General features: G+C 39.3%; 3 protein-coding genes across 5 annotated transcripts in view; all 3 read right to left on the bottom strand.

Moving 5' to 3' along the window:
* Nucleotides 1-2795: 2795 nt before the first annotated feature.
* polr3k (polymerase (RNA) III (DNA directed) polypeptide K) lies at nucleotides 2796-12502 on the bottom strand. Its single transcript, XM_080857157.1, has 3 exons — nucleotides 12266-12502; nucleotides 3097-3184; nucleotides 2796-3009 (listed from the first exon to the last, which is right to left on the bottom strand). The coding sequence occupies exons 1-3, from the start codon at nucleotides 12374-12376 to the stop codon at nucleotides 2882-2884; spliced, it is 327 nt and encodes a 108-aa protein (XP_080713283.1). The 5' UTR covers nucleotides 12377-12502; the 3' UTR covers nucleotides 2796-2881.
* Nucleotides 12503-25362: 12860 nt separating this feature from the next.
* On the bottom strand, nucleotides 25363-38133 carry srl (sarcalumenin). 2 transcript variants are annotated; one of them, XM_080856716.1, is made up of 7 exons: nucleotides 38035-38133; nucleotides 31557-31655; nucleotides 31256-31351; nucleotides 29193-29228; nucleotides 27575-27691; nucleotides 27003-27236; nucleotides 25363-26684 (listed from the first exon to the last, which is right to left on the bottom strand). In XM_080856716.1, exons 1-7 carry the CDS (start codon nucleotides 38090-38092, stop codon nucleotides 25876-25878), a joined length of 1449 nt encoding a protein of 482 aa, XP_080712842.1. In that variant the 5' UTR covers nucleotides 38093-38133; the 3' UTR covers nucleotides 25363-25875. The 2 variants fall into 2 exon arrangements, with proteins under 2 accessions (XP_080712842.1, XP_080712843.1); XM_080856717.1 differs by lacking the exon at nucleotides 29193-29228.
* A 16463-nt stretch (nucleotides 38134-54596) lies between these two features.
* Nucleotides 54597-63432, bottom strand: part of tfap4 (transcription factor AP-4 (activating enhancer binding protein 4)) — a 17587-nt gene continuing 8751 nt past the window's right edge. Inside the window, exons 4-7 of one of the 2 annotated variants that reach the window (XM_080856961.1) lie at nucleotides 63069-63239; nucleotides 61787-61945; nucleotides 59527-59694; nucleotides 54597-57928 (exon numbers count right to left, since the gene is read on the bottom strand). In XM_080856961.1, the coding sequence (XP_080713087.1) occupies nucleotides 57773-57928; nucleotides 59527-59694; nucleotides 61787-61945; nucleotides 63069-63239 (654 nt within the window). In that variant the 3' untranslated portion in view covers nucleotides 54597-57772. The remainder of the gene's footprint in view (nucleotides 57929-59526; nucleotides 59695-61786; nucleotides 61946-63068; nucleotides 63240-63432) is intronic. The other variant, XM_080856960.1, reaches the window with a different exon arrangement.

Genomic DNA, 63432 nt, shown 5'->3' with positions numbered 1-63432 from the left:
GCTTTGTGAAGATATACAGGTTTACATTTATGTGCCTTTGACTTTCAATCACTACTGTAATGGGGTATGGGAGCAGGACTTAATCGCAAGACTCAAGAGACAAGGGTAAAGAATAATCAGAAACCTTTACTAACAGAGTTCGGTACACGTAAAGACAGTCCAGAGACAGGCAAACTAATCCAAAAGGGAGAAGGTGACGACATGGTTCGGTGTGGGTCTGGTTGGGGGTCGGTACAGGGGGAAGAATAAGTAGATCAGACAGACAATCCAATAGGGAGCAGGCAAAAGCAGGGTATGTTAGACAGGCAGAGGTGGACAACACTAGTAAATCAACACTCATGGAGAAATTGCTGGAACGCTAGGGACACGGGGGAAACTAAGACGAACTGGTAACGAGACACAGGAACACACAGACTATACATAAGGTGATGAGGGACAGGTGAAAACAGGCAGGGTTTGAGGTGTCTGAAACGAGAGGAGAGATGAGTAGACAAACACAACACAGACCTGAAGAATAAATGATAAAATAAGGAAAACATAACATAGGAAACAGAACGGGTCTTAACAAGTACATTACAAATATTCAAATTGTACTCAGATTTTGAGGAGGATCTCGACAGTTACCAGATATCAGAGATAAAATGCAATGCATGATCTCTCTTTTGCAAAGGATGTCCATGAGAAATATCCCACACAAAAATATATTAGCATGAAATCAGTTCACATCTGATAGTTAGTTTCTTTTACAAAAACATCAACTGGGTGTTCAGCAGAGAAATAGTGTCACCCTCATGGCTGTGCTGGAGGATGGGATTGAGGCCGCCTTTGAACGTAAGAAGGCCAAGTACTCAGAGCTGGCTGCTGAGTGCCGGGAGGCTGGCTGGAAGGCTACCATGGAGGTCGGATGCCGAGGGTTCTTGGGTTTGTCAACCACACGCCTCTTGAGGGATGCAGGAGTGACCGGAGGGAGGCTAAGGAGGGCAACAAAGGACCTGGCAGAGGAGGCTGAGAAAGGGAGCTTTTGGCTCTGGCTGAGGAGGAAGGATAGGTGTTAGATAGGGGAAGAACACCTAACCCCAGACAACAGACGCAGGGGGGAACAACTATCAGCTGCAGGGGGTGACAGGGAGACGTCCCTGTCACTGCTCTGCCACCAGGAGACGTTCCAGAATTAAAGTAGTGAAACGTTGGTGAATGGTGGTTTCTGGCTGATGACCCTGCAGCTGACACATGGGCACCGGAGGAGATGCGACAGGCAGTAATGCCCAGCAGGTGGTAACATCTTCCTGTACATTTACATGTTTGTCTGATTGGGTGACAAAACCAAGAATTTCAATACTTTTACTGCAATAATACATGCGTAGATGAAGTGAAATCAAAATAAGATTGATATATTTACAGTATACAGTATATATAACATTACCTAAAGAGAGCTCATATTCATGAGAACCTACTGGCTAAGGATGTCTGAGGGGTGGGAGAGGGCATGTCACTCACAGGGAAGACTTGGGGGGATGTGATGGGAGAGGGGGACGAGCTGTACATACTTTTGTTGAGAATTAGCAGCTCTGTAGCGTCATCTAATACAGTAAAAATGTCTTAGACTTTAATTTGATTCATAAATAATTTAGTAGTGGAGTTCATACTGGTGTACATGCTGAAGAGTGGCAGAATTATCCTATTGTAATAAGAGGAAAACACATGCATTTAATGAAGGCAAACTAAACGTTAAGGTGAATTCACTGTTATACAGCAATATTGCCACTGAGAGGCAGTGTCCACATGAAGGCTTCAGATGTCTCCATGACTATGAGAGGTATATAAAATGCAGTTTAATTATGATCTATCTATGTCTATCTGTATAAAGCATTTGAAGAATGTTCAACTACTTATTTCCAATGCCTTCACAAAATATAAACAGCATAACACCTGCAGGTTAGAAACGGTCTGTTTGCCCCTTGATCAACCACGCGTGGAAAGAGAAACCACCTCATTTTCATGGGACTTTAAATACAAATGAGGAAACAGCAGGTTCTTTCCAATAAGTAGTGAGACTGAAAAATCATCACCCTTGGTCAAAAATGAAAATGCTATTTAAAATGCGAAATTTGGTTTAACATCTTTTTTTTTTTTTTTAAGATTTGTAATCATTTATATATTTATTTTCTATGAAATTGACATAACTAAATGAGAAAGTAAGGAAACCCATCAGTACCAGAGCCTTGTAAAATAGGATGTGAGCTGTTACGATGATAATTCATACAGGAAGAAAGGGCGAAAAATGAATTACAAAACTGATTTTACAATATGTCCTTTAGTATAACAAAACAATTGAATATTCAAAAGAATGGGACGTCAGGCTTTCAACCCAGGCCACTGAACTGTTACACCAATGTGTATCACGCTGAGCAAATGTAGGACCCAAGTGCAGATATTGGTCTTTAATTCCATAAACACAGAAGATCCTGAAGAAAACAAAACAGGCCAGATAAGCCAGGTGAATTCAAGTTCCCGAGTCAGTCAAAGAAGAATTTAAGTTCTAAGCAACTAACAGTAGGGAACAAACTAGGAACATCCGTACAAGCCGTAACTTCAGCGCGGTGAACCAAAGAACACAGATCACGAAGGGCCAAGTATACATACTAGAGTGATTAGTCATGTGACTGTTTTAGGAGAAGGTGAGTACAGAAAATGGCAAGATTTAATTTCACACAATAAGGACAGAGGTGGCAAGATGTCTAGGTAGCCCAGAAGCCTGTCAGTGAAGGAAATCACAACTAGACCATACCCTTTGTGAATATTTTATTGAATAAAGGTGTGTACTGTGTTACATATACAATAAAAACATTTTTGGTAATATTATTGAGGCTTTGTTCGTATGTTAGTCTCTCCACCGATTTCCACACTGAGCATTGCAACATTTATAGAAAGTAGTCATTGGTTCATCTGCTGATCTAGTTTGAATCTGCATGAAGTAAGCCCTTGGGTGTTCACACTTTGGACATTTTTCTGAAAGGAAACAAAAAAAAGACAAAACATCATGACCATGATACAGCTACGATGTCCTCAAAACATACTGGAAACACCAGAACATACCTGCTGTGGAATCAACATTTTCCCATGCTGCAGCTCCTCCAAGCACGTCATCCACCTCTTTTAGCTTGGGATATTTTCTGTTATTTACCTATAATTACAACAAAAGAATTAGGCCTGAAACTGAGATTTAATATCAGTGGGCATTCAGATTGATAATAACAATGGGCCTCATTTTCGACAGCAGTTGAGAAGACTTTAAGAAGGACTTTCTTCTGAACTCCACTTCGGTGGATTTAGGAAAACATTTGCCATTCTCGATAGTTTTCTTGTCTGGGATTTCTTCTGAACTTCAGAAGACTTTCAGAACGCGAAATAGCAGTCGTAACTCTGCCGGAATCTTCTCAAATGCGATTCCTCAAATAACCACAAGATGGTCGACGGGGCCATCTTGTGGTTATTTGAGGAATCGCATTTTCAAAAACTGGGTTAATGGCTGAATTTGTGAGAAACAGTTGGTGATTGCGTTCACGCCAACTCTACGTACAGACATCCTCGGATTAAAATAATAATAATAATAAATACGAGAATATTTGTATCATTAACAATTACATTTCACATTTACATTCATGATTCTACGAGGCATTGTGATGTTATTAAATAAATAAAAGGACTACACCAGAATGCTTATCCAGACTATTGTCATTTGAAGATCCACGTTGGTGGAATTAACTTAATAGCTAGCACTACCAGAGCAGGCGCGTCCCTCTCTACCTTTAACACTCGTCAGTCTATATCGTCCGGGGTATTTTAATTTTTTTGTCAAAACATTTTTAAAGCTCCGCGAGTTTTCGTCTTAGAGACATAAAAAGAACAACCACGGAAACATTGAACCCTTTTCTTTTATAATATATACAGTTCAAAACTAAAAAATAAATAAGCACTTTGTCAGGGGAATAGAGCTGATGTGTTGCACATTTTAGTATCTCAGTGAGGTTTTTGCTGCTAAGGACCCACCCATTAGCAAATGACAGCGATTCATATGATAAGGGGATGGTGATTCAGTGTCTCCATTGGGTCATGGTGTGGCAAGATTACCTCCGGGGGTAGTGGGCCACAAAGACATTCTAGGGCCATTAGGCAATGGCCTTTGTCTTTGACTGAGGTGTCCCAGGTTTGTTCACACCAACTCATCAATATGCATTTGTAGGGAGGTACACAGATTTAGGAATGGCACAGGACACTCTGAAATTATAAATATGTGGTAGCGAAACAAGACACTTTCTGAATGCTAAACTCACATGTGTTTAGCCAACACCTATGTTTACAAGGCTCAGAAATAAAAAGTCTTGTGAATAAATTTTTACAATGTGTTTTTGTACAAAGTCTGAGCACCTTTGAAACAAGGTCTTTCCAAGGGTATGTTTAGCCTACATTTGATTTAAATTAAACTTTTTTTTACTACATTCCTTTTACTCAGCGTCGGAAATTAGCGAGGGCAAAGGGCAAAACTGCCCCTAAGAAATATAGTTTTGCCCCTAAAATGACTAGGAGAGGGGCAAAAAATGCCCCCATAATTTTGTGTAATAATAATTTAATGAACGTGTCAAAAACATCGTAGCCTATATGACCCGGTCAGTTGCCATTAAATGTTTTGATTTTCGCCTTGACTAATTGTTGCGTGAAGAACCGAACGTTCTAACTAAAAATATTTGGAGCGCTTCCTAATCAGACCTGTGACTGCGAGAGTGAGGAGAAATGAGGATCAGCGCAGTCTCTGTCACCATCTCAGGTTCTAAAAGATAAAATTAATTCACACACCCAGCGACTGTCAAACAATTTAAGTTAGATTGGCCTGGGGTGGAGGATGACTACGACGACGAGAAAAATACCTGTTTTTTTTTTTTCAAGGCATGTCGGACTTGTGGACAACGAGTTGCCCAAGTCGTTGTCAGCACAGGCAAATGTTTCTGCTGACTTCATCAAGGGGAGCGAAAACATACAGAAATCCATGGCCTTTCGTCACCAGGCGCAACACGCCATCGCCTACGGTGAATGATAACTAGTGATAATACTTTTAGAAATGATTTAGTTCGGTTAAGCTAGTTAAATGTTAGTTAGCTAACGTTAGCTATCTCTGATTGTGCGTTAGCTACAAAGGCTTGCTTGCAAGCTGGCTTACTAGTCTTATCTGTATTTCCTGTAGGACTACTATGGTAGGTACAAGATGATTAAAGGTAACACAAAAATCCATAAATATAATGTGTTATTATTATTAAAAAAAGAAAGAAAAAAACGATTGTTAATAGTTGAATAATGAAATAACAATAAATAATAATAATATAATAATAATAATAATAACAACAACTAATAACCACAAAGAAATAAGAATAAACGTGAATATGATTGTGTAATTTACGTTGTCTGTTTGGTTTTTCTTCAAAAAATCTAAGAAAACACTTTGAATATGTAGACTAATGCCTAATAGTCTTATTATTGCCATTTAATGGCAATTGTTCATATACTTTAAAGTAACACTATGCAACAATTTAACACTTTTTGAGGTATGGTTTTATAGGCAACTAGTTTTGGTACCATCCTCTAATTCATTTCGATCGCATATGGTCATGTGAAGGACAGATCAAGACCTGTGTCGTTCCCACTAGCCATCAAAGATATGCCCTATGTAGTTCTGTGTAACGGGCTGGAACACCCTGCAAAAATGGAAGAAAAGCTTTCACATGCATGCCATGCCAGGTACTGCAAAAATACACCAGTTAGTGTGTTGGCAAGCTTCTATCAGTGTCAGCTGGGCTGTTGGTGGTGGTTACAAGGTTTTTGCATGCCTTTTAGGTAGTTAGCGTACTAGTTTTGGAACAGAATTCCGTATTGCTCCTTTAAGCCTAAATAAGTGTGTTTATTATTTTGAACAAAGGTTAAATGTTTTTCACAAGTTTCTAAAAGTGCCCCCATTTTTTGTGAAATGCCCCTGGATTTCAGTAAGTGGGGGCAAAAATTGCCCCCTAAAAAATATGTAAATTTCCCACCCTGCTTTTACTTACATGATATTATTGCTGAGGTCTTCAATAATAGAATCATATATTCCATTTGTGCATCAATGTTTTTAGTTAAGGGAAATGTACAAAAACATCAAGGTATGTCAGACAACTTAGAAAAGTCTAAAAGGCATTGGACTGTAAAGTGTTAAGGAACTTTTGACCAACTCTTCAGAGAGCACCTCCCTTCCTAACTGACACTTCGATTAGTGCTCATTAGTTGCATTCCTGCACTTCTTTTTTTTCTTTTCTACCTCGTTTTTCTATTTCTTATGTAAAGTAGTATTTATTGTTACACTAGGTCTCTATTGCTCGTAGCTTGACGGTTCTCTCCCTTGTACGTCGCTTTGGACAAATGCGTCTGCTAAATGACTGAATGTGAATGTAAATGTACACAGACACTGTAAATGTAAGTGAATAAATAAATAAACACTTAACTCAATCGCGTAAAAAAAGCCATAGTGGAATAGAATGGACACATACACATCCTGCAGTACCTCCATGTCTGCACCGGTTAAGATAAATCTTTGCTCGTTTTCAGCTTAGACAGGACTCTCCTTACGAGGTGCTTTCGTGTGGATTCGGGAGATTCCGACAACAAACGTTTCTACGGTTGCGTGCCTTAAGGCTGATTTATGCTCTGGGACTTAAGCGCAAGAGGCCACGCAAGAGGCCACGCAAGAGGCCACGCACGACTTTTCACGTCTTGCGTGCGTCGGCCCCTTTTTCTAGACTTGCGTCATTTTTTACATAAGGTCTTACGCGAGCCTCGCAGCCTGCATTCTATCAACGAATGTTACGAGATGAGGTTACTAAAATATTCTGCATGTCTACTCAGTTTTACAGAGCTTCCCAAGTAAAGGTTTGAAAAGAACTTCAAGCTTCAGACTTTCTGTTAGGGAACCTGTTATCTATCTGCAGAGCAAATGTCAGGCTCATACAAAAACATTAACGTGAATTAATTGATGCTAATACCTAGCGCGGTCTCTATAGGATTCCCCATATACGTTAGCATTAAGCTAACGCATTTTCTACCACAATAAAACATGCAATACTATGTGATTGTTTTTAGAAAACGAATGTTACGTGATGAGATTACTAAAATGTAGTCTGCATGTCTGCTCAGTTTAACAGTCCTACCCAAGCAAAGGTTTGAAAAGAACTTCAAGCTTCAGACTTTCTGTTAGGGAAACCGCTTTCTATCTGCCAAGCAAATGGGAGGCTCATGACAACACGCGCAACCTTTGGGAGCATGAACTGCACTGAGTAAATTTTGCGCAACAATTAACCCCAACGCTGAAGCAAGCAGCCGCCTTTAAGGCCGATTTAGGGTCGTTTTAGACGCAGAGACGTAAGCACGTAAGATACATAACCCCCCCCTTGCGCGGTAAAATATCCCCCCTTACGTGCTTAAGTGCGTCGCCCAAAATTCCTGACTATGCTACTAAAACACTACGGCCCTACGCAGCTCGCAAAGGCTGTGATTGTGAAAGGCTGTGGTAGCCGGCCAGAGTCTCACGTTTCCGGGTTAATAGCATACTAAAGTCTTTTTTAGACCTAGACATTTTTTTAAATCATGAATACCCTGAAGATCGTCTCACAAGCCTTTTCTTATGGAGTAGAAACAAACATAACAGAAGAGGTCCGAAGACATGAACTCCTTTACAAATACTCTTTAAACACTTATAAGGACGCTCAACTTACCGCAAATTTATGGAGAGAATATCCCATTCTCACCCGCGATTGTTTGGAGAGAATGTGGTAATTCACGAACAAATAGGTACTTTCATATTTATTTTCCGCCACTTGTGAGTCATGGTGATATCTTTCATTGAGTTCATATTGACGTGAATCAATCAATTGTTTGATAGAATGAGCCCAGTCTGCTCATATACAAAAGTTAACATTAACCTGCCGTTACCTTGTGGCCAGCACCATTGTAGTTACACGCATTGACAACATGATGAGATTCTCTCGCCGTTTACCACCTCATCTTTGAATAATGTAACTCATAAACACATCGTTTTAAAGCCTGTGGCAGTCATTAAAAGATGTGTCAATAAACTAACTTTTGCGTCATGTGATCTGTCTTTTTTCGCCACTGGTACTGAATTGCCAACATTTGTATTTTGTGTAGCCTAACACATGTATTCATAACATCAAGCCTTTCGCCCACTTCACTTTCATGCTCCGGTAAGTTTTTTTACTTTGTCCTGCTGCAATAAATACGCTTACTTAACTCAAAAAAAATCTACAGTTCTGGCGTCAATTTGCTTTGCAACAAGCAACACGGCTCACAAGCCTTGCAACACGGCTCTGCGTCTAAAACGAACCTTAAATCAAAACTTGTCTAAAACAAGTTCCTTGTGTAAATTACGTGCTTACGGCTCTGCGTCTAAAACGACCCTAAATTGGCCTTTAATAAGGAGCTGGCGGGGCGTGTATGTATTCAAATCCAATTCACAAGAACGCGGATCAATTTAAGAAACTAATCCGGGGGGACACAGCTGAGAAGACTTCGGCTGCTTCTGAACACATTTTCAAGCGTGCAGGAATGCGGTGGAAGGGTTTTCCTAACGTTGTTTTTACGTAGTCGCATTAGTACAATTTCAGAAGAATTTCAGAAAATGAACAAGATCTCGACCTTTTTCTGTAATTCTTCAGAAATGTTTCTTACACGACTTCGCAAAAACAACGTAAGAGAAACGCTTTCGCTGCATTCCCGCACGCTTGAAAATGTGTTCCTAAGCAGCCGAAGTCTTCTCAGCTGGGTTCCTTCCGATTAGTTTCTTAGGTTGATGCGCGTTCTCGTGAAAGTGGATTTGCATACATACACGCCCTGCCAGCTCCTTATTAGGAGACGCAATTTTAGAAACGTGTGCTGTCGCAATCTCCCGAATCCACCTCGTAACAGGTGTTCATTAACTCTTTGGTGACGGTCCATTCAAATTTCGGTCACTCATGACTGGTCACGTATCTGGTTACATTCTTGTTCTATTTCACTCAATCTTCGTTCCCATGGTACTGAAAATGTTGTTTACAGTTGTCCAATCACAAGGATGTATTTTATTTGAGTACCCAATCTCAAATACCATTGGTTTAGAGACGTTTTACCGGAAAAAATAATTGACGGCGCTTCATTTCAAATATGGCGTTTTCAAGCAAAGTGTATACGCTCGATCAAGCGGTTCAGCTTTGTTTACAAACGGACAATGAAGAGGATAACGATGCAGATAGTTCAACTGGTAGGATGAGCAGTGGAGAAGAGTAAGAACTTGACAATCTGTAAATGAATGATTGTGATCTGATCAAGAATTGAGGTGAGATGTGTCTATGTTGACTCCTGAATGACACGCTGTTTATCCTTACATTACAATTTCCGCTTTTTTGCGGCATCAATATATACATAATTTTTAGTAACACTAAACGTTTGAACATTATATTATTATTTGGAAGGGGTTATTGGAAGTTATTAGACGTTTTCTTGAAAATAACCGGTGTTTCCAGTGTTTTGGGTCCACGTGGAATGACGTGTCATTCATGCATTCATTCGTGCCATATGTCCCGCATTTAGATCGCGATACAAATTATTTTATACAATGCTATCACTTCTGTCTCATAGTTCTTTTGTTTTGTATCTTGATCAACCAAAATAAATGATTATATATTTCTATACTTGCATTTGTGTAGTTATTTCTCGTAATAGCTTTGTAGTTTTCAAGTTTGGCACAGTATGGGCTACCACAAATAGGTCACTCTTGACCTTCCATGCCATGTTTGTTTATTGAAGTAACCTGATCAAATAACTGTTCTTCATGTTGTTCAAATGTTCTATAGTGACATGTTTTATATCTATTTAGGCAAATACATTGGTGTTTCAGCAAGATACAGAAAATATATTTTTTTTGGGAAAAAAATATGTTTTTTTCCAAATAATTATGATTTCCGTTTTTTTCAGCGACCTATAGATGCATGAAAGGAGATGAAGATTTTGTCAAATTGACTCCAAACTTGGCAGGAAGATTCCTTACAATATATACTAAAACTAAGCGTTTGCACAATTGCAGTAATTTAAACATGATGGCAACCACAGCAGATTACACCTACATTTTGTGTTTTATTTCAGAAATATCGCCGCATAAATTAGCATAAATTATGGTTTAATAATTTAAATTGAGAGAATTTTTTTTTTAAATCTATTTTACATTGATTCTACATCCATCACCCTTTAAAATGAATCATAATATATGGTGTTATGTGCAATATTTGCAGAGATATCCAAGATTTACAAAAAGTCACTAAAAATTGTCAATTTGGGGGCAGTCACCAAAGAGTTAATAAGGTGGAGATATTGTATTACGTTAAACGTCCGAAGTCCGTAAAACACATTTAATTAGTCACTTTTTTTTTTTTTTTATCGAAAAATAGTCACCATAGGTGTGAAGACCGGTCCCTAGTAGGAGTATAAATTGCAATGAATTCATGCATTAGTACTTGCAGGTTGGGTTTAGTGTTTATTTATTTATTCACTTACATTTGCAGTGTTCATGTCATTCACATTCAGTCACTTAGCAGACGCGGCCTTTGTCCAAAGTGACGTACAAGGGAGAGAACAGTCAAGCTACGAGCCATGTAGACCTAGTGTTACAATAAATACTACCTCGTATAATTATGACTATAAATGTGAAACGTAATTGTTAATGATACAAATATTCTCGTATTTATTATTATCATAATTATTTTAATCCGAGGATGTCTGTAGAGCTGACGTGAACGCAATCACCAACGGGTTCTCACAAATTCAACCGTTAACCCTTTTACTGTAATACGGAGTTTTTTCAAATGTCATTCCTCAACGCGATTCCTCAAATAACCACAAGATGGCCCGTGGAATCCCATTTGAGAAGATTCCGGTAGAGTTACGACTGCTATTTCGAGTTCTGAAAGTTGTCTGAAGTTCAGAAGAAAGCACAGAAGAAAAAACTAACGAGAATGCAAATGTTTTCATAAATGTTTCCGAAGTGGAGATCCTTCTGAAATCCTTCGGAAAGTCTTCCCAACTGCTGTCGAGAATGAGGCCCATTGTCCCTTTGCAATGCCACTTTACCCTTTCTTTGCTGTAAATTGACCAGAGTGAATGCATAGGAATTGTACAACATAAACAAATACAATACAATTATATAAAGACGGTCACTAAAGGAGCTTTAAAGGAATCTGAGGCTGCAGTAAAAGTGAGCCAGTGGCTGTGGCGCTCACAGACTACTTGGGGTTGTGAATTAACCCGAAATAACACTGAGATATGTGAAATCTTGCCCAGGTGTATCTTGAGGAGTATCGATGGGAGCGTTAGGATTTTCTCAATACCGATGCTCTTATTGATACTCTTTGGGTGTAAAAAATGAAGACATGACATTTTTTTCTTATTACTATTATTTTTGGCAGAAATAACAGGATACATTATTTCCTGACTTTCCTGTAGCCTAGGTCTATGAGGGAGGAGAAATCGTAGGCAGATGGTGTCAGCATGGTCTGTATAGGCCGCAGCAGGAGTTGAAGGTGACTGTCATGTTGTAAAGTTAATTTTGATTGATGAAGTTGGGTTTAACCCAGGTAAAACCAGGTGTGTGGTTCTAGATGTCTAAATGCAGCCCAAGTTTGCAGTCATCTGAGATAATGTTAGTTTCCACTGGCATAATTTGGTATTTTTCACAATTTGGTATTACAGAATACTATTCTTAACTAACTTTAGGAATCCTATTTTATCTCAGGTTGGGAAATCATAAATATTCAATCCAACATTGGTTCGATGTTGATTCAATCAACACTGGTTTCAATGGATGTTTGCTATATGGGCTTACCCATAGAACGACGTAGAACACACAGTTAACCAGGATTTATGGAACAAAAAGTTCCCCTTTGTTGTTCTTTTATATCGGAGGTATTATGAGTAGTCAGACCTCACTAAATGTGGTAAGTTTGGTTACTTACACGACCCTACCTAGGACGTTTCTGTGACATTTTATAACAACACATCACTAAGCAATACTCAAACCAATTCAGGAAATAAACACTAAAATAATACGTCGAAGTGAATGTTGAATCTCCGACTATTTAACATCAAATAACCAATGCAGTTGAGCTTTAGCTAAACCGAAGGCTATTTTCATAATGCTTACCTTCCTCGTAATATTGTGTACATAAGGACATGTGTTGCAAGCGAATCTGTAGCACCTCTGTCCCTCCTCAACAATCAGCACATTCCCACAAGTTGGACAAAACAGAAGCATCCTTGTTTCAATGTGAAGGCATTAAGGAGGTGATAATCCACTGTAGGTTCAATATAAATTACTTCTGTAGCGCCATACAACAACACTTTCACAAAGAAATCGCCTCTATCTGACGTCCTGCTTTGGAAGATTTCAGAATGATTGCAAAAAACACGCTTCAGATGGAACTTCCGTTCTTTTTAATGACAAGCTAACACTAGGGCTTACTACTGCCACTTTGTGGGCTGGAGTGTGCCTTGCCCCAACGGGAGTAGTCTCACTAGGGCGAGGGGTGGAAAGTAAAAAACATTAATAAAAAAAAAACTGATGGTGTTGAGAATTCATGTGAAATGAAAAATAGAGTGATTCATTAAAACGTGATTTGATTGTCGTTATATGATGAAAACAGAGAGCATGTTTCATACTTTTCATTCATCATTCACAATACAAAATTCCATTTATGTGAACTAAAAAAATAAAGGGGTAATATGTATTTGAATTTAATAGTTTGAGACATCCACCCAATATGTGTGCCACTTTGCACTCCACTATGGGCTTCAGTCTGGCACAAAATGCTACTGATCAGGAAGGCATGTAGGCCATCCCATCACCGAAACACACACCCTTGGCAAAAAGGAGTGTACTAGGCCTGGATAATTAGAACACATGCTTGCATAAATTGATGACAGGAGTAAAGCGATCTGCTCTACATTTTATTCTCACGTCATTTTGTCATGAAGACCTTTCAAGTTTTGAATGGTGGAAAACTGAGAGATGAAATTTTTGTAAAAACATACTTTTCATGATCAACTGTGCATGAGGACAGATATGTACTGACCTTAATGAGGAAACTAAGAAAATTAAAATATAATTAATCAATAATTCATCTGTACATGTTTTGCTGTAGGCCTACATTTATTGCATCAGTGCGACATTACTAAATGGCCACATTTCAGTCTTCTGTTCTCTAGAATACTGATCATATTCATCATCATCTCTGATCATGATTGCCTACATAGACAAAATGTTTTCCATATGTAAATATTAAAGTTCATGACAAAACCCAACATGGGTCTCTAATCCAATTTGCTTATCAAAGAAATACTTGTTACTCTGCAGGAATGCAAATGAATGGTGGTTTATTCAGGAAAAGTTGATGGGCAGCTCTATACAGTTTGCCCTGGTAAACAATCCATATCTGAGGCCAGCAACTGTAGGGACATCAACAGGGTATGAAATGTTTTCTTCTACAAAAAGAGAACTTTTGGGTGAAATTATTGTTGTTATTATTATGTGTTGTGTAATCATGATTTTGATGTCATGGCATTTTTTGAAATAGGAAAATGTTGTAAACCAAAAGCTTTGAATACAGCTACTTAGTTCCGGGTGGCACTACAAGGCTCTGGGCTGTTCAGATAATTCTGCCATTTCTCTAATGCACCAGCTGAAGTCACACAGGTAAAAAAAAAATCTTTATTTTATTCGTTATTGCTGGATAACACTGAGACTAGCTATTTTATGTCATTGTGATACATACAGGTCTTTGGTTGTATTAAAATATTTCAGTTAAAAATGTGTAGTTATATTTTGTATTTATTGATACATGGTGGTCCATACTGGCTGCCAGGGTATAACTGCAAAATGTTCTTTAATAACTTTGATATTGTTAAGCCATAGGTCATCATGCATAATATTGATAATAATTTTCAATCATGAAAAAATATTGCTAATCATTTCACTAATTACTAAGTTACAATTAGTATCCTGTGTATAGAAAATATGATGACAACATCCATTAGACAATATTGCATAGTTTTTCAAACATACTGCAACAACTAAGCTAGTGTAGAACTGCTGGATTTCATACATACATACATACATGAACATACATACAAAACTGTATATTGTTACATTTTTAAGAATCATAAAATGATGCCATCACTGGTCTGCACGGTGACGCTAAGATTTAACAGAAATATCAGTACGTAGTGGGGTCTCATGTATAATTATTACAAAATGTTTTCATAGCCCAAACAATGCAAAGATCTACGGATGAGATGGAGCTGGAGGAAACAACATTGAAGTTGAACCAATTGTCAATCAGGAGACAGCAACTAAATGACCGACATGCTATTCTGACTATGTTAAAAAAATTTAGACATCAAACAGGCCGAGGGATAATAGGTAAGTCAAGGATAAAGTTAGGCTTCATTGTGTGTAGTACTGAGCTGTTGTAATGTTTGAAAAAATACAGGGACAGATTGTAAATGTTACCATTTTTCCTCGCTTTCATTGTCACATTCTCAACAGACACCAAGGAGGAAGCAGAGCTTGTGGCCATTCAGAATGAACTGGATGTTCTATCAGAGAATAAGAAAGTCCTGTTGGACACACAAGAAAGGCTTAATCGAAGACAGCATAAGTCTGGTAAACTATCATGTATTACCATCTATCATGTTTCCGATATAAAATAAATATAAGTAATATGATTAGAAACTTTTTATATCTGAACATTTGGACATATACACTGCCCTCTAAAAGTTTGGAAACACCCTAGGAAAAGTGAGTTTAAAATAGAATTAGCATAGTTGACTTCTTCGATTTAATGTATTAATGTAACTTACCATGTTCAATCACAAGAAAAACAATTATAATATCCTTTTTGATAACTACTTTTTGATTGCCAAGTACAGGTAGTACATTGACCAATAAGGGTCTATTTAGTATGCCATACAGTATACTAACAGCTCTTCCAGGACAGAGGACGTATTTGCCACTTTTTGTTTGTAAGAACAGGCAGGTTCAAACAGATTGGAAACACGTCAGCCTGTGATAGTTGTATGATGGCTATTCAGCTACACAGAGATACAGCTAAAAATGGTTTTAGCTCCATCCAATGTGAGACATTGAATTTGAGAGAAGATATTAGATAACTGTAACACACCCACTGAGAAGCATGGAGAAAGGAAAGTGAGCGATCTGTATCATATTCTGGTAACGTTGAACCAGCCATTTACCATACCATTTTACAGTATTGGTCCAAGTTTCACATCCAACCAAACAAAAAGCATACCTCCGTGCTTTGCAAATCATATACCCACAGGAGACAGTAAGCTGAAGTGATGATTATCATGGAATGGCATGCAAAGTCACAAGATCTTAATCTCACTGAAATGTTATGGGAGTAACTGGATCATATATCTTGTAACAGTGTCTAGCGAGCATCATCTTTGGGAAGTCCTTCAGGAGACTTGAAGTAATTTATCAAATGAATATTTGAAAAAAAAAAAAGATTATTTACATGTATGAGTATGAGAAGCTGTAATAGCTGCCAACAGTGGGTTTTGTAAAATACAAAGAATTTTTCTATGCATTATTTTATGTGTGTTGTCACTGCAAAATAATCACCAAAAAGCTCTATATACTAAATGATGAAAAATATTTCAAACGTTAACAAACTTTTGGAGGGCATCAAATAATCTGCATCTACGAATTTAAAAACCTTTACGAGCTTAGTGGACAGGTTACGAAGTTAATAAAGGAAACATTTCAAGCCACTGCTTCTGTAGCTCTCTTTTAACTTTAGGATTTTTTTCCCACGTGACCTTAGTGTAGGGTTGGAAATCTAGTGAATGTGCAGGCCAGTCCAAAATAGTTCTTTGGCTTCCAGTTTCCTCACTAAGCAGGTTTTACAAGCATGTTTCAGTTTGTCATCCTGCTCCATGATGATGCAAATTTGCCCCAGTTAAGCACTGACAGCTCACAGTGGATGGGAAGATGTGAAACAGTGAAAGCTTTCTCATTTTGTATGCCTTGCACTCTGTACACATCTCCCACCCTACCAGTTCTGAATCAGCCCTATTTCATTACATTTTCTCCTCCACATTTGACAAAAGGCATCAATCATTCCCCCAACCTCTTCTTATTTGCTTTATGTCTTACATACAGTGCCTTGCAAAAGTATTAAACACAAAAAACAAACGGTAGTAACACATTCTTTTCCCAATCAGTTCTTTTACTGTGAACTTTGCTAATACAAAACTTAATTCTATTTGCTGCTTTCAGATATGTTTTTTCCTTTGGAACTTTGAAACTGATCTAACCCTCTGAACACTTATGTAAATTAGTGATATTAAAGTTGTTTCTCTATTCCATGGTTAGGTTCAAGCCAGGATATGAATCACTCACCAGACTCCATGAAGACTAAAGCAAATACAGGCTTTGAAATATATTATGTAGAGAACCCTCCTGATATCCCTGGTAAGTTTTGTGTACTTACTAGTCTTTTCTTGAATTTGAAATAAATGATAACCAAGAATAGCTATTGAAATGCGAAATATTCATGTTGGGAACTCTCTTAACATGGCTTGAAAATGACAGAACTTTGTCTCCACCTCTATTTTACCTTCATTCCTTAAACATGTGCATCAGGTTAACTTTCAAGGAGTTAACTTTCTAGCTGTATGTATTAGGATTTTTTTTATTATTCCAGCAGTTTACATCACTATTGGGCCTTCATCTGGTGAGGTTGTAGGGATTACTTGGTTCTTCAAAACACGTTGGCACCAGGGATTACCAAACGGGCCCCCTCAGCCAGAGCCTCCCTGGAAGTCGCTGTTATTAACTTTGCATTCCTTGTCGCACAGTCAAAAGGCTTAAGACTAAAATACAATGTCACCGACCTACGCGTGTCAAAACAGCGTTGCCATTATATTTCATATAAACACGCACCCTGGCTGCGGCACGGCACTCTATTTCCGCCACGGTTCTATTCTGAGTTACATTACGGAAGATCAAAAATGCACTGGGTAAGGTCAGACTATATTATGATTAATTTAGGCTTATAAAGTCTTCCTGTGTTTGTTATATGTGACACCTGCTATAGCATTGCTAGATTTCACACAAGGGAAATGACATTGAAATCTCCAGTGGATATATGGCTTGCTGTCAATTGTTTTTAGACTTCATGCCAAGGCCCAGGGGCCCATGGTTTCATAATCCGTCCATGGTTGGCACTGTTATTTGTACTACCACAGAGGAGATTCAGTCAGGGTTTACTCTCGCGACTAGTAGGCAGAGCACAGAGTACTCTAGTTTACTAGACTACACCAGGTTTATATACCAATGAAACAACAACCAGTTTGCATCTAAATTGACCGCCAACATATTAACTATTAAAAACCAGACCATGAGTGCTCACTGATGGCACCATTTCTATGAAAAGCCAATTAAGCACCACATTGCATATGACACACTAAAAAATACTGTGTCATCCAATGCGGACTGGTGGAAGTTGAAAACTGCCCATGATGACAGTCACAAGCCATTTGGGAACCCACATAGTTTAGTTGGGTAGCCTAACATTTTTCAGAAAAAAAAACTATAAGACACCTGATTGATTAATGTATAAAACGTTTTGTACACCCAATGTGTAAGGTTTGCAGTGCGTTATCCTTCTGATGGCAAGTTAATGAAATCAAGCCAACTCCAAAGAAAACAACCTACAGATAGAGGTGCACATCCATAGGCTGTATGCAAATGTATTACAGTACAATTAACAGCAGAGCATGATGGCATTTGAGCCATTGTAAAACAAAATTTCTGCTCCAACAACTATGTCCTGGAATCAACACAATCTCACAGAGAACTGCTGAAGCTACAACTTCTGCTCCTCCATTTCATTTACATGACTATGCAAGGAGGTACTCATACGTTCTTCCAAATGGACATGTTGAACCAACTGTATATATTTCATGCAGCCCCCAAGGTCTTCACTGATTTAAAGGAACTACCCCCTTACCCTGCTAACACAAGATGTCCACACTGCCAGGCATATGTGACAACAGAAATCGTCCATACTGTGGGCCCTGTCGTTTGGCTGGTGTGCACAATGACTTCTCTGGTTGGGTAAGTTTAGCAGATATCCACCTTGTTTTCAGTTGCTTGGAGATTGAGTAGTTTTATATGTTATTCATGGCTTATAAATACGATTGTTCCTAAACAGAATCAGTTAATGAATCTGTATAATTTGTTTTTACTTTTTCTAGCTGTGTGGCCGGGTGCTGCTTAATCCCTTTCTGCATAGACCATTTTAAAGATGTGAAACACAAGTGTCCAAAGTGCCGTACTGCTCTTCACACTGTGAAAAAATTATGAGGGATGGTGGCTCAAGCAAGAATATTACACGTGGAGGATGATTTCTATGAAGGGTTGACCATGGATGAGAGCACTTTTCCTTACACCATCCTGAAAGACTGCAAAGATTTAAATACACAGGAAAAAGAAAAGATGTCATTATATCCTCCCGATTTGTATGGGAAGAGAACAAGTGAGCTTGTGATGTCATTTAAATGTCAAGTCAAGCATTCTGGTGGGGCTTGATATAGTTCACTTACCCATTTCAGAAAGGCTGGTATAGAAGCCTGTAAAAACGAACCCGCAGAACAGTATTGCTCTGTGTGCTGACAAATAGATTCACAATTGCCTCTTAAAGTATTTAACAATAAGATTTTGGTCTGCAACATCTTAATTAAGACTAGTATATTGTAATTTCTTGATGTTCCTAGTAAGTTATTCAACTGCGTATGTGCAAGCCCTTGATTTGCACAAAGGTAATTTAAAATTATGTTTGCCTATTTTAACAACAGTTTCAGCCTTAATGCTAAAATGTTGAGATTATATGGCACTGCCTACATGAGCTAGCTGAAGGTGCAGAAATCTACATGGACAGTGTAAATTAAGGGGGAATAGTTCCATCCAAAGAAAACTAATTTACCTAGGATTACTATCTTTACATGTCAATGATACTAAATGTTGGACTTGTTGAAATGTTAAATAAGTAAATGGGAACTACATCATTTAATAGAGGTATGTTTCTCCAGACATTTCTCTCACATTTATTACAAGTTTTTTTGACATTGCCAGCCTAACTTGCAAAAGACGTGTTTGCAAGCTTGTGCTGCTGGTGGTGTTTGCAAGGTTTTGCATTCCTTTTAGGTAATTGGCTTACTATTAAGCTACTATGGAACAGAACTCCGTATTGCTGCTTTAAATAAAAACACTTTATCATTATTATTGCTGTTGTTGTTATGTATTTATTTTAATTGCAGCGTTAAACATGGTTCATTTTATAGACTACATGAATTGTATTAAATATTTAATATATAATAACCTATAATGTCTAGTAAAAGTAAAATTTAAAATCAGTTAATTATTGTACTGCCTACAATGCACCAAGCGTTTTTATATTCAGTTGAAAAGAAAAGTACAATGATGTACAGCAATGACTGTCAAAAGCATGGACATCGTAATTTCATTTCACAAGTGAAGCAACCAGAGGAGAGAATGGAGGAGATTTAACCAAACATGGGTCGATTCTTGGCGGACCTGACCAATACTTTTATTACCACAGGTATGCATACTCCAAACTCATGTGCATACTCCTTACTCCAAAAAGGACTTATTGCGCAGAATCTGGCTACAGCTGGCTTTAGGGCGTCACTGCTGTCCCAGTTATGAATAGTCACACATTATGAGGTGTAACGTTATCTAATTCTATTTTCTCTTGATCAATGAATTGTTAATGATGTTAAAACATAGTGTAGTTAATAATAACCTGTTATTCACAATGATCCTGTCCAAATGTCACCTAACCTACAATCTTAAATGCTGCAAACTTTGCCGTATGAGGCTAAGGGCCTGGGCCTCGTTTCCCGAACGCGCACTTAGCCTAAAAAGCACTTGAAATCGCTCGTAAGAGGATTCCTACGTTGCAGACGGGTTTCCCAACGCCACACTTAGCTTAAAGGGATAGTTCGGTTTTTAAGACATGAATATGTATGGCTTCCCCGTCAGCAGTGTCATGCAATCATGCATCACTTACCCCCGACAGCGTCCTGTGAGCAGAGTTCTCGTCCAGTTTTGGTCAAACCGAAAGTAGTCCGGCATGTTTCCAGACCCAGGAAAATAAAAGGTTTCTCTTCCCAAAACATTATGTGTTCAAAAGAGTGATATATTTGCATCCCAAAACCGTTGTAGTGCAAAAAGTCACACCTCGTTATCACTTGGCCCTATTTTCAATACGCTCGATATTGCAGAGTCTACGGCAGATACTACTAGAGAGTCTACCTGTTTTATTTCGCGAAAGTTGATTCGCGAAAGTTTGATTCACCAAAGTTGCCTGAGAGAAACGTCCATCACAAAATAACGATGCTTTATGTCAATTTTATCAAATGTTGTCTCAGTTTTCATCGTTTTCCTGTGATGGACGTTTCTCTCAGGCAACTTTGGTGAATCAAACTTTCGCGAATCAACTTTCGCGAAATAAAACAGGTAGACTCTCTAGTAGTATCTGCCGTAGACTCTGCAGTATCGAGCGTATTGAAAATAGGGCCAAGTGATAACGAGGTGTGACTTTTTGCACTACAACGGTTTTGGGATGCAAATATATCACTCTTTTGAACACATAATGTTTTGGGAAGAGAAACCTTTTATTTTCCTGGGTCTGGAAACATGCCGGACTACTTTCGGTTTGACCAAAACTGGACGAGAACTCTGCTCACAGGACGCTGTCGGGGGTAAGTGATGCATGATTGCATGACACTGCTGACGGGGAAGCCATACATATTCATGTCTTAAAAACCGAACTATCCCTTTAAGTGTATCTTTCATTGAGAGGAATTCTACGTGTGGTCAGGACCAGTAGTAACTTCACACTTAGCGATGTAATCCACCAGGGGCGTCGTTCGACCGTCGTTCGGAAGAAACGGGAATTAAAAAAAAAAAAACATGGCTACTTGAAGCGAGGAATATTTTACATGAATAAAGCTATCTACACAACTTTTTATATGTTTATAATGACTCGGTTTGATCGGAAATGTGCTACGCGACCAATGCAGAGTATTTAGGTCTTGACTGAAGCTTTCAAACAGTAGTTTGATGGCACATTTAGCGCTTATGCCACCACTCCATTGGCTTATATGGTAGCTTCTAGCTAGATGGTTGTATATTATGTAGAAGAAATCCAAACGATGTTTCTGTGTATAGCACATCATGAGAATGTCATTGTTTCACCTGCCTATTCCCATCAAAATAGAAATAAAGAATATTGAGTATTTGAAAATAAAGATTAGGCTATACAAAACTAGTGCATTGCCCGTAGGAATTATGCATTCTGTAGTGTTAGCAGACGTAGGGCTGTTGGGTAGTGTAATGGCAAGACATATTTGCACTCCACATAGGTACAGGTTACACTGAAGTATTATTGTGATGCATGTTTCCTTTTCATTAAGAAATGTGTTAATGGTAGCCTTTTTGGAGAGTTACCAACAAATAAAGTTTGAGATTATGTAGTGGATGCAGTTGAATATACTGTAGATGTCAACGTTGCTGTCTAAACTATAAACTAAATGTCATAAAGAAAGACATTATTTAAAATGAAGTTATGGTTGAAATAGGATCACTTCTTTATTGTAAGGGTAAGTGTAGGGCAAGAATGGTCATGCAGTTGGACTCAAATGTAGGTTAATTTTATTGAATGTATGTAGCCTACTGTACTGTATGACTTTGATGATGCTAGCTTTGACAGCCCACTCTCAGACAGATCGTAATAAATGTCCTTACAATGGGAACACAGTTTAAATAGGCTTCTCTGCTGGAGATGGCGTTACTATCCCCGCCCCGAATTTAGTGCACATTGCACGTTCGATGCACGCATAGGCTAGCTAATTTCACAGCAATTAACGTAAACAGGTTAACCTGACGTAAACAGCTCCTAAGAGCTACTTAAGAACTCGTGCACGTTGCGCTCGTGCACCTGACTTTAAGTTGATGGTTGGGAAACGCACGTAAATACAAAGTGCTACTTAGTGTACGATGTCGCGAAAATCCACGTAGGCCGTTAAGATACATCGTTATCGGGAAACGAGGCCCTGATTTACTAAGATTGCGACGGCAGCTTAATCTGCGGTCGCACATTAACGCACAGTGTTTTTGCGCATTTTCCGTGGTATTTATCAAACCAGATCCGCGCTGGACAATCTGTGTTTACTCCGCCCTATAGGGCCTGATTTACTAAAATTGCGACCGCAGCTTAATCTGCGGTCGCACATTAACCGATGTGTTTTTGCGCATTGTCCGTGGTATTTATTTAGGAAAAGAAAATGAAGGTTCAGCGAAGAGGAGGTAAATACAGCCGCGGAAAAAATTAAGAGACCACTTCAAAATTATCAGTTTCTCTGGTTTTACTTTTTATTGGTATGTGTTAAAGTAAAATGTACATTTTTGTTTTATTATATAACCTACTGGCAACATTCCTACCAAATTCCAAATACAAATATTGTCATTTAGATCATTTATTTGCAGAAAAATGACAATTGGTCAAAATAGCAAAAAAGATGCAGTGTTTTCAGATCTCGAATAACGCAAAGAAAACAAGCTCATATTCATTTTTAAACTACACAATACTAATGCTTTAACTTAGGAAGAGTTCAGAAATCAATATTTGGTGGAATAACCTTGATTTAAAATCACAACTTTCATGTGTCTTGGCATGCTCTCCACCAGTCTTTCACATTGACGTTGGGTGACTTTATGCTACTCCTGGCGCAAGAATTCAAGCAGCTCGGCTTCTTTTCATGGCTTGTGACCATCCATCTTCCTCTTGATCACATTTCAGAGGTTTTTTTTATGGGATTCAGGTCTCGAAATTGGGCTGGCCATGACAGGGTCCTGATCTGGTGGTACTCCATCCACACCTTTACTGGCCTGGCTGTGTGGCATGGAGCATTGCCCTGCTGGAAAAAACACTTCTCAGAGTTGGGGAACATTGTCAGAGCAAAAGGAAGCAAGTTTTTTTTCCGGGACAACGTTGTACTTTGCCTGGCGGAGGTTTGTAAAAGACCATAAGGATTGAACCAAAGCGGACTGGAGGGTCATCTAGTTCGTCTTCTCTGATGAGTCCAATTTCACAGTAGGTGCAAGACTCTGTGGCTTGTAGGCCTCTCCAGGTCTCCGTCTAACCATCAGACGACCATGTGTTGGGCAAAGCTGAAAGACTAAGACTGAGACTGTCTTATATTGGTGAGCTGATTTTAAGAAATAAGACGTTGCTTCAGGCTATGACATAAAAGGTATTTCCTGCTTGATATGGTTGCCTAGTTGCTAGGCAGAACTAGGGAACACCATGATGGTTACCTTAGCTGATATTACCTGACTGATGTCTCCTCAGTTTAACTTATAATATTATAATAGAAAAGGGTAGAAACCCTCTGGGTGCACCGGCAGCTTCATATTAACATCATTATCATATTGCACATGCTAGCAACTACCAACTGATGGTTCATAGCTAGGTTAACTAGCCTGAGACCTTGCATGTTTTACGCCTCTCATGGAGGTTTGTGCTCCAGGCTTACTGTTCAGTTAAATTCAGTCAGGTGGGAATACACACATCTTTATCGTTATTAAAGACTGAGTGTGATTGAAAATGTGTTATCTATCGCATTTTCCTTTTACCTGAGGCATGGGCTTCAGAGGGAGAGAGAGAGTTTTACCTTACGCTTTACTTTACTATGGTCATACATACTACCAGGTGGAAAAAATGCAAAATAAGGTAGCGTCACAGTTCCCACACATTTTTCCTCTTCTAATGACTTCGGTTTACCAGTTAACATTTTGTCCAAGGCATATATCAGTCAAGGCAGTCAAAGTCTGCGTATAGGTTGCAGTTGCACCAGAAAAGAACATAATCAGATGCTCTAGGCAAGAAATAGTGCAAAGTAGAGGAAAAAAATTGTTGTTTTTGTTATTGGTGTTTAATTATTATTGAGGAGCTTATTTCTTCAAAAGACTTACTAGACAGCTATCTATTTAGCAGGATAATGTCAGTACAAAGGAGAGCTGTGTGAACCAGAACACAAAAGAAAAGTGGTTCTGAAGGAATTGGAAGCCATGCTGGAGATAGAGGTAACAGAAGAGTCCAACAGTGCTGGGTCTAGTCCCATCATTCTTGTGGGCAAGAAGGATGGGTCTATTCGGTTCTATTTGGTGTGGACTATCGCATGTTAAATTAAGTGTTTCAGTTTGATGCCTACTCTATGCCCCGGGTCAACAAGCTCCTGGACTGGGTAGGCACTACAGGCAGTTTGCAGTCCAAAACGAAAAAAGAGGTTAGGAGGTTCTCTGGGCTTTTTTAAGAGAGACTGAACAAGTGCAGTCCAGGCTGCCGGGAAAAGATGTTGAAGAGCATATTCATGTTTCATGTGTGTGTGGGCCGCCAGTGAAACAAACTACCTTGCTGATTATCCTGCTGTCTTCACTTGAGATTGTGCTGAGGATATCTCACGAGAATCTCACAAGAATCTCACAAGAATCTCACGAGAACCTGACGCTTATAACAGCTTTGATAGTCCTGCCCCTGTTTGGCCAAGAGAAAACAACAGCTGTTTTTGTTTTTAAAATGATCCACTATTTGAAATACACTTTCTATATGAGGCACTGATTGCTCCAGGGATTTTGATTTGTTAAACATCCACTGCTACCCTAGAACATCACTTTCTCACTTTCATTACTTCTAAAACGTCAAGGAGTACAGAAGTTGTAGTTTTGGGTTGAAAGACTGAACAGGCAATTCCACAGTGTGGGCAGTTACTTATTCTTATTCCATGCATGTGTAAACTTAATTGGCCAATAAACAAGATTCTGATTCTGATAATACTATTTTCAATTCTTTGATTATGTTATATACCTACAACCCCAAATGATTTACAGGGTGGTTAGGGTATACTTTTTAACAAGCGTTGCCATAAACTGGAGGCTAAGGCGTTCACGTATGAAATAATGTGAAAGCAGTACTACAGGAACTTTTAATAACATTTAGCTAACATGCAGCGTTTAGATGTATTTATCTTCCAAATGTGGGCCCATAAGTTTAGCTTATTCACTAACATGATTGAGAGACTCTCCCATCACAGTCCTACAGCAACATCACTGACAAAAGAACAGCATTGAAATGTTTTTAGGGTAATGACTGGTTCATCCAACTCTTTATTTTGAAAAAAAAAATGTTTTGTCAGAATTTTCTCTACCAAAAATACTTAATAGAAAATGTACACATAGCTGCAACTCTTTGAATTTTCATTTTTATTCACATTCATATGTTTACCTTTTCTTGCAATAATATTCCTTTTAACTTATTTAAATATTTTTTTCAGTCAAATCGCACAGTTCTCAACAGTAGTGTCTAGGAGAGACGAGGGTGAGGTGTATGTAATAAATCTCAGGTATTCAGGCTTATATTCCAATGTCAATCCTTCACCTGTCTGTTAAATGATACCAAACACTGAAACTCACTCCATCCTGCATAAAAATGCTCAGAACTGAATGACTTTCTCCCCTTTCTGGTAACATTTCAAACCAAGCCACAAGATGGGCAGGCACTTGCTCAGCTCAGTGCTCAATGGCTTCTCTCTCAATTTTCATTCTCTTTTTCTCCATTCATTCTTCTTCTCATTCTGTCACTTCCGTCAGTTTCTTCTGTAGCGGTTTTTTGGCTTTTCTCCACATCCGGTGGCCTCGCAGGAAGAGAATATGGGATTTTTGCTGGTGAGGCTGCTTAGTAGGGCTGGAAGATCAGCCGTGATGGCCCTCTCAATCTTTTCCAGCAGGCAGCCACCCATGTAGGAACATTGGGCAGTAAGTGGCTTGAAATTAGTCACTGCGTTGACGCCAAAGAAATCACGGTAGGCATCGCGGTTGGGCAGATCAAACTTGCTGACATTGGTTTTGGCCAGGATGGACTTGAAGATAAAGAATTTGTCTGGGTCATCTACAATCTCTTTAAAAACTAAATCAGGGTCACTGAAAAAGCTCATCCTCTCTTTGAAGGTTTGGACATAGCGGTCTACCAGCAGGCCATGGATGCGCACGCGGATACCATGCTGACGGATGAAGGCTATCTTGTTTTCTAGACGGTTCTCAATCACCTGGTTAAGGTCCTCCAGGAGAGAGATCTCCTCACGCTTGAAAAGCTCTCGACTTGTGTCAGGTGCGTAGTCGTAGGGCCAGAAGGAGCTGACGTAGACACGGGGTGGCTCAGTAACATTGATAAGGGGAGCTAAACTCCAGAACAGGGCACCATACACACGCATAAGGTCCTGGGTTGCCAAGTTGTCAGCTTTGTTCAGGATGATGCGTATTTGGGATTCGCGACCCTTCAGTTGGCGGAAAAGCATTTCCAACTCCAGACCCACATCCAGCTTGGTTGGGTCAAATACCACAAAGATCAAGTCAGCACGGTCAATGAACCACTGGCACACATCATTGAAGGGGTAACCTGTGAAGAGATGAGACAAGGCAATAGAGTTTGATGTGTAAAAAAACAGTAAGTGTGGCATTTCAATTAAGTTTCTAACTGATCATTAAATCCTATGATATTGTGATATCATGATAAGATATAGCTGTATGATTTCAGAAAAGACTAGACTACTGTTGTGATTTCTGTCCTGACCAAGGCCTGCTCTTAGATTTAGTCCTAAAATGTTTTGCTCATGTGAAGGGAAAAACATATTGTAATAAAACTGATATCTTGAAGTGTTTTTTCTGTGGGTCTTTTTTTTAAGAAAGTGATAATCTGGGTTCACAATTTAATCACCTCTCTCCTGCTGCTTGCGATTCTCAATAATTCCAGGTGTGTCGACAAAGGTGACCCTTTCAAGCATCTTATGGGGCATCTCAATGCCAACAAGCTTCTCCAGGAAGTTCTGTCCAAACTTCTCCAGGGGTGAGAAAGAGCGTGAACTGTCAGCAGCCATAACAATGCCCTCCACTGAGCGTATCTTCTCTCCGTGCATTATCACAGTAAATTCTGAGGTAGTGGGTTCAGCGCCTATGACATAGTAAAGAGAAAAAAGCACAATAAATAGAAGATAAAGAGGTGTGTGTATATCAGCACAAAACAAGCTTTGGCATCACACACATACCAACTATTTTTCACTCAGTAATACAGTGGTGTAGATCTAAACCATATAGAATGCACCACATTTCTCCCACTGCAACTTTTATCATCTAAGACCAGCCCTTGAATTCCTTAATGAAATGTTGGACCAAGCACATCCTAGGCTTTTCAGACTTATCTGTATTTCCAATGTTTTATAATGTATTGCCAAGGTCGTGGTGCTGAGACTTGTGAGAGAGCCTAGCTGTGTAAGAACAAAAGAGCAGTACCTGTGTAGAGCTGGTAAGGTAAGTCCTGTAGGCCCAGCAGGTAGTTGATCATAGATGACTTGCCTACACTCCACGGGCCCAGAAACAGCACCATGGGCTTGGAAGTGATTTCTCCATCTGTGGGAATAGCATACAAACCAAGGATTTTTTCTCTCTGTGTCTCTTGATAAAATACAAACACATATGCTGACTAGTGGTCCTCCTCTGAAGTGTGTAAAAACATATTTCACAGTACAGTGCTTTGTCATCAGTTTATTCCTTCAAACCAATTATGTGACAACTTTGAATACACCTGGTATCTAGATTTTTTTTTAACATTGACGACATTAAAAGAGAGGTAATCATTTTAAGACACGTATACTGAACAAAACATATCACTTTGCATACTTCTTGTTTGCATACTTGAACTATTCTACATTTTCCATTGCGAAACGCACCAACTTGCACTGATTTGTGCATGAAGCACATAACCAAAAGAAACTCAGTAGCAACAGCCCAAAGGCACAAGTACGGACACACTCACACAAACACCAGGCCCAGCTCAAATAATAGCAAAAGATTAGCAGCGAGGGAACAAGCCATAAATTAGCTTCTCTTGCAATACATTTTTTAAAGCAAGATCAGGCAAAAATAGACGTACGTCTGTCCCTCATATGAGTCATATGACACATGCACATTTAATTAACCTTATTTGGAGTTTTTCTTAAACTGGACAATAATGTGTCTATATTTTCAAGTGTTACATTTAATGTTTGAAGCCCTGTAGAATCGTGTTGTTCGATTAAATAAATTAAAGGGAAAGTGGTTGACAGTGCAAAGTACTAGAAAAAAAGGAACATTTCTCCTCTAGTGGACAAAACCAGCACAGATCCAGTCATGGAGAAGATGCACGTACGTACATGTATGTCCTGCCATCACAGCTCATATACTTCCTTTGCCAATGCACACTTAGCTAAATGTGCGTATGCACTAACGGGTATCGTCATATCTGTTCTCCATCATCAACACACACACACACACACACACACACACACACACACACACGTATGCATAAAGGCATACAAAATAACAACATAAACATACACTCTCACACATACAAAAAACCATTAAAGATGTCTGCCCATTTTAAAATAATTTACTAAACACATGGATTAGTGTTTGTTTTGTGTCTTGCCTTCTTAAATTATACAGTATTTAGACCATTTGCTAGCAGTTAAAGGTAGGCATACTAAAGCATCCGGGTTATTTTGTGATAGGCACTTTTGCTTTCACATTTAGAATATAAGGACGAGAACTCCCAAAGCAGTCCAAAAGAGCAATGAAAGGCCGGCTTTTCTGAAGCGTTAATTGGTGGTGTGTGTGAGATGGATAATTGGGAAATGTTTTGAAAGGGCTGGAGGGTTCACAGACTCAGTGGGCAGTGTCATGCAATTGGCGCAGACCTTGGTGACAGATTTGGGTATTTTCCTCCAGTTTACTTTCCTGTGCTTGATATAGAGGAGTGGACTGCATGGGATGGTCCCAACGCAGCCATGTCCAATCAAACATCCAAGGTATTTGAAAGGAAGTAAATACCATCTGAAGCCAGGTTTGCATGCAATAGCCCTTTTCTACCAACCTGTGGCTGAGTCCCCCAGCGTTCGTCCGGGGTAGGCTGTTAGGGTAGGAGGGGAGGTGGGGGAAAGCAGATGAGGAGGGTAACACAGAAAGAATCAGATAACAAAGACAGAGAATGATGATAGAGCTAGAGGAAAGAAAGGGAGAAAGAAAAAAGGAAAGAATGGATGAAAGAAGAACAACTCTGTTAAGGAGAAGAGGGTTGTCAAGGAATTTGGATTATGAGGTTGGAGTGTGGGAAAGCGGAGAGTAAAATTAATGTGTGCGCCTTTCATGTTTCCTAACTTCTTACCATGCCAGCACCAAACCCCTCTTGAAAAAAAGGCCTTAACGACAAAAAAGCCCCTGACACTATGAGAAAATTCAACAGGTCAGAAATGTCAACACATGTTGAAGATACTAATAACCGTCTATTTGAAACAAAGAGCTTAGTGAAATCTGTTCTGAATATAGGAGACCATTACCACCGAGAGCAAAAGTTGGGTGTTTGAAGAGATATAGAAGCATCTTAAAAGTTGTGTGTCTTAAAGTACTGTGTTGGAGTTTGATATCTTTGTATTAAGGGCTTTTATTTGTAGATGAGTAAAAAAGGGCTAGCCATAGGCCTGTGCATCAAGGGTCTCCATAAACACGCACACACACACCCACTTGACCAGAAAGGCAGTGGGTTTGATTCTGTTTGAGGGTCATATTTTTGTCATATAACTATATATATATATATATATATATATATATATATATATATATATATATATATATATATACAGGTAGTCCACGTAAGTAGACTGTTCTATAATGGCATACTTAGTTTAAATCAAGATTTGTCTTAGAACCATTCTCCTTGTTTAAGAATCAGTATTTGGAATAATAAGGTTAATTAACAAGCTAGGCCACTAGAGGGCAATCTACGTATACAATGCTAGACTACCTATCATCAGCGCACTTCAGGGCTGTAGTCTACGTGATACGCAGGTATATGCCGTATTACTGTTCTGCTTCAGCGCACTTGACTTCACTTATTCTTTAGCTCCACCTATTATCTTTTCCAACTATTTGTGGTCCGAGAAAAGATGAATTACATGTGGTAAATTTAACGGACTGAGAATCTGAAAGACTTTGGATGTTACATGCAATATCAGCATTTGGAGAAAAGGGCTTTTTTTGCAATGTCTTGCTTCTCTGCAATGTCTTGCTTCTCTGTTTGAATGTTTGACCTTAAAGATGTGTGTTATAAGCCTACAGCTTAACATATGCATACTTCCCATACAAGTTACACATCCAGTCATAAAATACCAAAGAGATTCCAAGGGAGCTCTGTTTATTGTTCACATGAGCAGTAGTTCCACATGAGATATTGTACCAGCTACCCAGCTGTTTCCACATGCAGCAGATCTCCCAAGCAAGTCTTGAGAGGGTCAGCAGAGCTTTCAGAGAGCTCTAATGTTCACATAGTCACTTTGTAGTTTTGTGGAATTATAACCTTCATCACATCCCAGCACAGAGGTTACTAGTTGCCAACAAATGCAACTGAGGTCAAAACGTGATAAAAAAACACACTTGCTCAACCTTTATCGCAACTATTACCTGGTGATTTTATTAGAGACTTGCCCAATACTAGAGAACCCCAGTATTTCCATTCAATTCAATTCAGTGCAGTTCAATTTTATTTATATAGCGCCAAAACAATCAAATTGTATCAAGGCACATTCCAACCTAAGCAAACAGATGCTTGAGGTCTTTAGACAAGAGATTATTATTGGATTATTATTATTATATATTATATGTAAGGATATTATCAGTTCAGAAAAACTTGGTCCACTATACTGTATCACACATGGAATTCCTTGTGTGATTATTGTCTTATTTGTGATTATTTATCTATGTGTGTTCCAAGGATGATGTTTGTTTGCCAGCCATGGTACATGATTGTGCTGAATCGTTTAGAAATTCTGCAGCAATCAAGCATAGTGATGGGTTGAAGTGAACCAATCAGCACCAAAGATAATCCAACTACACGTGCATACCGCCCAATTAGGTAATAGTGAGCAACCAGGCAACTCTTACCTGAAATCTCATGTTGTCGTAATTCATTGTACTTGTAAGCTTGTTCCATTGGCTTGATGGAGGAGTGATAGATCTTCATCAGTTTCTGCAGTGCAGCTGAGACAATGAAGAAGAGAGAGATGTAAATATTGAATCTACTTGTTGGGAAGGCAACCTTTCCCTTCAGATATGAGTTTAAATATGTTTGTGTGTGTGTGTGTGTGTGTGTGTGTGTGTGTGTGTGTGTGTGTGTGTGTGTGTGTGTGTAGCCATGCACATTGGGCAGAGTGTATGGGTATGTGAAAGTTGTTATAGTGTGTACCTGCATAATCTCCAGAGTTTTCCTCAGCGGCCAGTCTCAGAGTCTCTTCGATGTGGGAGCGATCCCTCACGATAGAAGAGAGCACATCCTCCTCCTCATCTGTGGGAATGAGAAGTAGTCATCATTTAAAGGCACAATATGCAACAATTATGCTTCAGGGTTAGGGTTAGGAGAAGCAGTTTAACCTTAAAATAACAGCTTAAAAAAATTGGGGCGCTACAATGACTTAATATGGAGAATTGCGTCCGTGCCAATGCATAGCAGGGTCGATAGGCATATAACTGCGTTCTGTAGTTTTGCCTGCCGATGCCCAACGACCTGACTTTGATTACTTTCTGCCGATCTAGTAAGTAGCTTATTTGCCATCTTGCTTAGTCTTGTGTTGCACATGATTGATGTTTGACTGTGTAAGGACAGTCGTTGAGTAATTAGTTTGTCATAATGTCAAAGTCAGCACATTTCAAGAGATTTCGTTAGTTTTAGCTGCTAGCATACCTTTTAGCGAATAGCTATTTATCCTTAATGCACCTTTAAACAGTGACAACTTTTGTGATATTTATGCTTTTTGTTCTTTTTCATTCGTTATTGGCAATTCAAATATACTTTTTTGCTGTAAAAGGAAGAGGACTACAGTAAAGCTTGATCTTGTGCTTGGCCAGCACGTGTTGTTGCACCCTTTGTGATTGTATATTTAGCTCCAATGCTATGTCTAGCTCAGTCAAACTGTCCGGCCTGGTCCTCCTGACTGGCTGTAATTATCAGCTCTTGGCATACATGGACAGAAAGAGGACTCTGTGCTTGTTGGGTCCTGAAATATACTGTATATATGTAGTTGAGCCATGATTCATTCAAATTCTCTCAACAGCGTGGACAACACTGTTAAAATACACACCTCATGTGATCCTTTCAAAGACATAAGGAATGGTTTAGGGTTTAAAAATGATCTATGAATATTCGCATTGGCTCCTGCCCTGATTAATGTTAGTGTATTTTTAGCCATCTACTATAAATAGGTAACCAAAGGGGGCTTCTGGAGATGCCATGGTTTCACAACATCGGCAATTGAATATGAGGGGAAGGGGGACTCCCCAGTTTCAGAACAGCCCCTTGCAGAATCTCTACCCTTCCCCCACAACTACCACTCAAGCCTTAAGCCATCTAAATGTAGTCACTGATGAAGCCTATTGACCTGCTCGGACTGTCCTTGTGGGCCAAAGAACAGGCATTACTTTATGACCACCCGAGAGATACAGAGCTCAGGTTACACCATAGGGTTGGCACTTCATCTAAAATTAGGCACAGCTGCGTGGTTCAATGGCTCATGCTTCCAGACTAGGTGGACGACACAGATTTTGTATCGCCGCAATAGCCATTGTGGTGCTTTGTGTGTGAGCGATGTGTACATGCCAACTACCTGTGTGATGTGTGCCTGATTTTAGGAGTGAGAACAACACTGGGAAAACATACACAGCAGAAAATGTATACATAATTTACAGCTATTTACAGCTAGACATCAACATTTCCCAGTACGATTTTGGCAATGCTTTTGCTAAGAAAATCAACCACACACTGTGCTAGTAACTAGATACACTTAGAGATCACTCTATGAATAACTTTTCACAAGAAATTGTAGGTGCACATAGATGATTATGATACTGTCACAACATAATCTTTTATCACAAAAAAGCATTTCAATCACCTATTTCTTATTTTTTATTAAATGATGACAATTGCACAAAGCAATACTAATAGGTTGTTGTTGTACAAGAGCAAGGGCGAGGCATTTTGCAAGAAGAAGTCACAAGGGGAAGTTAGTGGGTAATGTAGGATTTACATCTCCTGTTCCTGCTCTCAACACTCAAATGCCGATATTAGAAAGGCGTATTAAATTAAACACATGATTTAAATTTACTGCAGAAATGAGCTCTGCCTTCTAGAAAGACTGGGAAAGAATGAAGGCCTCACCATTTGCCAGCACTCAGGAATGTAACACCCTCACCCCAACTAACCCATACCTCAACTTCCCTTCCCCCCACCTTCTACCGCTAACTGGGGTGCGAACCTGGTGACTACTCGTCTATCTGTCGAAGGGAAATCAAGCCTAGGACAGCAATGCAGAGTGGGACTTCCTGGTGGAAGAACCCATGGCACATAAAGAACTGTCTCTGAATGGCCACGCTGGAGTGTCAATAACCAAGCCAGAAGGCCCCCTCTCTGTAAAGCATCAAAATACGGTTCTTAAAATTTGTTTATCTACTTAATAAGAAGTAATTGAAATCTTATGGATTTATGCACAATTTGCAATGAAAAAGTGCCAAGAGGCCTAAATAACTCAAGAACAACTTGACCATGTGTTAATTACTTATCTAATTATCTTTTATACAGTGCATTTGGGACGTTTTCAGACCCTCTCATGTTTCAGACTCCTTAATCTACACAGAATACTTTACAATGACAGAAAAAGAAATCTGTTAATTATGAAAAATAAAATAACCAATATCCCATTGGCATAAGTATTTGGAACTTAGTAAGCTCTGTTGCATTATACTATTATATCAATGGTCCTTGAGATCACAGTTTTCTGTGCATTCTGAGTTGACCTCTTGCAATTGACATTTTTGACAGATATGCCTGAAGCAACTTGTGCATGGCTACCGCTGTCCACGGTCTTGAATTGAGAGTGTCCGCAATCAAAGAATGTTTGGAATACGAGATAGTAACTTCATAACTATGATAGATCTACTGACACTGACCCTAAGTGATTTGAAGAGCTTCATCATGATAAACTCACCCAAAATGGTTAAATTAACTGTTCACAAATGTGGACACCATGTACGAAACAGTCACAAGATTTGTTTTTAAGAGTTGAAGATTTTACATAGTCATTTTAAAGCTATGCCTTTTCTTGGTCAAATGAGAATGCTTTTACCAAACAAACACATTTGCACAGAACTTCTCAACTCAATATTTATGGAAACCGATCAAATACCAAAATGCTATGGGCCGGTTTAAATTTTTCTCATCAAATTTATCTGCAAAAGTTTTATTCTCTGTGGGAGAGTAAACTCCACTGAACACTCTTCGAGTACAGTATGGTGTTGACAATGCCGGTGACAACATGTTTTAAGTTTTGTGAAAATCTGCTACATAATTGCTGATAACAACGCAGGTAATCGCAAGCATTGCTCTATGTTTGTGCATAAAATAAATGAATTAGCTTTATCAAAAGGAAGAGCAGCAGTCAATGGATTCAAGAACGAATTGTAGGTTACAAAGGGGAACACATGAGTCAACATAGTTGTTCATGATCAATTAACTTATGATGATGATCTGAAACCAACCAGATATATAAAAAAATTCCCCAAATATTTTCAGTGTACTTCAAAGCACACATTCATTGCATACTCCAAAACTAAGCAAATCTATGCATTTGTTTTACTGGCAGAAGAAAGATGGATAATTTTTTTTATATAAATACCACAAGTCAGGAATAAAAATAGAACTATTGGAGTATGATCTAATCGCTCTAACATGACCAATCACTGGCAGTGTCACTCTGAAAATGTAAGCCCTTCTGCTTCAGACTACTTGCTTGCTATCACACCTTCACTCACTTGAATATGTTTCTCTATTTTGGATTGCACCTGGTGTTGTCAGTCACCTTAGCACCCTGAAAATAGACACGATAGTATCTCTATTCTTTAGCATGCCCAGGATTCAAAACATGAATGGCCTGACAAAGTCAACAATTTTTGAATCAGGAAAAGGCTGTCTAGAGAGAATCACAATAGGGAATTGTTGCTCACATTGGAAGAATAGTGTATCCATATACCATACACTCTACAGTGGACAGTAACTGAGATTTTTGTTTATACACATTTATGTACAAATACATACAGGTTAAAGTTAAATCACTTTTAATGGAAATCATGTCAACAGTGAATAGCATAGCAAGGTTAGCATCTAAATAGACAACAGACACACCTACTATGGGGGTAAGCTATCCTCACCTCCCACTTGGCATGGCATCTTACAACTTAACAACAACTTAAAATTAAAAAACAAAGGGTGGTTGATGAGTCCTGAAACTCAGGAATCTAGTTCTAGTTTAGTCTGTCTTGTTTGCCTGAAATAGCTGCCCAGTGGCTTTGCCAAGATGGCTGCCGAGTGGCAAGACTTGCCAAGAATTTGATAAGACGCAATGATGCAGTGTTCCAATGGACAGTGTTTAAAGTAAGGGATAATGTCCACGAGTCAGATTTTATTTTCGACAAATAAATCCCAACAGGACTAATAGGAACACGACACAATGGCTGGTAGACTATACATTATCCCTCCTACTATACAGTTACTTGCCACAACGATACAAGGTAAATCTACCAGGTAAAGCGTGAGTGGGTCACACACACACATGTACCAGGTAAAAGCAACATGGGATAGATAAAACATGTTCATTCACACTTAACGATAAGTATAAGTATTAACGATAAGTAATAGGTGTGGTGTAGTCCCACCCGATTGTTTAGACCGGAGTGTAAAACATACAAGGTCTCATGCTAGTTTACCTAGCTATCTCTAGTTCAGTGAACCATCTTAACAGTTGGTGATCTGCCATTTAAACTGTTTAAGGTTATTTAAGTTTCCTTAGCTAGCTAGTTAGCTAGCATAGCAACTACACAGCCGAAGCAACCAAAAAAACATTTGCTGCATAGCCTGAAGCAGAAAGCTATCTAATAAAAGGCAGTCTTGGGTTCAAAGTGCTTGCAACCACTGGATGTTCGTAAAATGGCTTCACATAGACATTAAACAGTCCTGAGAGAGGTAACGGGACACCAATGGAGCAAGGGCTTACTCTGATATCAATGTAGTGAATGAAGGGAACCCCCGTCCCTCCTCCTTGCCCTCCCCGAACACGTTCATTCAATGGTTGTGATTACCACTGCAAGCGTGTCAGAAGATTGTTGTTAAGTCCAAGCTAAGCTAGACCAAGTGCGTTGTCTCATTAGCATGTCTACATTATACATTGAGATTCGGCACAACAACACACCCTAAAACTAGTTCAGTTTAAATTCAGGTTGTTGTTACATTCAGGTTGGTATGTCTGGCATTACTGCAAACAGAACTGGGATTGAGAAGAATTGACAATTGGGCATAGCAGTGTCTCAGCACCCAGCAGAATGCTGTGATGGCTGGAGCTCTAGCCCCACAGGAGATAATGCATGGCCCTATAAGGCCAGCAATGGGGAATGGAGACCAATTGTGACCGTGCAGAGAGACAGCAGCTGTGGTGTGTGACTAAGGGGTGGGGTGTGGGGCACAGAGACCAAGGGGATCTATAGAAGTTTGGTGTTTGGTTACATGACGCCTTCTAATCATAGGCACCTGACGGCCACCTGGGCCAGCATGGAGAAGGCTGTCCAAGGACAATCAAGGGTGCAGCCATCACCTCCTGAGCCATGCTGGTCAGAAACTACCAGGGCAGTGGGCTTATATGCCAGGGGCACAAGGTTCTTTGATATGCCAGTGTATAAGTGATGAGTATAAGGCAAACATACTCAGCAAACAGAAGAGTATATAATGTTAATAGTGACAGGCTAGAATTGTGAACAATAACATTATAGCATAATTTTTCTCCCTTCCTGTTCATCGATCAGCGAAGAGGCAGTGGCGAGAGGACAAAAGAGAGGAGATAAGAGAAAGAGTGAAAGAGGACAGGCACACTTCAGTCCCTCTCTAGTCCTCTGTGAGCCATGAGTTTCCATCAGCTGGTCCTTCAGAACAGCTGACACACTGTCACAGCCAAAACTACACACATCCATACAAGCCAGTGGATAACTCCCGATTGGCTTAGAAGTAAATGTGTACAAGCATCGACATACGTTACAAGAAGTTTTAAATCTACTCATTAACTTAGATGTAATGAAATCAAATATGCCAGTAGAAAACAAAAGGGTTGTGCGCAGTTCGAACATGCTATCACACCCCCAGAGTTGTCTTATTTTAAACCCATTTTTAAATAGACTTGTCTGGTACTTTGAAAGGGGACACTTCATCCAGCACTGGATACTGAGGTGTGACAGTTTAAATCAGTTTGTCTCTAAAGCCAGCCATACAAACTTATATTGGTCACTTAAAATGTCACTGTACATATTCAGGGTTTGAGCACTGATTTGAACAACGACATGAGGAGCATGTTTTCCCTTCAGCTAAAAGTGCATTCAGAGTCTCCCACAGCATGAACAACATGGACACATGATATGTTGACCTTAACAGTGGTCTCCCAGTTACATTTTTCGTCTGTATTTCTTCATTTAACTTTCTCTATATCTCTATGACCAAGACAAAGATCAGATATTTCAACTAAAGGCAAAGCAAACACACATTGTGAACAGTTTTCACATTTACACTGCTGTTCAACTTGACTCCTACCTCCAAACAAGGGGGTAGAATGAAAAACTAGAGGAAAATGTGTTTTTACCTGCTGTGATGAGGAGGAGCAGAGATAGCATGCAGCAGATGGAGACTATGGCCTTCATGGTGGCTGCCAGGAGAATGTTCAGAGCATTTCGCTCCTTATATACTGTTGGGAAAGGTGAGAGGTCCCGACTAGAAGGGGCAGGGCTGAGCTGGAAGTAGGCGGGCAAGGTCTGTGACAAGGGCGTGTGTTTCTGTGAACACGTTTTTGAAAGTAATTAAGTGTCCGGGGGATATGTGTCAGATAAAGAAATGTCATAGACATGAGTGTGGTGTGTGTGTGTCTGTGTGTGTCTGTGTGTGTGTGATAGACATGTGTTAGAAAACCATTTAGGTGAAGGATGACCAGACATCCCATTGTGACCAGCCCTTTTTTCATGCCAAGGCTTCTCATCAGTCTTCAACGTTCCAGTTTTCACGGATAAATGTCATGCTTATGTCAAATCCTTTGACTGCTTGAATCCTATAATCCAGTCAAAAATAACATGCAATCAATGATCAGTCATTTGTCTTCAGGAGTGTAAATGTAACTGTAAAGTAATGTAATAGTTATAACAAGACACAAAAAGTATTCATACAATTTAATGCTACCACAAGAGAATTTTTTTAGGAATACAGTACTCCATAAAAATGGAGGCAGATAACAATTTGGGTTAAATCAATGAATACGTTTATTAAACACTAACAACACAAACGAACCAAGTAAAGAGAAGAGAGTAGGTTGGCATGGATGCATGTATGTTGGCAGGATATCGGCATAAACAAAAATAGTGATGGGTGTGTGGGTGTAAGGGGGCACATGTATGAATGAGCAAGATCAGAGGGCAAGCTCAATCTGTGGCGAGGAAGGACTCTTGGGGTACATCTCAATATGCTCCCAAGCTCTCGGGGCAGAAACAGTAGGGAGCTGGATATTTTCAGGGTTGTCACATGAAAAAAATCCTACAGTGCATTTGTTCATGCATCAACTGATCACTATGCCCCTTGACCTTAAGTAGTGTCACAACAGAGTGAACTTTTAACCAATCAAAAATCTGTTTGTACATGGTTAAATGACAGTGCCTTGCAAAAGTATGCAACCCCCTGAAAGTCTTCACAATTTTCTTAATTCCAAAAGATATTTTCACAATCAATATGTTTTATTGCAATCATTTATGCTGTAGATACTACCTGTGAGGGGTTAAAGTTGACAGCTCCTGGATGTGAAAATCACTGCCTAGGGGTCATTAGCAAAGTTGTGATATAACAGACTCATCGCATAACTCTACAAAACTATCCTTAAACAAATTTCCATACACCTTCCCGGGCAGCCTCTCCCTCTCCTTCTATATCATATTATGCTAATTCAAAATTAAAAAAAAAAATGTTCCCGGATCAGCCTTGCGTCCAAATCAACTCCATGGATTGGGTGACTGGATCTGCAACCATTTGAATCTTCAGGGTGCGTATATTTGAACCCACTAATGAATCCGTGTTCGTGTGGACCCCAATTTTGCACACTTTCTCACACGATTACGGAATTGCCCCACGTGAAAGCCCCACGCCCAGCCTCACAACCTCAGCCTGATCCCTTATTAACCCTGTTGCGTCACTTCATAACAGCAACAACATAAACTAAATCTATATGATGTGGCACGCCGCGAGTGGCAGCCTCTTTAAGCAGCTGTCCATTTTTCTACTTTTTTCCCCCTCTTTTTGCAACTTTTTTGTGACTTAAATTTTTCAACTTTGCTGAGTTGTTTGTATCGGGATAGTGCTCTGTTCTACCTTCATGTGGATAGTTTTTCGTGGTCTTAATACTTTCGTGATCTTACTACAACGGAATCGCATTATTTAATAACTGAATTGGTTGCCGTGGCGCACGAGTGGCAGCCTGTTTTAACAGCTCTCATTGTTCAAAACCGTTTTTATAAAAAGTGACAGCAATAGCCGATATGAACAAATCTGATATGAAAAGATTTATATTATAGACAGAAGTTTCAAGAAGTTTCTGCGTTTGCAAAAGGTTACAAAAATTTGGCAAAACGAGGGTTATGTCGAAGTGCGCTATTCTACATATCCTGTTTGAGTGCTGCAGCAACGGAGATTTCAGGTGAAAGAGAAGTTGTTCAACAATCGGAAGATTGCTGGTTGTATCTCGACTTCTGTCTCCTGTCACTTTATGTGCATGCTCCATGACGTCTTTACAGTGGATTCAATCACTCCGCTTCGCTACAGCATTTCCTTGTGGACGCAGATTTTTCTTGACACGGCTCCGTTTGGACGATATAAAAAAAGAAACCAGATCCAAAAATATTCCCAGATTCAGGCAATCAAGGCTCAGTGTGGACGGGGCCCAAGAGATGCAGCTGTGAGCAAAATGTCTCAGTGGCCTGTATTCGTGGAGGTGAGGGTATAAGGAAACAATGAAACTTTGATACGACCTGAGAGGAGAGGTGATGATGGCCTCACACCTCTCTAGGGCATTCCATGTCAGGACATTCAGCCAGAGACCCTTTTTTGGTCCAATTAAAAAGCCAACAAATACAAATTAATATAAGATTCATTGGATTATTTACTGTCAATCATTATTGACTCTGATGTTCTAATTCTGATTTGCAACTCCTTCATCTACTTGTAGAAACCCTCGGCCTACACCGACCCCACTACACTGACATACTGTACACTTATAAGACCCTGTGCTAGCATTTACCTGCAATCTAAATAATTGCCACCATCGACATAGTTTTCGGTCTTATTACTCTACACTGTAAAAAAACAACCTAATTTTACAGTTAATAACTCTACATTTTTACAGTGGTTTTCTGTTTTATGAAATTGTATACAAAACTACGTATAATAATGGAGGTTAACTATAAATTAAAAACACGACTGCTATTTTAAGGATAATGCCAATAATGACAAATTACATGGATTTCTATTTTTTTTACAGAAAATAACTGTATTATTTATACATAATTTTTCCATTTTTCTAAAATACATGCAAATGTAAATAAAATTACACTGATAATCTGAAATTAAATATGTAGCTCATTGTATTAAGGTTTATGTACATACTAACAATTTATCATGTTTCTATGTAAATTTACAGTGAATTCCTCAAAAATTCAGCAAACCCATTTTCATTAACCTGTTAGAACCTTGATGTTTTTTGGCAAATTCTACCTAAAATTCCATGCCCAAATGTAAAGGCCTACTTTTGAGTCTTAAGTATAGTATGATGGCAAATTTCAATTTGATGTTACAAAAGTGCCCCTCAAGCTATGATAAAATACCTTTAGAGTACCATATATGTTATCTCAAATTTTAGAAAGATGTTGATAACCTTCCCAAAATATAGGCGCCCCCTAACTCTTTTTCCTTTTGCATCTAGATTACTGTGGATTTAAGTGGGAAAATGAATTGAAATGGCCAGTTATGTCATAAAATTGTGTGCCCCCAAGGGTATGCCATCACCTGAACAAATGGAACTGATATCTCATCCCAATCAAAAGTTAGAAGATAAATAATCGGTGATCTCTCCATATACTCTTCCGTGACTTTTGCTGCTTTCGGATTCTACCAGACTCTATTTCAATCTTCTCGTCATCCAACGGTTGAAGCTCTTTCAATGCTGCTGTTACCCCATAAAAACAATCTTTTTGGGGGCTGATTCACTGTTTTATTTTTAGAAGCCATGATGGTGTAGAATAAATGTGTTTCGTTGTACAACTGCATTTCGTTATAGAACTGTCTAAAACTTGCGTGGCTAAACGGCAAAACAAATGCACGTGAATTACTGATTACATCCCACCTTCTCTGTTGTGCACTCGGATATCTTTGCATCTCATTGGTCTACAGTCATGATTGACACATGTGTGGACCAGTCAAGGAAAGTATTAGTTTATGTTTTTCACGCACAGACTTAGCACAGTTTACCATAGCAACCATGGACATATGATAGCAACAAAATAGTCTTGGGTGCGCGCATTGTGTCAGACTGACAGGTCAGTCAACCTATGATATTAGTTACAGGTTCCCGTATCTTGCTGGCTGATTGGGTTATCCTGATAAGATAAGACTCTGTAAAAGGTCGGGATAGCCTTCACGCTTAGAGCAAGATGTTACTCATAAGAGGACTCAGGAGGTTGAAGATGTTAGAAAGATGGGTATTTTTATTAACCCAAATAAGGCACAAAGGCAGTTAAAACACTGACAATACTAAATCAATATAAAAAATACAGTTTTCACTAAGGACAAATGCATGAAGCCACCAACAAATAAGCAATTCACACAAGACCACATGTATAAAAAGGACCATTAACTGGTCAGTGAGAGTCCTTATTAAACACGATCACTCTCACTACGAAACAAAACAAAAGCAAATAAAAGGACCAAGGTAACTAGCCCATCGTGAGAGCTCCAAGGACTTACGTCCTATTAAACTGGCAACTTTCCTGAACAAAGAACAAAGGTAAGTTTAAGTAGCCTTGACAAGCACCTTGAATTGGCTCATACCAATCATTGATTTCAGGTGTGTCAATCAGCAAGGCACCAACACCTGTGGCTCACAGCAGCCATACCTAAACAATCAAACTCCCAATCAATTAGGAAACACAGACTACACATGGTAGCAATTAGGCTTGGTGCCGGCATAGCCGACACATAATAAAGCAGCCAAATCTCATTAAACATAAACTCCATATATCGCGCCATCTTCACAACACAAACTTAGACACTAAACACCGGTTGACAAACGGTATGAAATATGACAATATGATTATTGTTAAACTAAATAAACAGAAAATTTCAGAGACAAGACATTGAATGTGTGCTGATTTTAACTGAACAAAGACATGAACATCAAACATGTAACACACACACACACCAAAACACCTTCACCCAGTCCACAAAAGCAGCAGCCTACAGGCTGCAGTGGTGGGTCACACAGGTGCCCCGTCACAGACTCACTTTGTTAATTCGGTTAAAATCAAGCCACCCCTGAACTAAACACCACTATACATATTTGGGACCCATTCTAACGGCATCGGCAACCCTGGTCTAGTCACACAAGAGCATTGTCCAAATTCCCTAATGCTGAATGGGCACTAAATCCAACAGACCCACTCCAAAATCTTGTGGAAAGACTTCCTATAAGAGAGGCAACTGTTATAGAGTAGTTTTGGAATGAGATGTGCGTGAAACTCATATATGTGTGATGATCAGGTGTCCCAATACTTTTGACCTGACCTAACCTTGGATCTGGCTGGCCCAGAGCAATGCAGAACAATAAAGACGAGACAAGGGGAAAATTACTTTGCAATGGACTGACTCACTCCATGTAGTTTAATATGAGTCTGAAGTCAAATGTTTTAACTTTTGTGGGTAGAGGCTATTGTGATGTTCCTGCTGAGCTCCGCTCCGGCCACGCCCCCTTCAATCACACAAGCACATACACCTGTTTCACTCTCACTCATGCTCTCAGCTGCATGTCATCAGTATCATTCACCATCCCAGCTGCACTGCATTCAGGTCCCAAATCACATGATCACACACACCTGATTCACTCCTATATATAACCTGCACTCCCCTCACTCCGTGTTTGGTCTCGTCGCTACAAGGGTGAAACCTTTGCCCAAGTCTTCTAGCTCTGTGGCCCACTCTACGTCCCTGGGATTCCGCCTTCCGGCCACCGGCAACTACAACCCCATTGTCAGCTGGCTTCCAGCCCAGCAAGCTCTCTGTCCGTGGGCGTCCAGCCCCGCAAGCTCCCTGTCTGCTGGCTTCCGAGTCAGCCATTTCGGTGCCGGCAGACTTTTAGGACTGCATTATCCAGAGTGCCGTGCATACGGCACCGGGAGTAATGTGACTGTCTTGTCCGGCCTGTAGCCGTGTACCTCTGTTCTTTGCCCTTGCGCACAGTAGCCAGAGTGAGACTCTGTGCGATCTTTAGTTCATGTTCCTAGATCTTTGTGTTAGAACTCTGTCTGTTAACCCTTTCGTTGATTTGTATACTCTGTTTGTGTCCTGTTCCCCGTCTGTACTCCATCAATAAACTCTGCATCACCTGAAACTCTTCAATCACAAACCCTGCAAGTCAATGTTTGAAATAATTGTCTTCCAAAATAAAACCATCATTTTACAATCTTGAGCATGTGTCAGCACTTTATTGAATGTGTTTGATCATAAAAATGTAGGAGCAATCTGGAAAATGACAGTTTCTCTGCTAAATGTGAATTGCCGTCACTTAATTGAAGGTGTTTCATTGTAATAAATGAGGGAAAATCTGTAAAATACCAGTGTTTCTCTGCAAAACTGTTAGGGCTGCCACTTTATTGAAGGTGTTTAATCTTAATTAAAGAAGCCTGACTTAATGAATGGTGTTTGCTCGTTATAAATTAGGAAGAATCTGTAAAATAACAGTATTTTTTGCTGAACTTGTAGTACTGTCACTTTATTGAAAGTGTTCGATATTAATAATAAAAAAATCTGTAAAATAACAGTTTTTCTCTGCTGAACTGTTAGGGCTGCCACTTTATTGAAGATTTTTAATCTTAATTAAAGAAGCCTGACTTAATGAATGGTGTTTGTTCGTAATAAATTAGGAAGAATCTGTAAAATAACAGCATTTTTTGCTAAACTTGTAGTACTGTCACCTTATTGAAAGTGTTCGATATTAATAATAGATACAAAAATCTGTAAAATAACAGTTTTTCTCTGCTGAACTGTTAGGGCTGCCACTTTATTGAAGGTTTTTAATCTTAAATATCGAGGAAAACATTGTAAAATAACAGTGTTTCTCTGCTATACTTTTAGTACCCTAACTTAATAAAAGGTGTTTGCTCGTAATAAATTAGGAAGAATCTGTACAATAACAGTTTTTCTCTGCTAAACTGTTAGGGCTGTAACTTTAATAATGGTGTTTGATTGTATTAATTGAGGAAAAATCTATAAAAAAAAACAGTTTTTCTCTGCAAATCCTTAAATGGAAATATCTGTAAATATAGGGTTTTTGCACTTTATTTGAATTAGGATGTTTTACTTTAATTTTGCGGTTTTTGTTTGGCAGCCGTAGCTGCCAGTAATTTACTGTTTTTTTACAGATTTTTTTTTTACAGTGTACTCACCCTTGAAATAGTGACCTTACGAGCACATCGTATACCCATTAAGGTGTTTTACAACACTTGAACCTTATCTTCTATCAATGTTGTATGTATCATGTATACAGTATACCATGTTATGTTTGTATGTATTGTATACATTCATCACATTTATGTGTACACTTACTACAGTGCCTTGCATAAGTATTCACCCCCTTGGATGTTTTACCCTTTTATTGCTTTTATAAATTAGTCATGGTCAATATAAGTTGGCTTTTTGGACAAAAAATTCTCAAAATAGCCCTCTTTAATGTCAAAGTGAAAACAGATTTCTACACAGTTATGTAAATTAAATACAAATATGTAATGAAAATAAGTGATTGCATAAGTATTCACCCCCTTTAAATAGACTGACCTAATTCAACAGAGGTCCAGCCAATTGGTGCTAGAAGTCTCACAATTAGTGAAATGGGGATCAGTGTGCAGTGAATGTGTCTCAAGTGATTGTGGTATAACGACACCTGTGTCTGGAAGGTCCATTCACTGGTCAGTATTCAGTAATCAGTATTCCTGGCTACTGTTACACCATGAAGACCAAAGATCACTCTAAGAATCTCAGAGAAAAGGTTATTGAAAAGTATACATAGATCAGGGGAAGGATAGAAAAAAATGTCCAAGGCACTTAACATCCCCTGAAATTCTGTTCAATCCATCATCAAGAAATGGAATGAATATGGCACGTGTAAATCTGCCTAGATCAGGCCGTCCTTACAAACTGAGTGACCATGCAAGAAGGAGACTAGTAAGAGAGGCCACCAAGACATCTATGACAACTCTGAAGAAGTTTCAAGCTTCAGCAGCTGGTATGGGAGAGACTCTGCATACGACAACTGTTGCCTGGGTTCTTCACCAATCAAAGCTTCATGGAAGAGACCCACTGTTGTGTCATTCCCGTTGGATGCACAAACTTGACATCATGCGTGTGCATTCTGCTAAATGCACTGTCCATAACTATTTAATATGACTTAATTTGAAGCCTAGGTTATTCTCTTATTTTCAGTTGATATAGTGGGATTGTTAGAGGGACGTCACGAATGAGTTTTTAATGAGAGAGCCTGTCAACAACCAATCACCGTCCTCACCCCTTCTAAACTCGTGCATGAGAATCGACGTCATCCATAGCAACGGTGCTTTTATCTTAAGCTTAGGAGTTTATATTATCCTTAGTATGAGTAGGTCTCAGAGGCGTTGTGAATCACTTTTAAGAAATTACTCCTACGTAAAATGTTTTAGCGCGAGTTAGGAGCACTCTTAGTGGTAAGATAAAAAGCTTTGTGAATACGGCCCTGGTTTCTGTTTTTATTTCTTTTCTGTATTGTTTTTAGAATGCACTGTTTTAATTGCTATTTTTGCACTCCTATTATCTTGCATTATTGTTGTTGTGATGTTGTTAAGCACCTTGAGACCTCTTTGGATGTGACAGTGTGCTATAAAAATAAAATCCATTATATATTTGTTTTTATTATTAAATGTTCAAGAGAGGAAATGCCTCAAGAAAATATCAAAGTGTTTGGATGTCCAACTGAGCACCATTGCAGTTTTTTTTTTTTTTTTTTTTTTACTGATCTCCACCCACAGTTTACACAATATCGACATAATTGTAGGACTCACAGGTCTGCCCTTATGCTGTGTACTTGGCCTGTGCACAGCTTTTTGATAGGCCATCTCCTATTCTTTTTGCTTATTTTGCATTGATAAGGAATGGGGAGATGTCATGTCTGTACCTGAATGCTCAGGTACTGCATTTTGTTCAATGAAATGGTCTTGGAGTGCCACAGAGTGGAAGCTGTTAATAAATAAATAAATAAATAAATAAATAAATAGATAGATAAAGTAAGTCTACACGCATGTTACAAGGTAACAACTTTTGAATGCCTACTGACACATTTTGCTTTGTATGGATGGATTTGAAATTGCATGCATTTATCTTATTAAACTTGTCAGTGCCATCAGAATGAAAAGTCCTTATGTCATTGTTCAGAACAAGAAAGCCAACATATTTAGCCATGTTGTCAATGTTAAAGCGAACCCAAAGTGTTTTCCTTATTTCCAAATGTTCATGTTACTGTCTCTGTCTTTCCCTAACAATGATTGATCATTGTATGTCTCCAACTTACTGAATATTATGTTGTATAAGTTGAATATTAGCCATGTCACAAATTTCAACCCGGATGTTTGTGTGGTAAAAGTTATCATTGATCCAAATGACTTCAGTAAAATGGCACATACTGTTCCTGTATATTTCCCTTATGCTGGCCTGGCACATCTACCCCGGCTCACTGACCAACAATACTTCAGAAAGTAATATCAAAAGTTAACCATCAAGGTACAGTTTCACAGAGACTGATGAAATATATACTTGACAAACAATGATAAATAATGTATCTTGCATGTCATGACTTACCAAAGGAATAGATGGTGAGTCTTTGGAGCCTATCACTCAGGCCTTGGAACCTCATTAACAGATGGTCAACAAGTCCTTCGAGACACACTAAAGTACGTAAGCGTAGGCTATTGCTGCCACACTAAAAAAAAAAAAAAGGTCTCAGTATCAAGTAATTATGTGAAAGTTTCTTGTTTTAACAATATCTTTTCACGTTTTAACATGATAAATATCATGTTATTACATGAAATGATCACGTTATTTCATGATAATGATATTTTCACGTTATAACATGAAAATATCATGTTATTTCATGATAATGATATTTTCAGGTTTTTACAAGATATTTATCATGTTATCAACACATGAAATGATCACGTTCATGATAATGACACTAAACGAAACGAGAGGCAATAGGCTGGAAGCTACTTTGGGTCCTTTGCACGAGTCAATCAACGGTCAGGCAGCTAGTGTTGAACTTGGAGAGAGTGCCAGTGGCGTCGGTACAATCCCAGGCATTTTAAAATCCTCCTGAGTGTGCGCATATTTATAACGATGTCATCCACCATGTTCAATAACTGGAGAATCTCACCATGTCTTAAACCCAGCTTAAAATAGAATTTGATTGACTCGTGTAAAGCACCCATAGCTACCAGCCTATTCTTGCCTCTCGTTTCGTTTAGTGTCATTATCATGAAACAACGTGGTAATTTCATGTAATAACATGATAAATATATTGTAAAAACGTGAAAATATCATTATCATGTTATAACGTTTTTTTTAGTGTGGGAGCAATACGCTTCCGTAGTGTAGAAATCCTACCAGTGAAACAATAGCCCACTATCTCCAACTACAAATACATTCAAATTTGAGCACTATACTACAGTGAGGGGGGCAGTCAGGAACTGACACATTGCATTTTCATCTTAAACATTTCTAAAAATGAAGCGGCGAGTATGGGGATTGGTCATTGCGTGCGCCAATACTGATATTAACACAGCATCAAAACGTTTTATGTTCGTGATTGGTGCACATGTGGGAGGCTGCAAGGCTTGGGAATGTTTGGAAAGTAATGCACCAAATTAAGCGGAATGTAGGCTATACCTGTCGTTCCCGTCCTTGTGCTTGGCGGCGCTCATTAAAAGTTACATTTTCGCGGTGCGCATTGGCGTCACGTCTATTCACGTGAGGATCAAACTGATATGGTCCTAAACGTTTCTGCGTTTGCAAAAGGTTAAACAAATTTGGGAGTTGCTTGACAACCCGACAGCAGAAATTACGTAATTGTGCGCATGTATAAATTCCCCTTTACAACCCCTCCCTACTACGCAAAGCTAGCGAAAATGTTAAAACAACAAACAAAAAGGGAAGCTTACCTACCTATCCACACCGAGTAACTGAGAGGTCGTTTACATGGAGCCTAGTTTGTCAATCTGATACGGATAGCTAATACAGATAGCCCTATCATACATACGAACACTCTCTATCCGCACCTTGTTTCCGCAACGATCGCAGTCCGGGGTAGAAAGTGAGTAGATTTGAATCGGTACGGGGGCTAGTGGTGGTTGAATCTGAGTCAATCGGATTCAAAGATCCGAATCCTTACATTCACCCATGAGTCACGAGTCCGTGGTCTCAATTAACCCGAATCTTTCGGTTCTCGCTGCTACGGACAACATTATTAAAACAATGCACGAATGTCATCAAACTGTAGGTCTATAACAACATTAACACATCCGTTTTTCATCTGCATAGTAACTTAGATTAAGCATATTGATATACGGACCCAGAGCTGCCAGCTGCGCATGAATAAGAACTTCCTGTAGACAGAGCTGTACACAGATCCAGATCCATAGACTGAGCGAATTCATGGGTCGGATTCGTATCCGGTTGAGTGAAAGACTAACTCAAAGGATTCGGGTGAAATGGGTCGGACTCGTATCCGGCTGGGTGAAAGACTAACTCAAAAGACTCAGGGGAAATGGGTCGGACTCGTATCCGGTTGAGTGAAAGACTTACTCAAAGGATTCAGGTGAAATGGGTCGGACTCGTATCCGGCTGGGTGAAAGACTAACTCAAAGGACTCAGGTGAAATTAAAAAGGATGCAAACATCGGAGATGTCGCCAACGTGACTTCTATCTGAGACTGATAGGCACGTTGGCGACATCTCCGATGTTTGCATCCTTTTTAATATTAAAATATGTCCGACCCATTCAATATGGGTCCTTTGAGTTAGTCTTTCACTCAACCGGATACGAGTCCGACCCATTTCACCTGAGTCATTTGAGTAAGTCTTTCACTCAACCGGATACAAGTCCGACCCATTTCCCCTGAGTCTTTTGAGTTAGTCTTTCACCCAACCGGATAGCCTACGAGTCCGACCCATTTCACAGTCGTTTGAGTAAGTCTTTCACCCAACCTCAATTGATTGATACAGCAAGCAGGCCCGTCGTCAGATTCATTTTCTACGTTTGTAACAGCATTAATGCTACTTTCAGGCCGTGTTTAACGTGTAAGGTAAGGTAGATAAGCTGACTTAAATCATTTGATGACTTCTTTCAGTCAAAATCGACTGTAACTCGTCTGAACCAATTTTCTTGAAATATGTTTATTTTAAACATGACAATTAAATTAAGTAAAAATAAAAAATAAGTATCTATTCACAATTTACGAAAATTCATAGGCTATTTAATTCTGATAAGCTGCCTTACCAGCCAATTGAACAATTTGTTCAATGTATCTAGGCTTACTGTGTGTGTGTGTGTGTGTGTGTGTGTGTGTGTGTGTGTGTGTGTGTGTGTGTGTGTGTGTGTGTGTGTGTGTGTGTGTGTGTGTGTGTGTGTGCTTGCATATTTCCCCTGGATATCCTCAAAACTGCATTACAGTGGTTTGCTGTGAGCGTGCGCATTAGGTACTAGGGAGTGGGCTGCTGGGCTCATTCAGCGACAACATTTCGACTGATTCAGATTCAAAGGACTCAAAAGATTCGGATGTTTTTAGTGATTCACTCAAAGGACTATGAATCTTCTAAGTGAATCGAAATTCCCATCACTAACGGGGGTTGGAGTTCGTCTGCACGGTTTCACGCAACCTGATGACGTCACTGCCCCACGTGATCAATTTGTGATCTCCAACCACTATTTATATCCCTTGTTCTCCCTCAAAATCTCACTCGTGGTATGCCTCGTATTCACTCTCATTAACCCAGCCTACTGATTTTTAATTAGCCTCCTATCTTGATCTAATTCTTCTTATTCAGACGTAACATAACTTTCATGACCACAAATATAAATTGGCCAGCGATTTAATTGCTTTTTTATTCATAAATGTATGTAAAATGGCCGAAGCAAAGGCTCATGGGAAATGGGATGACAGACATGTCATGTTGTACTGTTCCAAACTCTTTATTATCAATAGAAAATATAATTCATTTTCGCATATCCTTTAGTCTGACCACTGATTTTATTAACCACCATAATGTAATGTTGCTAATTGGAGCTTGAATGTCTTGTGTAATGTATTTATCCGTTTGCTGCTTCCTTTACCTTGTGCTTTTGAGTCTCTTCTTCTAGGTTTTTCACGTTTTTTTCAGTTGTGTAAATAAAGCGCTAAAGCGCCACCCACAGGCGTGGGGTATGTACTACAGTCGGTTCACCACAATCTGCTGCCTCCGTGTTTACGCAAATCTCTCGTTGCCAGCCTCCGTATTTACGAAATTAAAAGATTCGATTGGTGTGAAAAGTAAATCTGATTCGGAGGCCCTAGACTTCGTGTGCATAGCACCTAAATCACTCATGAAAGTTTTCACTTAACATCCACACCTAGACGATAAGATAAACATAGACCATTTCTTATCCAAAACACCAACCGTTGTCCTAAAAAGCTAGTCTGGGAAGTCCCGCCCCTCTTCTCCGGCCAATTTGATTTAGCCTCTGAAGGAGGTCTGGCAAACTTAGGATAGCAGTTCACTTCAAGATTTCCAGAATCCTTGGAGCCAATCACAAACTGGCTTTTGGCTACCTGGCGCGCCATTGGCGGATTTAAAATAACCACGTCTACCGTAACAAAAGCGAAACTTAAGAGAAAAGCACAGTAAACTATATACTGCTCTCGCGGCTGTCTTGGATGATTTCAAAGGCAAGTTTTCTTTGAAAATAGAACAGAAACCTGCTCTGGAACAATTCATACAGAAAAAATATGTGTTTGCTTTATTACCGATCGTTGTATCTTTGTATAGTATCGTTGGTCTGATTGGTTAAAGGCGTGTCCAATTACGTGAGTGAAGTGGACCTCCATTGAGGAGTTGGCCAGACTAACTGAGCAAATGAAATGCAGTGAAGGGGCGGGGAATTCCCAGACAACTAAAAAGCATCATTCTTTCACAATAGCCATGGAAAGTTCAGCCCAGCCATATCTGCATGAATTGGCAGCCTGAAGTCTAACTCTTCAAGGAAGTATATGATTTGGTTGCAATTTGACTTATATGAACTGTTTTATTTCAAAACTTGTGCTGTAAGAGTAATTTCTTGTGACTTAAGTGTGGTTTTCTTCCACTGTTCACCATAGTTATCTGGGCCTCGTTTCCCGATAACGACGTATCTTAACGGCCTACGTGGATTTTCGTGACATCGTAGACTAAGTAACACTTTCTATTTACGTGCGTTTCCCAACCATCAACTTAAAGTCAGGTGCACGAGCGCAACGTGCACGAGTTCTTAAGTAGCTCTAAGGAGCTGTTTACGTCAGGTTAACCTGTTTACGTTAATTGCTGTGAAATTAGCTAGCCTATGCGTGCATCGAACGTGCAATGTGCACTGAATTCGGGGCGGGGATAGTAACGCCATCTCCAGCCGAGTAGCCTATTTAAACTGTGTTCCCATTGTAAGGACATTTATTACGATCTGTCTGAGAGTGGGCTGTCAAAGATAGCATCATCGAAGTCATACAGTACAGTAGGCTACATACATTCAATAAAATTAACCTACATTTGAGTCCAACTGCATGACCATTCTTACCCTACACTTACCCTTACAATAAAGAAGTGATCCTATTTCAACCATAACTTCATTTTAAATAATGTCTTTCTTTATGACATTTAGTTTATAGTTTAGACAGCAACGTTGACATCTACAGTATATTCAACTGCATCCACTACATAATCTCAAACTTTATTTGTTGGTAACTCTCCAAAAAGGCTACCATTAACACATTTCTTAATGAAAAGGAAACATGCATCACAATAATACTTCAGTGTAACCTGTACCTATGTGGAGTGCAAATATGTCTTGCCATTACACTACCCAACAGCTCTACGTCTGCTAACACTACAGAATGCATAATTCCTACGGGCACTGCACTAGTTTTGTATAGCCTAATCTTTATTTTCAAATACTCAATATTCTTTATTTCTATTTTGATGGGAATAGGCAGGTGAAACAATGACATTCTCATGATGTGCTATACACAGAAACATCGTTTGGATTTCTTCTACAATAGGCCGAACGACACCCCTGGATAAGGTGTCGAGGGGGTTGAAGCGTACGTCATGCGTGACACTATGAGCTATGAAACTAGCGATTTAAAAAAAGTTTCAATGAAGAAAACATGGTTGCAAATATATATGTATACAACCATCTAGCTAGAAAGCTACCATATAAGCCAATGGAGTGGTGGCATAAGCGCTAATTGTGCCATAAAACTACTGTTTGAAAGCTTCAGTTAAGACCTACATACTCTCCATTGGTCGCGTAGCACATTTCAGATCAAACCGAGTCATTATAAACATATAAAAAGTTGTGTAGATAGCTTTATTAATGTAAAATATTCCTCGCTTCAAGTTGCCATGTTTTTTTTTTTAATTCCCCTTTCTTCCGAACGGCGGTCGAACGACGCCCCTGGTGGATTAAATCGCTAAGTGTGAAGTTACTACTGGTCCTGACCACACGTAGAATTCTTCTCAACGAAAGATACACTTAAGCTTAAACCCGTCTGCAACGTAGGATTCCTCTTACGAACGATTTCAAGTGCTTTTTAGGCTAAGTGCGCGTTCGGGAAACGAGGCCCTGAACACTAATGCAACTATCCGCTGCTGCTGTGTATAGGTGCCATACAACTAGAGAAGATATTAAAAGGTCGCCCTCATATAAGCCAAGTACAAGACGATAGGGACAACCTGTGAAATCTAGAATGGCGTCGATATTGTGAAAACTGGGGGTGTAGCACAATCACGTAATAAGAATAATAACACGTAAGAACAATATGTGATTGTCAAAGCTCATAATTACATTTGAGGACATGTGTTCTGTAATCTGTAGTGAAATACATTTCAAAAGTAACCTTCCACACACGCAGGGCACGTGCTGTGTGTAGGGGACCAAGTGTTGTAAGGGGCGCTTTGTACTTTAAGGACTACCACTACACCTTTACACAAGTATAGGCTACAGTATTTATACCGAAAGAATAATAAGAATGATTGTGGTGGATGGTGGAAAGGCAGCCAGAGTTGGGACCAGGGAACAGCAAAAGAAAAACGCAGTATGATGCTCTTGCATCTGTTGATCGTCTGGTAATATTCCAGTATTTTAACAATTAGAATATTCAAACACAATCGCGATAGATGCATACCAGGCACACACACACAAAAAACGTCCGAGTAGCTAATGTTAAAAAGCTAAATATCTTGTTGTTTACATTTAAAGCTAACACTAGCCTGCATTTAAGTTAGTGATTTCTTTGAATAAACCATGTAATTTGTTTAACAGAAAATGGGATTTTGTTGACCGTAAATCCTGTGCGTGTTTGGTGGGAGGTGTAACACTTTCACATAGATGGAAACCTACACATTTCACACTGAAACCTTTTTGGATCTCCCAAAAAGATCAAATTAATTTGTAGAACAGCAATTGTACATACAATGAACAACAAGAATCTGTAAAAAAACAAAGTACAAACTTTATTATTAAGTCTTTACAAAGGCACAAGCCTCTTTCCCCAGTTAAAAGAGAACAAACCAATTCAAAAAGTAAAACATACTTTGACCTCAATGAAAGATATTGTCCAACAAATGGAAAAACAGCTAAGGTAACAACAGAAAAGATGAGTGGGAGTAGGTGATTGAGAGATGACAAGAGATGAGAAGCCTAGCACTTCTCACAGAGACATACAGGTGTGATATATGTAAGACAGAGGGGAGGGTCCCACAGGTCAGTGGTCTCTGTTCAGAGTAAAAGAGTTTCTTTGAAGGTATATCTCTAAAAAGGCAAGACTCTACTCTGTAGGATTCAGTAAGTGCTTGATCATTATTACTCATTTCAATCCCAACGCAGACATCTACTCAGTTGATACATCCTCTGGGTTCATGACAGAGGCCAGAAATATACTACATCACAGGAAACTGTCTAATAGTCTAAAGAGTGAGATGAGATGTTTACCAATTGAAAGCTTCAGAGATGCTAGCAATCACAGCTCTGGAATTCAAACTTGGTTGCACAATTCATTGTAATCATAATAATCCATAATAACAACTTTGATGTCTGTCATACAAAAAAGATTGAAGCCTGAAGGTTCTGGTACTTCAACACTGCAAACTGGCAGGGCCTACGGGACAACTCCTTTGGAGGCTCCCTTTGGGTCTAAAGGCCACTGCTTACATCAGAAGGCTCAAGGACCATGGAGATCCATCCATGAGAACATGACCATGAGAGGACCAATTCCTTCATTTGCTTGTAGCTAGACATATGGACATCAGTCTGAAGTCAAACTCAATACATACACAAAAATGTAAAATTCCAATAAAGTTGTCTGGAATGTTGGCGACGGGAAGGGATGTCCCTGACCCACCTTTTCTAAAGATGAACTGAAATTAGTCCAGTCCTGAGTGTCTGTCTTTGAAGTCTGCAAATGCATCCGATAATCTGAATGGGACATTCCATAAGGAACTTGTACTCTAAAGAGTCCTCAATTTGATGAGAGGAATAATTTGAAAGTCACTGTGATTAATCACATGGATTGATTAAGTGCCCTATTGAAATGAAAAATGAAACCAAGAGTTCATCAATAAAGGTCTGTCTCCCTTTTCTTTTGCGAATAACCCCCGACAATAACCCCAGGGCTGTGTCAAGGCCAGGGCCTCTGAACACCTCAGCACCTTTGCGTATTATATTTTACACTGACTGTCACACACACACACCTCTTAGGGGTGTATAATAGTTATACATGGCTGATAGCGTCTGTGTCTTCCCACCAGGAGCTGGTTATGCTGCAGTGGGGCATGATTTCAGTCAGGTCACCACTGCCAACCTCTCAGGGCAAAGATTAGCACTCACCTCATAATACACATTGAGCTCAAGAGGGAGGCATGTGCAAAAGCATGGACTCGAGGAACATGAACATTGAGAAACATTCAGACAAGAGAGCAGAACATAGAGTGCATAGAGCAAAGTGCGCTGGTGTAATGCTGCTCTACCCTCTTAAGCACATGTGTAAACAATACTACGGGGGGCACTGTTAGCCCTCCTTCAGACAGAATGCACACATACAAATAAAAATCAAGAGCCCAAGAGAAAAAAACTAAAATATATAAATGAAAGGGCCACCAATGCCCTACAAGAAAAGTTCACATACAGAAATGTGAATGTATAAGTAGTGCCAACCTCAACTTTTATAGAACCATGGTAGCATGTGCCTCTGCACCTGTGTATGCATGAGTGAGTGCCTTCTCAAAAGGCAGGGAACATACACATGCTATAATACAAAAGGCCTTACAGGCAGAATCTCCTGCTTGTTAGCTTATTCAATTTAACATAATGATAATGAACGGGATACATACAACAGAAAAGGGCAGATTTATGCTTCTGCGTTGAATCTACACCATAGGTACGGCGTAGCCTTGCACCCTACGCTGTGGCCTACACCATAGCCTGAGGTGCACCACCCGAGAGATGTAATTAAATGTTGCAGTGACACAGACCACAACCACTGTGATTGGTCCGCTTGCCTGACATTCAGGGGTGTTGAAAAAGCCTTTGCTAACAGAGATTGACAGGTCAACCACTGCTATGATTTGCTGACCGCTGTTTAACCGGGCTAGCAAGCTGTCTGTTGTTTGGTTGGTTAGCTTTCTAACGTAAGCCAACATGCTCATGTTACACAGTTGGCTAGCAGATGCCTCACAAATCACCTCAAGATTTCTTGGTAACAAAAACGGGGTTATCAGATTGTACGGTGTCTATTTCTTAGTAACTTTGAAAAAAATCCAAGCGACAAAAAAGCCAAACAAATTACAGTTCTATGCAAACACGGTCGTCTCGGAAGTTTGGTCTTCCATTTTTGTTTATTTTTCCCAAGCTAGAATTACGCAGACACACCATTGCACATATATAAATGTGCCCAACGGCGTAGAGCCTACAACCAACCATAAATCAGCCTTAAGGGTCAGATTCAATCAAATACTAAACTTGTGTCATCTTTTCTGAGGATACCAGGTGGTGCCAGACCCTTAAGAGTGTACACTAGGAACCCAGCCCAGTGCAGCATTCATTCACAGAATAGTGTGAACAAAATAGTATGCGTCAGAAATAAAGAATAAGTGCACATTCCTGCTGCTGTTTGATCGACAGAAGGCCTCTAGAGGCCAGGCATGCTCTTAAACACTGATGGCTTATTCAAAAACAATACGTACATATGAACCGGTCCAGTATAATGGAAATAACTGAAAAAACATTTCCCCTGCTTTTGGAAGCAAATGTTTTTTTTAAATGTAATGAGCTCACAGTGTCATGCTGTACAGAGCCTCTTACTGATAAGAGAGAGAAAGCAAAGCAGGGCTGAGAGGAGAAGAAAATATGAGAGATATCTGCCCGTGGGCTGTGGGTGAGTAAACTCTGCGCACCTCAAACTATTTTGAGTGTCAGCAGGTTCCGGGAGTGCTGGGGCTGAATTTTCAGTGTACTGTAGCATTTAAGTCCATTTAGCCTCCTGTTGTAGAGGAGATATATACCTCTAGAAACTCAGAAAGCTATGGAACTCACGTATCCTAGCATGGGAAACTTAGCATGGGTATTTATATGTATGTTAGTCTTCACCCAACATGCGAGGAGCACAGCAGTAGATCTTTGCAGTCATGTGTTCACTTTGTCGTACCCAGCTGTATGTGTCCAAGTGTATTTGTCTATCGATGGGTGGCATGTGAAGTCATCACCCATTATTTCGATTGAGTGGATCAAGGCAATAAGCTGTCCTCCAGGTCCTCAGTGTCAGATGTTGTCTCAGAATCTTCTGGATCACAGAGGGGGCGCACAGGCGTTACAATCACCGCTCTCCTCTGTTCTGCCTCGGTTATGGTCCGTTCTTGTGTGCCCTCAATGTGCTGGATGGCCTGGAAGAGAGCATGGACATAATGATATATTTTCTGGACTCACACTTACTGTGCTTACTATTGTCTTGTCAACGGTTTAATGATGACGTAAAAGTATCATAAAATATCATCCTACATTTACTTCATTCCTCAGTTGGCAAACCAAAGCCAAAGACCCACAATGTTTTCAAACTGTGGGGTCTGCAAGTTTACACTCATTATCTTGCCCAAGTTGACAAACCAAAAATGTGGCAATCATAAAGCACTTCACAAAGTAACAGTTACACGTTCAACTTACAACCAAATCTTTTTAAAACACAGGCAAAGACTGTTGCCACTTGTATGTCAAAATCAGTGGCGTTGATTTATCATTAAAGCATCAACAGTATGCATGGTTTACCATTTGTATGGAAAGTTTTTGTAGGCAAAATGTCTTTAACAACCTCAAATTAATTTTCATGGTATCTACCACCATAAAAAGTGATAACACCATCTGTTATCCCCACAGGCCACACAGACCCTTCTTGGTTCTGGAGAAATCCCCATGAAACTATGAGAAAAGCTTTTACAACTCTACATTGCCAAATATAATGCCAAAAAACATCTGTATTGAACGGAGAGAGCATTCCTCCAACCTGGCCTTGAACCCAGTCTAAACATTTGCCTCCTAAAGGATGCAGAAGAATTGGTGCAGAGCTCTGCGACTGTACAATTTGGAGGTTGTACTATTATTATACAACAAAATACCCTTGTTTCTTTATTTCAACCCCATTTTCTCCTTGTCTGCCTCTTTCTTTACTGCCCTCTTCTTTTCATTTTCATTTGCTCCTGCTTTTCTTTGACCTCGGCAAATCTAACGGTATATGACTGCATTTTCTTCGGTTTTCTTCACCAAACTCCAGTATAATTTTTTGTTTAATTACAAGCACTGTGCTGTATCCCTAAAACAAATCCTTGTCGTTATACGTGAACACCAGAGATTTACTTAATTTCACGTCTTTGAGCATAAGAAAACAAACGTGACAAAGTGTCATTCCAGGAGTAGTTGTAAAGTAGAATACTTTTCACTCTTAAGTATATTTTCGTAAAAAAAGAAGAAGTGCCATTACATTAGGCGGCTATACACTTTTATATTCAATAATTCTAATTCACATGCGCAGTTTCTAGCCTACAACGGTACTAAAATATTTGTTATTATTTTACAAGCCTAAACAACACATTTATGCAAGATTATCAACATTAACTACACTAGTGCATTTTTATGAATTTATTGAAGACCTCAATAGTCTGTATCTCAAAACTACAAGTTTGACTAATGCCAAGTTTTGCCGTGCTGGGTCATATATGCTTACGTATAAATAATGGTATTGATATTAACATTAATTTGTCATTTATATTTAATATTCACCCTAAAGTGACTCCATGTACTGCAAAACCCACCACCACTCTTCAGTTTTACCATCAAATCAGCTAATTAAACTGATATCTCAGGAAACGAACACAAAATACACAGAATTAGGTTGAACTGACTCATATGCAACTGGAAGACTCACATAGCTAATGGGCATTAGCAACAGAGTCAGTATGACATAATAGTTAACAATGAAGACTCGTCTCACCTGCACAATGGTGTCGAGATTCTGCCGTGACGTAGATGCTGTGTTTATAACAGAAGCAGGTCCCATGGTTACCACGGTGGCATGGTGAGAAGAAGTAGTCAAAACTGGAGCAGGGACTATAACTGTAGGATGATTGGTTGGTGCAGGAGGGGTGGATGGAGCCAACACCTGAAAATTACAAGAAGTCTACCTTAATGAATTGTTCATCTCTATAAAAGGTAAACTCAATGCAGCATAGAGACAAATAAGATGTAAACTCATCATTGTTCATCCAATACCATAATAGGAAATGATGAGTTAAGAGCTTTACTGAAATCCAACTTATTGGAACACAGCGGCAGCGGGTATCTCACTCACATATTCTACAGCTAGGTAATGAAGATTAGGACTTAACCCAATCCATTAGGACTTAATCCAATCCTGCAACTCTTATATTGCAACAGTTTAATGTAGAAATTCATTTTGCATTACAAATTAAAATAATGCAATTCTATGAGTATCATTGCTTACATAGAAATATTTAATAAAAGACCAGGGAATGTCAAGTATTGTTGTTACTTCATTGCAAGGGAAAAAAATTGAAAATGTATCATCTACATCATAAAAGACAGATGTATAATTTCAGAATTTCATGTCATTGTTTTTTACTTTTCCAATAAACACAGACAACAAAAGACTTGTATGAACAAACATTTTGACATTCTAAATATGTCTTGATGTGACTTCATTCAATATACTGCAACAAGCAAGTTTACCACAGTGGGATCCATTTTTGCAGAGCCAACACACCAACTACACTATCTTCAGTCGAGGATGCAACAATATTTAGGTTGTTTCACTCGATTTTGCTACCTCAGTTATTGTGGATGGGTTTAATTTACAGGACACGAACGTTACTCCCCCAAATGGTAAAAGTTCAACACCAGACTCCGTGCAGATTTATTAGCAAATGAGAGGTGGTCATTATTATTTTGAAAGTAACATGACTTGTAAGGTTAGATCAGTCCGTTTTCCACTGCAACCTAGTTTATACTAAGGCAGAATTAGCAACAAACCTTCAGACAACTGATTTGTAACTTTCTCTCTCTTATAGCGTGATAAGTGCCCACAAATGCCGATGGCTATGAAAACATTTTGTCCTCGTCACCATAACCATTAAGTACATATACGCATTTCAGGCAATCATGCTCTGCCTACTCACTTTGTCTCTTTTCCTCCTAGTCTAGACTGTCTCCGTTGGGGATACTGCTTTAGTCTCTCCACCTGATCGACTTGCAGACACCCTCTGCCTACATCCATCCCCACCACACTGTCATGCATTAATTCTACCAGGCTCATGGCGCATCTACATACTCTGTGCTAGCTTATTAACCTACAATGTAAATAATTGCCACCATCGACATAGAGCATTAAAGTGGAAAACGACTTAACCTTAAAGAGCACATTGTATACCCAATAAGCTGTTCTCCAATATTTGGCTGTTCTCCCCATTTTATCCACTGTTTTGTATGCATCATGCATAAACACCATCTTTAAGTAGTAGTATGAATGGTGTACATTTGCCACATGCAGATTTTCATCTGCCATGTTTCTGATACTCCCCTCGCCCCCCCTGATTTTTCTTTCTCTCCCTCTTCCTGGCCGGCTCCAAGCAGAAGCCCCATCCCCCCCCCCCCCGCCCCCTCCTTATGAGCTGAGGTTCTGTTCAAGGTTTCTTCCTGTTAACAGGGATTTTTTCCCCGTTTCTCGTCGCCTTTGTGCTTGCACTAAATATAGAGCGATAAGAAAACATCTCAACAATCTTCAAATAATGGGCATCAAGGAACTCAGAAGTTGTTGAAGATCAAAAGTATATGCTCAAGTATGAAGACATGCAATTTAAAAACGAGTCTCTCTGCTGCTGGATGCTCATACAAAGTGTTTTCTATCAATTTAAACCACAGAATCTTCTGTGGCGCTTTTCCTTATCACACTAAATATAGTCTTTGAGCTTATATGGGTTAATATAACAAAGGAGGAGGGATGGCTCAAAATGGTGCTAATTAATTTTAGTTCACTCACCTCAGTCCTTCCTGCCCATTTTTAGACCATGATCAAACCCAGAAAAAAATGAAAACATTTTTCCCCAGGATTTCCCATGTCCAACATTGGTTCATTAATGGAACCCCTCTCAATTAATTGATGCACACATTAGACCTTTGGTTCTGTCTCAAACAGGCACATTTTTAGTTTGACAACGACTTTTTTCTCAAACTTGTACCTGAGGACTGCAAACCCTGGGGCTTTCTCTCTCTATCGGTTCTTGTTGTTGTTGCTGCTGCAGTCGTAGGAGTGTCTGAGTCTGTGCGTGCTGTTCCTGCACCTGCTGGGCAATTGCCTTAAGTTTCTCAGGGTACAGGTGAGCATCTAGAGAGCGGATCTACACACACAGAAATGATAAGTCAAGCACTTAGTGTTCAGCATGACTGAAATGCCTTCAAAAAGGCATGAAAAAAAAAAAATTGTACACACATATTCAAATGTATTGACATTTTATTCGGCCTACCGAACAAATGCAGTGTACACATATGCTGTCATTTCACACAAGTGTGAGGATATGAGAAAACTGTAGACATACGTACATCGGAAAAGTTCAGCTCAATGTAGAGCTTAAAGCAAGAAACCAGAAATGGCAGAAATGGTTTCAGTGGTTACGAAAAAGAATGGAGGAAAGGGGGTGGTTTACGAAAATGAAATGGATAAAATAAAATAATCATCATGTGTATTACCACAACTGTTGCAAATTAAGTTGCCATTCTTCTCTAAAATACATTAAATCTTGTGCACCACTTAAAGTGTTGAAGACTACTGAACGTGATTCGATACGCGCACAAACAAAAACATAAATGGAACATATTAGATACTTTGCTGGTATCAGATACTAAAAACATAGCCTAGCGAGCACTAGGCTACAAGCAAGATGGATGACGGCTGTGGCGCATATCGCGACCCGTTTCAGAAAGAGAACCCCAAATCGTAACGTTTCCTATGTGAATCTTCTTGGTCTAATTAGGGTCAAGGTGGGTTAAGTAATCCATTATGGTCCAAATTGCTGAGAAATGCATCATCTACACACACATGGTCGGAATTCATAGTTTGATAATTGTATCCAAATCCAAGCAAACTCTCAAAGCCATAAAGAATAGCCTATTCAATATGCCCATCTGTCAAACGATCATACCTCCGTTGGTCTCTAAACAGCGTATACAATAGGCCTACTGTTGTGAAACGATTGCCAAATTAGTCGAAAAGATTGTGACGATGACACGTAACGAAAAGTCTATTCAGTGCAGTGCTTTTTCAAAGTGACAGAGTGCAAACAAAATGTATTTATTAATAAAGTATGTCTACTTGATTAAAACTAAATTAAGTGTTCCTTATGTCTGTATACATATTCGTATACAGCTATATTCTAACTCCAAATTTCAGCACAATGCCGGAGAACCTTAACCCAAGTAAATGTGGGAAAAACTTCACACATGCACCCACATACATACACATACCTGTTCTTCTAGCATCATACGGACTGATCTCTCCTTGTCCAACTGCTGTCGAAGTTCGATCATCTCCTTGCGTAGGTCCTCCATCTTCTCCTCCTCCAATGCATCGGGAGAGCCAATCCCTTCATCTTTCTCCTCTGCACGTCTCCTTTTAGGGGAGGAGCCAGTGAACTCCTGGAAATTAACAACAAAATGGAGTGCAAGTAGGCATGGATGATTTTAAACAATAACGATACATATTGCGATACTTCCTCGATAGCAATACAAAACAACTTTGATAAAAGCTTTGATATGTTTGGCTGGTTAAATGCTTATGTCAAACAATTATAATTCACATAATGAATAAGCAAAGTTAGGTTGCATAAAC

This window comes from Sprattus sprattus (genome assembly GCF_963457725.1).
Source record: "Sprattus sprattus genome assembly, chromosome: 18".
Lineage (NCBI taxonomy): Eukaryota > Metazoa > Chordata > Actinopteri > Clupeiformes > Clupeidae > Sprattus > Sprattus sprattus.
This window is presented reverse-complemented; position numbering and strand designations above follow the sequence as displayed.

Bases quoted from the DNA above. Each gene is read 5' to 3' on its own strand.
- polr3k (XM_080857157.1), bottom strand. From the start codon at position 12,376: ATGCTTCTGTTTTGTCCAACTTGTGGGAATGTGCTGATTGTTGAGGAG. The intron at 3,185-12,265 runs GTAAGCATTATG...TTGTAATTATAG, and splicing joins TACACAATATTACGAGGAAG to GTAAATAACAGAAAATATCC. The intron at 3,010-3,096 runs GTATGTTCTGGT...GTTTCCTTTCAG, and splicing joins AAATGTTGATTCCACAGCAG to AAAAATGTCCAAAGTGTGAA.
- srl (XM_080856716.1), bottom strand. From the start codon at position 38,092: ATGAAGGCCATAGTCTCCATCTGCTGCATGCTATCTCTGCTCCTCCTC. The intron at 29,229-31,255 runs GTAAGAGTTGCC...CTACCCTAACAG, and splicing joins ACGACAACATGAGATTTCAG to CCTACCCCGGACGAACGCTG. The intron at 27,237-27,574 runs GTACTGCTCTTT...ACTATGTCATAG, and splicing joins ACCTTACCAGCTCTACACAG to GCGCTGAACCCACTACCTCA.